Source organism: Myotis myotis, unplaced genomic scaffold, assembly GCF_014108235.1.
Source record: "Myotis myotis isolate mMyoMyo1 unplaced genomic scaffold, mMyoMyo1.p scaffold_m19_p_19, whole genome shotgun sequence".
In the NCBI taxonomy this organism is placed as follows: Eukaryota; Metazoa; Chordata; class Mammalia; order Chiroptera; family Vespertilionidae; genus Myotis; species Myotis myotis.
In genome coordinates, this window is record NW_023416323.1 from 11,352,577 (window position 1) to 11,420,658 (window position 68,082).

Below are 68,082 nucleotides of genomic sequence, written 5' to 3' on the forward strand. Positions count from 1 at the left end.
CTCTGGACCAAGGCTTGCAGGAGCTTCCCTGGTTGGCAGTACCTCATGCAAGTTGTCACACAGTTGCCAGAAGGTAGCACTGTCCACGACCCCACTGGGAGAGGACAATTGGAAGCTTTGTGCTTGGAACCTTCCTAGTCTCTGCCCATGTGTCTCTTTTCTTGGCAAATACTAACCTGGTTTCTGTCACTGTAATAAACTAACTGAGAGTATAACAGCTCTCAGCGAGTTCTGTGAGTCCTTCAAGTGAATCATTGAACCTAAGGGTGGCCTTGGGGACAAACGCAGTTGGTGTCAGAAGTGAGAGCGGTCTTGGCCTCCCGAACTCTGCAGTGTCTTTGGGCAGACAGTTGATGGTCCCTCCAACTGAGCAGTCCCTCCTCCCTGGCTCAGAGCCCTTGGCCAACAAGTCAGTTTCCAGCTAAAATGCACTTAATCTTTTTGCTTGTTACTTTCCACTGGGTTTATCTTTATGGCTATCTTCTATTTATATCAAGCAGTACTGGTTTTCCACATATGATTGTAACTTTTAAAATAAATGTATTTAAGTTAAAAAGAGAGTTGACCATATGTATGTGTATGTGTACATATGTAATATACATATAATATGTACATGAGTGATATTTCCTCCTGATTGGTTAGGCATCTGTTCTGTTGCTGGTAGCTGACAATCAAAAATATTTTTAGTATAATTCTTATATGTATATCACATACAATATCCATCACACATATATGTGTTATTCACAATTTATGTGTATATACATAATACAGAATATGTCACATATTTATGATACATATCACATATATGTGTTTGTTTTCATTAGATTTATCTTTCTGGCTATGTTCTATTTATATGAAGCAGTGCTTCTTCCATATATGATAGTGTTTTTAAAATAAACGTACTTAAGTTTTAAAGTGAGTTGATTTACTAAAATAAAATAATAATGCAGATAGGATGAAATTGTAGCAAAAATTGAGAAGATATATATATATATATATATATATATATATATATATATATATATATATATATAATTTGATACACTGCTATTTCCTTTCATACCTTATTACTTCTTTTTATGCTACTCACAGCCCACTGAATTGACCTTGTAATCCATGAATAGGCTGTGACCTGGTTTGTGAAATCCTCTCATGCAACCACCTGTGAACAGGACCTTATCCCTTTCCTTTGGCAGGAAGACCCTTAAACCTGGGTAGAGGCTCTGCCCCAAGCCCTGTGCTTCGGAGGCCTGCTCTGGCCTAGTCTGGTTGAGCCCCTCCTCACAGGCTGAAGAACCCCGGAGCCTTCAGGAAGTGCCCACTGGAGCCTGTGCTCAACGTAACCATGCTCTGGGACCTGCGACCCAGTTCCCCATCCAAATTTCTCTGAGCCCACTCCAGGGCCTACGTGGCTTCTTGGTGGGCACTCCCTAAATCAAGAGGCAACCCAATCTGTGGGCTGGTGGTGTGGCTGAAGCTCAGATATGCAGGCCGGGTGTCCACACTCATGGAAGGCCAACACTCATGTGTGCATGCTGGAGGGACCCAGGCTGTGAAGAAAAGGGGGCCACCATGGGGCTGGGACCTCCACTGTGCTAGCCCAGTTACCAAGGCTACCTACCAATGTTAGGGGTGAGGTGACATTGGACACCAGGCTCTGCGCATGGACCAGGCCGGCGGTCTCAAGTTGCCATGGGCAGAATCCAGCACTGACCAGAACCCTTGCAGCCCTTCCCCCATCCCTCCTGCTTCACCCCAGGCTGGCTTCATTCACTATATCTCTTACCTTGTTTTTTCAGTGTGACCTCCTCATGTTAGTCCTCAGGGAGCCTGTCCCCAGCTCCTGCCACTTCTTCCACTCCCAGACATGAATGACCAGAGATTGACAGACAAGGATTGCAGTGCTTTACTTTTTTTCTGACAGAATGGTCAACATGAGGGCAGTGCCTGGGGAGCTGGACAGCCCTCAGGGCAGGCAGGGTTGGGAAGGTAGGGGGTTCAGGCCATCAGTCCTGGCTCTGGCTCCATCTGGGTCTTCCCTCTCAGGCTGGGCTTTTGTGACTCTGTAGGCTCTGTGAGGGGAGGGAGATGGTAAGCTGGTGGCAGCTTGGTCATTGGCCCCCATTTCTGATGGGCTCACCTGTTATGATTCCGGCATAATCGGGGCAACTGCCTACACTTGCCACCTGTGGATGAAGGAAATGATCCAATCACAAGTTGGAACAATATTGACTTCTGTGTGTGTATGTGTGTGCTTTGGATGCTGGAGGACAAAGCCCATCAACCTTGCTCCTCGGGAAGCACCAAGGCAACTCTGAGCAAGTGATGAGCAGCAGATAGGAGAAAAGCTGGTGCAGGGCCCAAGGGAGGACCTTCTCCCACACATAGAGGAGCACTTTGGAAACCTTCCTAACTTGTGTATTATTCGTTCCACAGATGATTACTGTGTACCTACTATGTGCCAGGCACTGACCTAGGCCCTGGGAATACAGCCAGGAATAAGAATGACTAGAATACTTGCTCTAGTAGAGCTGGCTTTCTAGTGGGGGAGACCAGGAATAAGATCAATGGCCTAGCCCTGACCTGGTGACTCAGTTGGTTGAAGTGTCATCCAGTGCACCAAAAGATGTCAGGTTTGATCCCTGATCAGTGCACATACCTAGGTTGCAGGTTCAATCCCCAGTTGGGGTATGTATGGGAAGCAACCAATTGATGTTTCTCTCTCACATCTCTCTCCCTCTCCCTCTCTCTCATCAATTTAAAAAAAAAAAAACAACAACCATATCCTCAGGTAAGGATTAAAAAAAAAAAACCACTAAGTCAAGTGTACAGGTGGTGATAAGTCAGAAGGTGATGCATGCTATAGCTATAAAGCAAAAGCCAGGAAGGAGGCAGAAGACCTGAAGGAGGTGATGGGGGAGCCACTTGGACATCTGAAGGAAGGGTATTCCACACAGAGTGAAGAGTCATTGCAAAGGCCCTGGGTAGGAAGGAACACGTGAGCTTAAGAAGCAGCAGGGAGGCCAGGAGGCTGGACCACAGTGAATGAGAGGGGATTTCAGAAGACAAAGGGGACTCCTGGACACCACCCTTACTTCTCGGATCCCTGGCCTGTTCAGCCCCTTTCCACAGTTATTGCCACATGCTCAGCTCATTACTGCACCTGGGGCTTCTCCCTCTACCTCTTTGGGTTTTTTTTAATCATCTTTCTCATCCTCAGGAATCAGTTCTGATTTTACCTCTTGAGAGAGATCAGCTCTCCCTTTCCCTCTCAGTCACATCATATGGCTTCATTTTCCTCATGGTTATTATCTTTCTCTGCTCATTAGTGCATTCACCTACTACATGCCAGGCACTGACCTACTGCTTGTTTATTGTCACCCCCCTATGAGTTCTGAGCTCCCCCAGGGCAAAACCAGCATCAGAGCACACGTTGGGCATAGAGTAGGTGCCCCAAATATTTGTCTCTGGAACAATTTATGGCCCCAGAACTAACTTCAGGCTCTGTCCTCACACAGACCTGGATCCAGTCCAACTCTCTGAGCCTCACTCTTCCCACAGGGGAGAGAACAGGCTAGACACAAAGTCAGGATCAATAAGCACAGGTTGCTTGATCCCTGATTCAATGAGGTTCAGACACGTGTTAACATGTTAACAATCTCTTTCTATTCTGTCAGTGTTCTGCCTCCCACCTTAAGACAAAAAAGATGTGGCTGTGCCCATTTTCCTGATGAGAAAGTTGGACAAGAGAGGTAATAAAACTTGGTGCAGGTTACACAGTTTAACTGAGAGCTTGCAAACTGGTGGCCTTAGTGTTTTATTTAATGTGCAGCATTTTAAAAACTTTTTTTAAAAAAACGTAGTTTTTCTGCCAAAACCAGTTTGGCTCAGTGGATAGAGCGTTGACCTGTGGACTGAAAGGTCCCAGGTTCGATTCCGGTCAAGGGCATGTATCTGGGTTGCGGGCACATCCCCTGTGGGAGATGTGCAGGAGGCGGCTGATCGATGTTTCTCTCTCATCGATGTTTCTAACTCTCTATCTCTCTCCCTTCCTCTCTGTAAAAAATCAATAAAACATATATTTTTTTAAAAAAGTAGTTTTTCTGCTTGTTAGTCTCCTTCTGCTCCCTTCCCCATGTGATGCTGGGCCCTGGGAGCCGGCTGACCTGAGAGGCCAAAGTCTCAGCCCCTCGCCCTCTCCTTCAGCAGTGGCAAGGAGGCACTGCAGGAGAGAGCAGGACAAGAGAGAAAGGTTTATGTATCTGGTCCCCTCCATCCTGCTCCCTCCTGGCTGGGTTACAATGATGCAGGGGCTGCAAACCTCTCTGATAGTTCTATCTCTCGACCCTTTAGGCCAGTGTAATTACTGCTCCCCATGGCTTCTAGTCCTGGATACTGCACCATCCAGTTATCCTGCCACCACCAAATGAGCAAGCCGAGGCCAATGAGGTGAAGAACCAAGGTGCCAACAGAAACAGAAGTCCCTGCTGACCTCAAATGCATGAATAAACCCAGCAGCGGCCAGAAGAACCACCCAGCTGAGCCCAGGCTACATTTCCAAATTGCAGAATTGAAAGCTAAGTAGACAGCTGCCATTTTAAGCCACTGAATTCTGTGGTGGTTTGTATGGCTATGAAGCTAAGAGATATGCCTCATTTAAATTTGCCTTGCCCAGGAGCCTTCATGAACCTACCCCCACCCTGGCCTACCCCCATGCCAAGGCCTCCTTCCTCCCAGTCTTGGTGCCCCTCCCATCCAACGCCCATTCTCACTGGTGAGGATCACAATGCCTGTGATGAACAGCACAGCTGCGACCAACAGCCCATGTTTCCGGAGAGTGTAATTATCTGCAGAGAGAAGAGTGGAGGAGTGTGGTAAGAGGGCCTTAACCCTTCCTCCCCCTTGAATCCTCCCTGGGTAACTTACCATAGGAAAAGGGATCGTCCTCACTTGAATCTGCAGGGGACAGACAGAGAGCAAGTTGAAGTTCAGCAAAAGATTGTGAAGTGAATCAGTAAATGACAGGATCAGGGAGAGGGGACACCTGTGTCTCAATGTTGGTGCACATAGAACAAAACCTAAAGTTCTCAGGTGGCACACAATCTGGCTCCCATCACCTCCCTAACTTTACCTCCTCATTCTCCCCTCATCATCTGCTCCAGCCCTGCTCATGACCTGCCAGACCACTTCAGGGCCTTGGGACCGGCTGCTCCCTCTGCCCAGCGTGCGTCCCCAGATATCCTCATGCGTCCCCTTCAACTCCTCAGAGAGGCCTTCCATGCCCTTTACAGAAATAATCCCAGTCACTCTTTCAGCTTAACCCTGTTTTATTTTTCTTGATAACAACTTTAAAACCACATGACATATAATTAATATGGCTATTACTTTTTTGTCTCTCTCTCCCCACTAGAATGTCTGCTCTATGAGGGCAAAGATTTTTGTTGCTTTGTTCGCTGCTGTATCCTGGCACCTAGAACAGTGCCTGGCACTAGGTGAATATCTTTTTAATGAATAAATGAATGAATGAATGAATGTGTCACATGGACATATCATTTCCATCTGCTCATTGGGGCTGGCTGGTCAGGAAGTGGAAGACAGAAGAACAAGGGGAAGAATCATGGTGCCTCTAGAAGCAGAGCTCCTTGCTGACCCCCCAAAATGATCTCAGATACATAAATCCAGGTGAGCACAGAATAACCACCCAGTGAGCCCAGGTTAAACTTCCAAATTGCAGACTCAAGTTTAGTTCTCAAAAACTAAATAAATGATTGTCATTTTGAGTCACTGAGTAATGGGGTGGCTTGCATGCAACATTCATTTATGTATTCATTCCTCTATTTATTATGTGCCTATCCTGTACCCACCCCCTGCCAGCCTTGAAGTTGTGTATTCACCCAACATATGTTTACTGAGGCAGTATTCCAGGCGCTAGAACACACAGTCAGTAGGAAATGGCCTGTTTCCAGTCTGGGGACTTACTGACCAGTAGGCCTGCAGGCAGGGTCTGTTGCGAAGTCTTTGTCTGGAGACTGCTTGGAGAGTGTGGTGCCTTTAGTGGGATCAGCAGAGAGAGTGGCCAAAAGATGGTGGAGGGCAGGAGCGTGCCATGGAGGGAAACAAGAGGCATTACTGACCGTGTCTTTGTGAGAAACCCCCTTCCCACACCTACACATGCAGTGGGCAGGCACCTGTGTCCCCCACTCCGACCCCTGAAGCCAGTAAATAATGAATATATTGAAACTAGAGGCCCAGCGAACGAAATCGTGCGCGGTCAGGGTCCCTAGGCCTAGCCTGTGATCAGGGCCATCTTCCGCCAGCTCGCCAATCCCTAGTCCCGCCCTGCCGCTGCCCACCCTGGTTCTCCTGCCCACCCTGGTTCTCCGTGGTTCCCCGTTTGCCATCCAGTGATCAGAGCCTGCAGGCCGGGGGGCGGGACCAAGAAGCCTGCCTTCTGCCTGCTTGCCAGTCCCCAGTCCTGCCCTGCCACCACCCACCCCGGTTCCCCATGGTTTCCTGTTCACCATCTAGCAATCGGAGCCTTCGGGACGGGGTGTGTGTGTGGGGGGGGGGGGACCAAGAAGTCGGTCGTTCTGCCCGCTCACCAGTCCCCAGTCCCCGTTCCCGCCCCGCCATGGTTCCCTGTTGGCCATCCAGCGATTGGAGCCTGAGGGCTGGAGGGAGGGACCAAGAGGTAGTCAATGCACCTCATAGTGACTGGTTGATCGGTCATTCTGGTCATTACGCCATTATGATCACTGGCCTTTTATTATATAGGATTCCCTCCCACCTCCTGACCCCTCTCCTAGGACTTTGTGGACGGCCCCAGACCCAGGAAGTAAAGGATAACATCTCTCATAACCAGGCTGGGTGCCCCCAGGACCCCAGCCCAGTTACAGAGCCTGGAGGCACTTGTTATAAAACATTTTGAATATCGCCTCTGCTCCCAGGCCGAAAATACCAGAGGATCCTTCTCTTGACCTGCCCCTCTGGCACTGAGAAGTGTCCCAGTGAAATGGCTACTATTGTCTGATGTCCCAGTGTGAAGTCAACAGGCAGAAAAGCTGCCTCATGAACCCGGAGCTCCCCAGGCCAATCTAAGCTCCTCGCTCCCAGAACATGAACCATCAGCCAAGGATGCTGACATGTTCAGGAAAGCCTTGAACAGAGGTAGGCAAGGTTAATAGCAGGGACAGAAAATGTAAGAGACAGCCTGGGTGGCGTGTGGTGCTGAGGCACCAAGGCCCTGCAGAGCCTGGCTCAGACTCTGGTTCTGCCACTTAGGGCTGTGGCCTGGGGCTATCAGAGTAACCTTTCTGGGCCTCAGTTTCTTCCCTGTAAAATGGGGTTAAGGTGATGGTTATGAGCATTCAGTGAATACATGAAAGCTTAGCACAGGGTCCAGCACTGAGCAAACTCTCAGCTAACGTTGGCTGTTATTATCTACTTGGCACGCACTCCTCCATTCTTTTGGGAACAGCTTCCCCTTTCTTGGGCTGGGGGTGGGAGGTGTTCAGGCTTCCCGTCTATCTTGTTCGCCAATTGTAACCCAGGCCACAAGGGGGAGCACGTGACCCAGTCTCGCCTTTCCCTGGGACCTTGCAAATTCCAAGAAGGATTCTCAGTGGAAGCGAGGTGACGCTGCGCAGCTCTGAACCAGCAGATGACAGGAGCCAAGGCGGGAGACAAGCTCCAGCACAAGAGAAACAAAGATGGAGGCAGAGAGGCACTGGGGGCTTCCGTGCTCAGGGTCTGGGTGGCCCTGAGGCTCAGCTGAATTTCGGTCGCACATAACCAGGAGTATGGAACAGCACATATAACTCGGGTCAGCAAGGACTCAGAGCAAGTGAATGAGGGACATGGAGATATTTTCTCAATTGGGAAGTGTGGAAAGAGTTGCTACACCCCACTTGGGGATGTTCCCTTCCCCAAGACCCTTTATTTCCATCTGTCATAAAATGGCTTTAATAGACAGATTGTCAGAATGTGGTAGTTTACTGCCATCACTGGAAAACTAACATTTATAAAAACTGTTATAGGGGAATGGCATGGCCTTAGAAGTGGTGCTCTTGCCCAGTGCCCAAAACGCACACTGTGGATGTATCTCAGCCAAGGAGTAGCCCAAGCTACAGGTCCTTTCCAGGAGGGGCTGCTCCTCAAATATGGAGCATCACACAGGCCACCTTCATCTGGTCTCAGCCCCCTTCCCCACACCTCTGGGAACACTTGCTGCTCACTGGTATTAAGGGAACCACCTCTTCCTTAACTCTTGGTCTATGCAATTCAGACAAGGCTGACCAGGTTCTCCAGCCCAAGGGTCCGGGCACAAAACTCAGGCCTGACCAATCAGAGTAGCCCTTTTCCCAGGTTCTCATTGGTCAGACATGGGCATGTGACCCCAGCTGCGCTAATGAAAGTCAATTCTGGACCTTGGGGTGCAGATGATGAGAAAGAGATGTGCTCTAGCTGTGCTCTAGCTGAGTCTGATACCTACACTTAGAACTATGGGACCATCTTTGCCACCAAGAGGGAGAAAGCCACTTGGGAATGAAGACAACAGAGAGAAGGAGCAAGTCTGTCATGATGACTTGAGCTCTTTGATCCAACCATGCCTGAAAGTGGTACCTCTGGACTTCACAGAACATATACAGCCAATAAGCTTTCATTTTAGTTGGGTTTTCTGTAATTTACACTTGAAAAGCTCCTGCTCTAACAAGAAGACATACACAAGGGAAACACCTATAGCCACATTTCCCGGCCCCAGCCCTGCAAAGGAACCTGAACAAAAAAGCATCCTGAGTCTATTAGGCTTAGAAAATGTCACAAATTAGATGCCCCTCTGGGGACACTTGCTGCAATAAGGTTTGTTGAGACTCTGGAAAATCCTGCCAGAAAGAAACATGATTAACTTTATCTTAGAGTTTCACAAACACCTTTGACAGCAAATCCCACTGAGCCACACAGGCTGGGCAAACCAAAAAAAATGTTTTTGGAAGATGTATTAAGAACTCCCCAAACGGGTGCTCTGAGAAATATCCTTGGGGAAAAGCTGACCTAGAAGAGAATTAAACAAAACTTGCACATTCCTGTTCTAGTGCAAGGCTCTACCTTCCGTGCTGCTCTCATCCGTCCCCGGGTCTGTGGTTAGAAGCACAGTCTCTCCCTTCATTTGCTGCGTCTGGGTTGGTGTTTCTACTGAGGTCAGAAGAGCAGGGAGGGGAGGGCAAGAAACAAGTGAATGAGCAGCATGGATCCACAGAACTGCAAGGGGCCCTCTTCCCTGGGTCCCGCTGGCACAAATCAAAGACGTTCATAAGCCGAGTGGCACTGTGGGAGTGGGAAAGGGGGACTCGTGTAACTGCTGGTGGCAGGCAAATCAATGCGGCCGTTTCCAAATGGCCTTGAAAACAAATTTTAGTGTTCATGCCCTTAGCCCCATTGTATTGTGGGCAAGAGCTGGGCTCTAGAGCCAGGTTCCTGGACCCTGATCCCAGCCACATTACTGACATACTGTGACAACTTGGGCAAGTTACTCTGAGCTTCCATGTCCCTATCTCTAAGGCGGGGATAATGATCATTTTTACCTTAGAGGGATTGTGTGAAAATTGGACAAGTGAACAAGGGTGAAATATTTAGACCCAAACAGTCACATAAGTGCTGTGTTTGATCAAAGGGAAAGGGACAAGGTTGCTCATTGCGGCACGGAGTGTGGCAGAAAAAACTGGAAGTGACCAAGGTGCTCATCAAGATGTGCAGAGAGCCCTGGCCTGTGTGGCTCAGTTGGTTGGGTGTCATCCCATGCACCAAAAGGTCACCGGTTCAATTCCCAGGCAGGCCACAAACCCGATTGCTGGGGTTTGATTCCCAGTTGGGGGCATGCAGGAGGCGGTCAATCGATCTTCTGCTCTCACATCGATGTTTCTCTCTCTCCCCCTGCCTTCCTCTCTCTCTAAAAATCAATAAAAATACATATTTTTAAAAGATGTGCATACATTCATTAACTGTGCACTGGTACCCTGTGGAGAACTTAGCAGTGAAAAAGGACAAGATCAGTGTCTATACGGGAATGTGGGAAGAATTTCCAAACATTATTTCATGGGGGGAAAGGCCAGTTGCAGAAACACAATCATATAATATCCTTAGGCTCACACAAATATACCTCCCAAACAGCGTATTTTCCCCAGGTTACACACACGTGATACAATCTCACTGGGGGACTACTCCCAACCCCATGCTAACAGCGGGGGCCTCCCCGAGATGGGAGCGACTACAAGGATGGGGAATGGACAAAGGGATTTCGTCTTGCCTACCATATTTTTATTACTTCCCAGAAGAATGTGTTTATATACACCTGTATCATTAAACATTAATAGAAAAAATTGGGGAGCACTTTTTGAATTATGTTAGACTCCAAGAAAAAGTTCAAAAATGATTTGAAAATTTTTTAAAAAAGGGAAAAAGATAAAGAGATTAAATGGAAGAAGTGAATGGGGTTGGCACATAGGGAATTTCTGGGGTGTTTGCAAAACTATTCCTTGACCTGGTGGTGGTTACACAGGGGTTCAATTCAGAATGGTTTGCTAAGTTGTACATTTATGTTTTTTGTACTTTTCTACATGCATATTATTTTTCAAGATTCCAAAAGATTTTTTTTAAAGAAGTGAATGAGTTGGCTGGCTGTCCAACCACAAATTAAACCAGGGGATTCAGAGTTGGGAGGGCTGAAATGGGTAGCCAAAGACCCAGAGTGTCAGGGAAAGTGGGGAAACAATGTTGGTCCCAGGCCTACCTCCCCCCGTATGGCTGCCCCACTCACCACCAGCCTGCAGGGTTGAAGTCTGAGGGGTGGACTGGAGTTCTGGGGGGACTGCGTCTGAAGTCCAGAAACAGGGAGAGAAAAGAGAAGAGGTGAGGGGGTCCATGAATGGCGGTACAGGAGTATTTCCATAGCAACTCAATTTTGATGTCATGGAAATGACTTAATTAATCCAGCCATTTCCTCGTTGCCTAAATGCAATGGCAGCATCTTCCCTGTCTCAGGCCCTGCCCTCCCCTCCCACCAATTCCCATTCCCCCTCTCAGCATCCACCCACCTCTGGTAAGAGTCTTGGAACTTCCTTTGGGGAACCATCCTTCCCCAACCCTCAGCCTACTTAATTCAGTGGGGGCTGGCACCAGCCCTGTTGGAGGTTGAACATGAGATCCAGGTCTGACTAATCAGCTTTCTGCGTCTGTGGCCACAAAGGGGTGGGCATGTGACCTGAGCTTGGTCAATGACACTCAGTTCTGGGACATTTGCTGGATTGGGGAAGGGAAAATTCTCTTCCCTCCGGATTCTTAGCAGGTAGGATGGAAATCCCAGGTTTCTGAACGCCATCTTGGCACAATAAGAGGAGACTCTGCCTGAGAATGAAGCGACCACAGAGACAACAGAACCAAGAGATGAAGACAGGTTCCTGATAGCATCATTTGAGAACCTAGATCAAGCCACGCCTGAAGGTCTATCCCTGGATTTTTCAGTTACACAAATTCAAAAATACCAGTTTGGTCCAGTTTGAGAATTGTACTGCCATTGTTATTTGCAATGACAGGATCTTACCAGGTCTGTCCTTCGTTCCTCACCTGGGGTTTGAGTCAGGGCATGAATGTTCACAGGGGTTGAGTCTGCTAGAGAAATGGATGTGGCCTCCTCGGGTGTCTGTCCTGAGAAATCAAGGATGAGAAGCCAGGGAGTAGGCTCTGGTCCCCTTCTCACCAACACCCCCACTTACCCTCCCTTCTGAAGCCTTTGGGGGCGTGTAATTCAGGAGGTCCATCTGCTGGTAGAACAGCAGACAGCTCTTTGATTGCTCAGCTTTGGTGGTATCAATACATGATCTTAGAAGTGTTTTAAGAAATGCTAATGCCCCAACACCCTTCCTCCAGCCCCTCTCCTTGCCCATCTTTGTGGGTTGGGGGAGATGGGTTAGCCCAGGCACTAGAGTCAGCCAGGGCCCTCATCTCAAATGCTGTTCCCAGCCATTCCCTTGCTGTGTCACCCACTCTGAGCCTCGACTGCAAGGTAGGGATGACTGAATCGACTTCTCAGACCTTAGAGAGCGTGAAATGAGATGGAGGGGGGAAGAGTCTCCCCCACTGCTTAACATGCAGTCAGTGCCTCGCCCTGGCCCTACTGTCACTACTCTAACCTCTCCTTTTCCCACCCTGCCCCTTGTTCACCCAACCCAGCCACCTGGCCTACCTGCTGTTCCTCACCAGACTCACTCATTCCCCCAGATACCTGCTTGGCTCATCCCCTCATCTCCGTCAAGTGTCTGCCCAAATGTCACCTCCTAGTCAGGGCTTCTCTGAACACCTTATTCAAACAATCCTCATTCCCGTCCTCCATAACACGTATCACCTTCTAGAATACTATGTAATTTACCAATGGCTTTCTGTCTTTCCCAAATAGAATGTGAGCCCCTGTTTTATACACTGCTGTTTCCACAGTGCATGCAATAAGATCTGGCATATAGTAGCTGCTCAACGAATACTTGTTGCATGACTGACGAAAGACACGAAAACCATTGTATCCAAGAGAGCTGCGGCAGTGAGTGGAGAGTGTGCTCTGGGTTCTGGGACAGACAGCATGACTGGGCCCAGCCCCTCCACTCATTAGCCTCTGGCACAGACACTTCCTTTGCCGAGTCTATTTCTTCATTGTGAAACAAGCAGGGCAACACGTATAACATAATACGGTAAAGCTGAAGGCCAGCTCCCACACACTGCCATGCAGAACGCACCTGCCAATGCCACCATAGCTGCTGCCTTCAGAAAGCACTTCCAGGCAAAGGGGAGACATCTCCAGCTCCTGGACTGGCCCTGGCTCACCCCCTTTGCCTAACTATGCATCACCCGGGCATCCAGCGAGCTGCTCTGCTGGGAGCCCAGGGCTCCTGGCTGCTGAGTAGAAAACCGACACCCATCTCCTCGCCAAATCAAACTCAGTTCTTCTGGGAGGTGAAATGGAGGCTGCTCAGCAGGACAGGCTCTGGCCAGACTTGGAAGCAGCCACCCAGGTCTGAGGTGTCCAAAAGGAATGTAATCTTGGCCCCTTCGTTGGGACCCCCACTTCCGGGGGCCAGCTCAGTAGGAGGTGAGGACACAGGATAGGACATCCAAACCCACTAGCTGCCCACCCAGCCTGGCCCTCGAGGTAGGGCTGAGGGCTCCGGAGCAGGGTGGAGACAAGGGCTGGGCCTTACCTCTGGTGGGGAGAATCAGGCCCACAATGGTGAGGAGATACAGGCGGCCGGAGGGCGACATCTATGGGGTGAGCAGGAGCCGGGGTCAGCCATGATGTCAGCGAGGCAGGCCCAGGGCAGCCCCAGGGATCCTTACAGCCCCCTTCCCCAGCCTGAGCAGGTACTTATGGTTTCAAGGACACCCCTACCAGGGCTAATAGGAGTGTCTCAGAAGTGGGATCCCCAGTAGCCACCCCCTCTTCCCTCTGCAGGTCCCCAAAGAAAACAAGACACATCAGACAAAACTGGGCTTCAGGTAGCAGCCACTGTGCAGACGCCCGAGGCAGAGAAGCACTTGCCCACCAGGACTGACCCTACCGGGCACCCAGAGGGGCCTGGGGCACAGGGGTAGATTCGGGGGCCCCTACCCTCCCTCAGGGGCTGTCTCCCAGCCCAAGAGTCAGCAAGGAAGGGAAAGAGGAAGAGTGAGTAATGTGCTCCTGACCTCAGAGGAAAAAGTGAGTGTCAGGACCTCCCCGCAGGGACAACAGAACATGATGCTGGGCAGAGCTGGGAGGGATAGTCCGAGAGGGAGAGGAGAGCTGGGGAGACTGAGGCAGGGGCAAGAGGGGCAGCGCAGCCCAGGACCCCTGTCAGGCAGAGGAGGCCGGAGAACTGAGCATGAATGGGGGCAGAGAGGATCCGCTAAGATCAGTCTTTACTCACCTGGGCCCGGGCCTGGGCAGAGTGGAGAAGGTGGAGGAGGGTCAGCGGAGAGACTTACGTCCGAGCTGGGGGTCGGAGCCGGCAGCCTCGTGGAGAGAGGGCAGCGGCGGCCGCAGCTGCGAGCAGGCGGAGGGTGTGGCCAGGAGAGCGCCTGCGGGCGGGCGGGCGGGGACCCAGACGGGCTCAGTCATTTCCTCTTGGGTTTCCTGGCTTCAGAGCCTGGGGTGGGAGCTGCAGGGGGAGACGCTACGGGTGATGGGAACCGGGAGAGGGGTGAGAAGCCAGGCAGGGACCTCCACCCGCAGGGCCTGGGGCTAGGAGGTCTTGGATGGGTGGGGTTCTTTTGGGGAGGGGGCTGGCGAGAAGGGGGGCGTCTATTGGGGTCTCTAGAGGAGGAGACGGAAAGGGCACAGCCCCGAAGGAGTTGAGGGAGAGGAAGGGAATCCTGGAAAGAGGAGGAGGCCGCTGGGGAAGAGGAAGGAGGGACCACTTGGGGATTTGGGCGAGAGCTCCCCAGATTCAGTTTTGCCCCTCCCCCATTTGGTCCCCACAGATGAGAGCACACAGACAGAACGGGGGAAAAACCAAATGCACATTTATTAAGCTCAAGACACAGACACCGAGGGTGCAGGAGAACGAATCTTTGGGGAGGAGACGAGGAGGTTCAGGGGGGCAGTACCCGGGAACTCGGAGGGACAGGGGTTGGGCTCTCGGACTCCAAGAGCTGGAGACCAGAGTCCCTGTATCTGGGATGCAGATAGGCTCTTTAGGGGGTCGTCATTGCCAAGGCCTTGGGAGGGGCAGCAGGGTGCAGCGGCTCCAGCCTCGGGGTGGGTGGGGCGGCTCATTCCGGGGAGCGCTCCCAGCAGCGCAAAGCTGGGGTCCCCACCACCTCCACCCGGTCCTCGGGCTCCCACACTCAGGCAGGGACAGCAGTGGAGGTGCCGAGGCTGGCTTTACACACCGCCACCTCCTGGGGCTGGAGAGAGAGGGAGAGAGACAGTTTAGGTCAGTGACTAGACGCAGGGGTGGGCAAACTTTTTGACTCGAGGGCCACAGTGGGTTCTTAAACTGGACCGGAGGGCCGGAACAAAAGCATGGATGGAGTGTTTGTGTTAACTAATATAAATTCAAAGTAAACATCATTACATAAAAGGGTACGGTCTTTTTTATTTTTTTAGTTTTATTCATTTCAAATGGGCCGGATCCGGCCCGCGGGCCTTAGTTTGCCCTCGGCGGCAGAGCATCCCCTCCCCAGAGCCAGTGAGCCCTCACCCCCACATGGAATCCAGACCCCCAAGAACTGACAGTCTTGAGACAGCACCGGGGAGTTGTCTTGCCTCCCCCTCCCTGAGGTGTGGGCCACACAGGGACGCCTGTGTGTCTCTGACCTGCCCTGTAGGACACTGTCAGAGGTGAACAATCTCTGAGGAGACTCCTTGGCCCAGCTTGGGCTTCTGGGGGGGGTGGGGGGGGGGGACGGGGGCTTCCCCCTGTCACAAAGGGAGTCTCCACCTCCCACCCACATGGAACGGCACTCAACTGGAGTGGGTCAGAATCCTGCACATGCCCTTAGAGCGGCCCCAGGCATCAGGGCCTCCCCGCCCCCCCCTCTCCCCCAGTCATCCACAGAGTGTCCCCTTAATGGTTTTAAGTTTCATTAAAAGAAAGTCTCATGAAACACATGAAATCTGCCACCAAATCCCCCCAAATGTTGAGTACCCCAAAGCCCACTTTTTAGTTACAAGAACTTTATAAGAGGTAGAGAGATTCCCATCTGATTCTTCTAAATATCCCTGGAGAGGACGCAGGTCCAATAAAAACAGGTCAAGATATTTTTACATAATTAAAATTAACACTCCCAGGGAGTCACAATCTTTCTCTACATGCTTATCCCTCTCCACGGCCTACATCTCTCTTCATCTCCTTTACACCTTCCATCCACCTGCACCCACTCTCCCCCTGCAGTACCCCCACTCTTCCTACTCCCCTCTGCACCCATCCCTCCTATATTCCACCCTCCCCCACCTCCATCCAGCCTCATCCACACCCTCTCCTGTGCGCCCCCCCCTCAATCCCCTCTGCTCTTAATCCCTTTCCATTGCTTCATGCTACTTACATCAGTTTTTAAAAATCTGCATTCCATGCCTCTCTTCTTTTGTTATTTTGATACTATTATTCAAAAGCCCTTCCTTCCTTCACCCCTTTCTCCCTGAGTTCCTTCGCTTCTCTCCTGCATTTCATTCTAGATCTTCCAAATCGAACAATTAAGTCTGGAAAACATCTGCTTTCTGCTTCTCTAGGACTCAACTCTGTCTTTCTTATTCTGACTGCGGAAGTCCTTTCCCATGTGGGTCCCCTCTCTTCCCAGGCTTCTGGCTTTCTACTGGGGGCAGAATTAGTGCATCCTTGCTTCTATAAGCTTGCGTCCTTGTGTCTGGAGGCTTAGTGGACGCTAAGACATTTGACATCCCACTGACGAGCCACGGTTTAACATTTTGAGCTGCAGGATCTCAGCTCCTACTGAATCTCTCATGTCCACCCATTGGGTTGGTGGCCCCATTCTTAGGGACATACAGTGCAACTCCCCTTTTAATGACTCCCTTTCCTGCTCCCACCTGTCCTCCTCCCAGAACCACACACTTTCTCACCCTCACCTGAGGAGGGAAGCTCCGACTTACAGGACTTGCATGTTGGGCTGTGGAAGCAAAGATGAGAAAGAAAAGCATAGGATTTGAGATTTATTGGGATGATCACTTAGTAAGTTATGTAATGTCTAATTGATTTTTTTTTTAAAGAGCCTCAATAGCCACAGGTTTATGTGGAACACAGGCTAGCCCTGGGCCCTTCTGTTCCCACCCCTCTCCCCGCTCTCCCCACTGCTGCCAGACCTCTCAGACCTGGAGTCCGCCTTCCTGCACTTCACCTTCTTGCCTGTTAGGAGAGAGATAGACAGAACAAGAAGACAGGACATAAGGGTCTGGTCGAGAGCCAGCAGGAGAACTCTGCGCCTGGGGCCTGGCCGGAGGTGGCCCTCTTTGAGGGTTTTAGATTCCAGGAGAGGGACACACTTACTGATGATGATGAGGATGCCCAGCAGGAACAATATGGTGGCGAGAGTCATGCCCACGGTCTGCACAGTGTCATAGTCTGGGGAAGATAACGGGTGACATCAAGGTGAGGTGGCACCTCAGCACCCCCCCCCCCACCTGTCTTCAGATTGCCCAGCCAGGGTCCCAAAATTCAGGGTTGCTGCAGGCTGTGCTGGAGGCTCCTCCAGTGGGTGAAGATGACATGGCTCCCCTTGTCCTCTCTTCCCTCACCCCCTCCTCTGGCCCTCCTTCTACTGCCTCCTCCCTCGTCCTGTCCACCATTGTCACCCTTCTGGACTACTGCAGCAAGCCACCTTCTCTGTGGTCTCCTCGCCCAGCCACAGGGATCCTGTTAGCACCTGAGTCAGATCAGGGTCCTCCTCCCCTCAGAACTGCCCCTTCCCCTCCCCATTTTTATTGTACTCCAAGTAAAAGCCAGTCCTCATCACAGTCCACAGGGCCCTGTAAGATCTGGTCTCTGTTCCTTCTCGGACTTCACCCCACTCCACTTCCCCTCAGCCCCCTAACCCCGGGCACACTAGTTTCCCTGCTCTTCCCGGAGCATATCGGGCATGGTCCTACCTCAGGGTCTATGCACTTGCTGTTCCTCTACTGGAAAGATCTGCCCCCAAATCTCCCCCCCCCCCCCATACCAACTTCTGGGCTTTATTCCAATGTCAGTCAAACCTTCTCGGGCTGTCCTATTTAGAATTTCCCATCCTCTTCTCAACACTTTAATCTAGTTCTTTCCAGTATTTTCCTACATAAGCATTATTCTTGTCTAATTATACCGCAGTAAATATTTTTTGAAATATTAATTTATAGGGCACCCACTCTGTATCAGCAGTGGTCCAGGCCTCTGCCCTCAGGGAGTTGACTTTATTATTGTGATAAAGCACTAAGCAAAACAAAACCAAAAATTGAGTCATGTGACCATGTGTAGGTGTGGCTCCTCTTGCCTGGGATTAGGGAGGGCCTCTCCTAGCAGAGCAGTCAGTATTGACTGAGGCCTGAAGAAGGGAGAGGAGCCTTCGCCAGCGGTGTGACGAGCTAGAGGAGGACTGTTTCTGTCAGAGGAAGAGCCAGGGCAAAGACCCTGCGGTGGGAAAGCACTCGGCTTGTGGGAGGAACAGTGTGAGTGAGCGAAGGCAGAGGGCAGGCGGGCTGTTGGGAGAGGTCATAGGGAGCAGGTCTGCTAGACCTGGAGGTAGCTTCTTTGAGCTTCCATGTTGTGGGAAGGAATGATTTAATGGCATCATCCAAGTAAATCTTTCTCACAATTCTTATAGGTGGGAACTATTACTTTCCCTTTTTTACAGAAGGGTTCAGAAAGGCAAAGTTGCTTGCTCAAGGCAACATGGCTAGTGAGTGGCTAAGCCAGGATTCAAATCCAGGCAACCTGGCCTCAGACTTGTTTGCTACTCTGGTGACCCTAATGCACCAGCCCTGAGTCCTGGTGAAGCCTGAAGGACTCCAGAGAAGGTACCCCAATTTGATTCTGCCCTCTATAAGCCCAGCTGTTGTGAGCTGTACCCACATGGTCCCATGGCTAGTAGCCCAGCACATATCAGCCACAACTGAAGTCACTTCAGCAGTGACCCATGGGGATCAGCAGCCGCCATCATCCATCCCCAGGTGCTCTTATCACAGAATCTGCCACTCACCATAGTGAAATGGGTCAGGTTCCTGAGGAACTGTAGGAAGAAAGGCAGAGAAAGAGAGAGAGGGGAAAAAAAATATTTCAACACTGGGTTTCTTAACATATATGAGGATCCAGATGGGGCCACTGGCCTAACGGTTTCTGTGTAGAAATCAGATAGAGAGACCCCTTGCTCTGGGTGATAGGGCTTCATGGAAGGACACAAGGTTTGAAGAGTGAAGCACAGGATGGATTCCAGCTCCCACTTAATCCATTGGCTGATACCTTCCCTTGTACAGTCCTGGTCCTGGGCCCTTGTGTAGGCTTTTGCAAATGATGGATTCATTCCCTGAAAGCACATACATAATCTCACGTGCATGTGGTGATGGAGGTGAAGAAACCCCAATCTCACTGGGCTGCTGAGTGTGTCAGCTTTCCCTGAACACTCCCTGAGACCTCTCAGTCACTGAGCTCCAAAAGGCAGCCACTGCAGCTACTGCTCTCATCCACTTGCTTCTGCTACCAAGTCCAACACAGGGAGCTGTCCTATAATATACCCTATATTCTGCTATATATAATGTGCTTATATTACTTATTTCTAAGGCATTACTGATTTTAAGATTCATAATTGATTTGTAATAGCTTCCCCAGTGGATGTGTTATGCATGAATATGTATGTAACTGTACAACATGAAACACCCATCTATTAGAAAACTCACCCTGATTTCATAAATGTTAATGTGTGGGTAAAATATGTATGTGTGTGGATTTTCTTTTCTCCTTGTCCCAAACTATATTCTCCTTCGGGAGAACTCAGAACATCTTTCCCCTTCAAGAACCCATCTGATGGCTCCTGAATTCCTCCGACAGCTCTTAGTACAGTCTGCTGTGTCTAGGGCAGAATTCTAGGGCGCCGTGAGGGGAGGGGTGCCAGCAATGCCAGGTGTTATAGTTAGTGTTCTTCCCCTTCCAGGCTCAGGGAGAGATGGCTGCCTTGATGTGGGGGGACGGAGGCATGTGACTAATCCTGGTCAATGAACTGTGAGTGGAAATGTCATCGTCACTTCCAGGCTGAAGCATCTAAGAGCCCAGACAAGCGCTCCCTGTTGACTTTGACCTGGTGACATGACTGTTCAGGATGGTAACCGCTCCGGTGTTCATTGGTGAATGAGGTCCCCAGCTGACCTGTGATTGATGAATAGTATAAGTGAGAAATAAACCTTGGTTGTCAGAAGCCACTGAGATTTTTGGTACTATTTGTTGCCCTAAATGCTCTAGCCTAAACTGACTAATACAGGTGGCACTTAAGCAAGACCCTGAAGAGCACTGATTCACACACTGTGCAAGTTCACCCTTCTCCATTCTCTGTTCAGTCTTCAAAGAGGAAGTCTTAGGTACAGCAATTGGATTATCCTGCTTTTTGTTGCCTGTGTTTCCATGTGCCCTCCCTACCCAAACCATCAGAAACCCGCTGGGTGAGTGCCTGTCCTAGAATCCTCTTTGGTTCTTCCCTGGCTGCTCTGTGCTCCATGCGGAAGTTCTTCTGGTTCCTGCTACCCCAGCAATCTGGGTTCTCAGGGCTAGGCTGAGCTAAGGGTGGAGCCAGGAGGCAGGAAAAGGAATGTGCACCACTCCTGGCCAGTTGCCAGAGACAAGAGGAAGGAGGTGGTTGCTATGGTAACTGGGGCATCTTGATAAGTGAAGAGAGGTGGTGGGCTCAGGCACCTCAGGCCGGTGGGGTTCTGTGGGAGGCTTAGGGGTTGGGTTTCTAACTCTGGAGCCAATCTTGACGTCCTCTGCTCCCTTTGTACCTCCCTTTGTTGCCCCTCCCCAGGGCTGGCTTCTGGCCAAGTTGAGGGTCCTTCTCAGGAATAAGGGACCCAGGCCCAGTGGGTCTCCTGCATTCCCTGTTTGTCCCCAGCTCTCCCTCCTGCTTTGTGACAGGTTGGGGAGAGACTTCACCTTTCTCTCCCCTCCCCTCCCAACAATCCATTATTTAGTTTCCTTAAGCAGTTTGCAAGACACACCATACTTTTCCTCCTGGGGTTCCCCAAGACCTGTGGTCCCCTCTGATGATGTGACTGGGGAAAAGATGGGGGGGCGGGTGGCTGAGGCGTGTGTCTTCCCACCTTGGCCCGCCTACTGTCATCGATCCTGCTAACCACCTCCATGAAAAGAAGCCCTGGGCTCCCGCCAGGCCTGCCGGCTCAGCCCAGCCCCCTCTCCCCAGGGTGGTTTCCAGCCTCTGCAGGCCCCCCCACCCCCGCCCTGCTTCCAATTCTGCAGATACGGCTCATGCAGCAGCCCCTGCCTGCCGGGAAAGGGGGCAGGGAAGGAAAGATTGGAGTGGAGTGGGGTTTCCTCGGGACCCCTAGCCTTATCCCCTGGCCCTCTCTGGGCGCTGGGAACCCTTCCTCTGCCCCCAACCCTCAATTAAACCAGTCTTCCCCTGCTCCTCTGAAGAAGCAAGCTCGGGGAAGGAAAGGAGGCTCTTAGGAGAGAGAGAGTGTTTAAGCGGGTGCATATAACTGGGTTAATGGGTGTGAAATGCACATCGCTGTGGTTGGATGGAGGTGGGGAGGAGCATCTGTGTGCACCAAGTGCACCCCCCAGTCCAGACAAGACCCCTGAATGAGGGCTGGAAAGGAGGGACCTGTCACCCATTCCTGCCAGGGGGGCTGCTGCAGTAGATCAGGCCCCACCCTGTGCTGCCCCTCCTCCTCTCTCTTCATTCCTCTCTGGCGATTTGGGTCTCTCTCTCACCTCCTGTGTCTTTCTCTCTGCGTCCCTCTCCGCAGTTGCCTCATTCCCTCTATCTTTCTCTGTCTCTGATTTCCTCTCTTTCTCTGCATGTCTCTGTTTCTCTCTGCCTCTCCCCTTCACTATCCTGGAATCTCTCTGAGTCTCATATCTGTCTTTCTGGGTCTCTGACTCTGGGTCTCCTGTCTCCCTTGATCCCTTTCTATCTCTTTCAGGCTGTCAGTTTTCATCTCTCTCCATCTGTCACTTCCTCCATCTCCCTGCCTATTCCTTTTTCTCCTCTCCCACTGAACCTGCCTGCTAGGGCTTTCCCACCATAGAAGCTAGCGCTGGAAAAAGAGGGATATGACCCCCCCCCCACACACACACACCCATTTCAGGGACCCTGAAAAGGGCGAGAACCTCTGTGGCTGCTGCCCCATCAGCTCCCACCCTCAAAGCCCATCTCTTCGCCGTCCACTACCATGCTGTGCTGTGCAGGATCAGCCACCCGGTTGCCATAGCTACCGGTCGGAGCATCCTTTCTCTCCCGACTGCCGCTCTGCCACCGCGGGTCTCGCACAGGAGCGACACCACTGGGAGAGGGTGCCCAAGAGGCCCAGAGGGGCGCCGAGGGGTGCACTGCAGGGGCCTCGCCCTTGGGAGGAACGGACATCCCCTTCCCCTCTCCCCTCCCTTCCGGGACTGATAGCTCCTCAGGTCCTCTCTCCGAAGCTCTAAGACCCCGGAGCCCCCCTGCACCCTTTCCCCAGGCGACGCTCACCCTTGGTGGGGGCCTGGGTTGGGGTCGCCATGCCGGGCTGCAGCAGGGGAGGCTGGATGCCGAAGCGGTGAAGGCACGGCTGCGGCAGCTGGAAGACCGATGGACTGATGTCTGGGGGAGATGGGGGAGCCCTGGTGTGGGGGGGGGGCCGTAGCCAATGGGGGCCCGGAGAGCCCGCCTCCGTCCTGGCCACCCCCGCCCCCGCCCCCGCCCACTGCCGAGGTCTCCGCCCCTTCCCCAAGGGTGGGGGCGCCCCCTGCCGGGTCCTAGGGGGTGCCTGGCTAGGCTTCCGCGCAGAACTGACATCCACAAAATGCTGTCAGGAGAGAAAACACTTTTTATTGGAAGTCGGGGCGGCAGAGGAGCCGGTGGGTCTGGGCTAGGAAGTGGAGCAGTCCAGGTGGCAGCGGGTGCGCGGGCGGTGGCGGGGCATCAGGTGCCAGGGGAATCCTGTGGGGGTGGAACAGGTGAGTCAGGAGAGCCCCCCATCCCCTGCCTCAGCCCTTCGCCCGCCCCCCCCCACCCCCCCGCCCTGCCCAGCTTAGACCGAGCTGCAGGACCTGGCTGGGTTCCATGGCGGCAGGTGTCTCTACCGCCTGCGGCTGGACAGACCTGAGGGGAACACAGAGTTCGGGTGTCAGGAGGGTACCCCGGTCCCTGTGGAGTGGGGAGCGGCAGAGAAATTCCCCACCCCCCATTTTGAGATCAATCCCATCCTCCACACGCCCGGGGAGGGCCAGGAATGCGGTTCTTGGAACCAACCCTCACCCCCAAACACCCGAAGTCTCCCCACACTCACGGCGGATGGAGCTGCGGAAAGCTCCCTCCTCTTCGTCAGGTTCCCCAGTCCTGGAACAGAGAAGCAGAGGAACCGGGAATGGGAAAAGGGGGCGGCCACTCCCAGATCCCTCTGAGGCAGCCCTCGTTCCGCAGACCCGTGTGCCCTGAGGCCGCGGTGGGCAAGGAGCAGGCGTGGGCTCCGACCGAATTCAGGGGCCCCCGGGAGGCGTTCCTGCGGGCACCAGTGAGTACCTCCCGGGGGAAGGACTGGGAGTGGGTGGGGGCGGGCGACCAAAGGGGTTGAGGGCAGACTGCCTCGAGATGGCCTCTTCCAGCTGGATGATCTCGGGCAAGCGATTTTACCCCCGTGCCTCGGTTTTCTCCTCTGTAAAACGAGGGTAACACAGCAGCTACTCGGAGGGGTGGCGCGGAGGGTGAATAAGATGCAGCGCAACGGCCTCTGGCACGTGGGCCACGCCCAGTGAGTCCTGGCTATTATTTATAACAACATCTGTAACTGTTTTAGCATGGAGAAGGTACTTGCACTTACGCATTGTCTGGGCTTTACATTCTTATTTAACGACGAATCAAAGAGCGAGCAACAAGACTGAGCTAAACTGGGCCGCCAAGCGGTGACCTCACTCCTCCGCCGCACGTTCGCAGCGCGCCCCGCGCTCCTGACTTTGTATTTGGGGAGCACTTGGCACCTCCAGCCGCCGCCCCGGGGCTGGGGGCTCAGCCGGGCAGGGAGGGCAGGGGATTCATGGCTTGGTCCCAGGACCCGGGTTGGGGCGTGGCACCCAGTAGGTGCTTGGTACAGATTTGCTGACGGGTCTCTGGCTGTGGGTTGGGTGGGCTTCCGCGTCGCCCTCAGAGCCCCCGCAGAGCGGGAGCAGGTGAGCCAGTGCGGGAGGGCCTCTTACCTCTGCTGCTGGTTGAATTTGCACCGGCACTTTCTGCCTGTGGGTAGGGAGCGGGGGGAAGACAGGGCTGAGAGTCCGCTCGAGGCGGGCACCGAGGGGCACTGTGGCTCCAGGGGTGCTGGCGAGGGGGAGCCGGGGGCGGGGCCAAGGGCGGGAGTACAGGCGGGCGGGGTCGAGGATGGGATGGGGGTGGGGCAAAATGGGGCAGTGCCTGGGCGGGGCAGGAACAGGGCGGGCAGAAGGTGGAAATAGGGCGGGGTTGAAGGCGGGACGGGGCGGGGCGGGGACGGGGGCGGGGGGATTGGGGTGTAAAGCGGGCGAACCGGGCTGGAGGCAGTGGGGGTACTCACTGAAGATGATGAGAATTCCCAGAATGAAGAGGACCCCGGCGATGACGAGGCCTCCGACCCTCAGGGATTGATAGTCTATGGGCAGCAGGGAGGAGGGTGAGGGCAGGGAGGGGAGGAAGAAGGATAAGAGAAGGGCAAAATGGGGAGGAGGGAGCAAGGAGGAAGGATGGGAAGGAGGAGAGGAGAAAGAAGATCAATCAGAAAGAAGCAGATATGGGAGGACGGAGGCAGGCGATGGATCAGGAAGAGGAGAGTGAAGGAAGGGAAGGAGGTGGGCAGTGCAGGGAGGACGTGGGAAACAAGGGAGCCGGAAGGATGGTGGAGAGGATGAGGGGGCAGGGAGAGGAGAAAGGGCAGGAAGCAGCAGAGGATGGGCCGCAAGATACTGAGAAGTAAAAGGAGAAAGAGAAGCAGAGAAACAGAGAGGGATCAAATAGAGAGACAGAGGCAGAGAGAGAGAGAGAGAGAGAGAGAGAGAGAGAGAGAGAGAGAGAATGAGAGAGAGAATGAGGACAAGACAGGCAAACCCAGCCCCCCTACCCCAATTCCCAAAGACAGACGCTCCCCCTCCCTCACCGTAGGTGAATGGGTCATGTTCCTGTGGAGCTTCTGGAAAGAGAAAGAGAAATCAGGGGTTGGATGCTTCCTGGGCTCCTTGGACAAGGAAGGGCATAAACAGACTCTTTTGGGGGCTCTACCTTCCTGGGCTGAGAGTTGGGGAACAGTTGGACCCTGAGCAAGCTACCCGCCCTCTCTGGGTCTTAGCTACCTTCTCTGCACTGCCCTGGGTGGGGTAAGGCACACCTAACTGTTCCCGCTCCCATCTCATTACAGGTTGTCTCTGATCCCATCATCCTGGGGAAGCCAGCCACCATCCCACCCTTTGCCTGACCTGGGCACCCTCCCTCCTCCCCCACGTACTAGCCTGTTACTGGACCCCATGTGAGACCCCCACTTTCCCAGTGCCCCAACTGACTCAGTTTAGGTTGGAGTCTCCAAATTGGTTCTCTAGCAGGGTTTCCCCAACTCCTGCCACCCTGGGTCTGAGGTGGGTAGTGGGCTGCCTCCCCAGACTCACCTGCTCTAGCCATGGCTAGGAGACTCACACAGAGAACCAAGATGTGGTCGAGAGATGCCATTGTCCTGGGAGACACCAAGAGTTAGGAAATGTGTACTCTTGTTCCCCTACCACTGGGGCCTGAACCCAAGGGGTTAAGTCAGAGAGGGACTTAATTCCAAAAGCATTTGGCATGCACCTTGAGTAACAGGGGCACCCCCTGCTCCACAGGACACAGTGTCACCAAATCAACCCACAAAATGGGGTCACATGGCCACAAGGATGGGGGTGAAACACACACCGCCCACGGGGATCTTCTGCGGGCTGGGCATCCCCACAGCAGGCCGCAGATTCCCCCACCCACTCCAGTGGAGAGCAGGAGGCCTCACTCCACCCAGATGGACAGACATATACACTGCAAGGGACAAACAATGCCAAGGGCCCATCTGCCCACCATGGCCGTGCTGTGTCTGAAATATCCCAGCTCTGCTGCCCTGGCCCTGACAGCCGCTCTCTGCCTGACCCTGGGTATAAATATCTCCCACTTCACTCTGGAGGAATTTGCCTCGTACAGGCCACCATGGCAACAGCCTTCCTTCCCCTCCTTGGGGTCAGGCACAATCCTGCTGGGGAAAAGGCCACCCCTTCTCCTCTTCTGGGAACAATGAGAAAAGGGAAAAATATCCCCTCCACCCACCTCTGGGTGACATCTTTCACAAGCGGACAACACCAGGCAAGTGACATGAGGTCAAAGACAGATGCCAGGGGCAGGGGAGCTCGCGCGCACGCACACACACACACACACACACACACACACACACACTGGGGCTGAAATGGATACGGCACCAGTCCGGTACCCCTACACTTCCAGTTGGAGAAGGATATGGGGTGGAGACACAGTCAGGCATATATTACCCCTCATCTAGGCCTCCAGTGCACCCAAACAGTGACGCAACCCAACATACACACATAAATGTCCATAACCCACACCAGCCAGGGGGCAACAGCAAGGAAGGGAGAAGTGGCACCCATAGTCCCACCCCCGGGACAAGCCAGTGTCCCAAACATACTGCATTTCTCTTAGGTTTGGCCTGCCTGGGAAGCCAGGGACTGGCCACTCCTGCTCCCAAAATAGGCTGCCCAGCTAGGCGAGGGGTGAGGCCGGGAGGGGAGGGGTAGGGGACGCTCACCCCAATCAGGCTGTCCCCTGCTGGAAGCAGGCCCCCAAGTCTGGCTGTGACCGGGCAAGCACTTTGGACCCCCTGGCCCAGAGCTGGATGCACCGCCCCCAGCGATCTCCCCTCCCAGCCCCACCCCAGTATGCCCTCCCCAACCAGCAGCTGTAACTGGAGCTGGTGCTGGAGGGGGGCCAGGGGGCGGCCCCCAGCCCAGACCGCCCTGGCCCGCTAAGTTAACTCTCTCCGCTCAGATAGAGGAACAGTAGACAGCCACGTTTCGGAAAGCTGGAGGAAGGAGGTCCTGGCAGAGAGGACTGGATTGCAGACACGCACACGCACACGCACACGCACATGCCTCAGGCCTGTCTCAGACAGCTTCTGAGCTGGACTGAGGGGTGTCAGTCATTTTCTGTGCTGTTCCCTGGGAATTTGGTTTAGATGGAGCCGAAGGCCACCTAGCCTGAGTGTTGAGGAGCCCACTGACCCAGACTCCAGTGTTCTTCGGAGCCCCGGTCAGCAAGCAGCACAGGACTGTTGGGGGGACATTTCAGTGTGTGTACGTGTTGATCACTGCTGACTGTTTAGTCCCTCAGGAATGTGCCTGTGCGCACACACAGAGAAACCCACAGACCCAGATAAACAGGCAAAAAAGCACACAAACACATGTATGTGTGTACATACAAACAGGCAGACACACACAGAATAACACACTCATAGAGAAACCCAAAGACACACACACAACCAGCACCTCTTACACCAGTCACAAAACACCAAGACAAACACATTTGCTCACCCATGTTCATTCAGATGTATACCTGTACATAGGCACAATCAAAGACACAGCCCACCCTAGCCCCGCTTACAAACGGTCACAAAGATACACTCTTTTTAAAAAAAAAAAAAACTAGGCAAGGGATTATTTCTTTCTTTCTTTTTCCTTTTTTTTAAAAAATATACTTTATTGATTTTTTACAGAGAGGAAGGGAGTGGGATAGAGAGTTAGAAACATCAATGAGAGAGAAACATCGATCAGCTGCCTCCTGCACAACCACCACTGGGGATATGCCCACAACCAAGGTACATGCCCTTGACCAGAATCGAACCCGGGACCCTTCAGTCCGCAGGCTGACGCTCTATCCACTGAGCCAAACCGGTCAGGGCAAGATACACACTCTTATGGAGACATCCTGACACACAAATGCACACGTGCCGCACAGAAATACACTCAAAGACATAGGCCCACAGCCAGCACGCCTATAAGCTCTCAGAGATCTGAAGTCCACAAAGTTGTGTACACATGCCCACAGACACACACACATTTACATTGGCACACAGAGAAGCAGAAACACTGTCAAGGACACAGCCAGACAAGCAGCCACTCTTACACATAACCACAGAGACAGACACACACCACCTGTGAGCACAACCTCATGCACAGGCAAACAAGCACACAGCTGGCCACACTGTCACAGACATAATAGGCCTACATGCTTTTGTTCACACACTGACACCATCAAACATGAGTTGACGTATTTAACCCTGAACTTCCCCTTCCCTGAGCTCATGTGGCCTCTCGGATCTCCTGGAGGACACCACAGCTGGCGTCCCCATAGGCAGGCCAAATTCACAAGACACTGGTGGCAGAGAAATCTGGGCTCAGGTCTAGACTCTGCCATTCCTGGTTGTGTGAACTTGAGCAGTCCATCTGACCGCTCTGTTCCTCAGCTTCCCATCCTATAAAATGGAGAAATAACTGAGGTCAGACTGTAACCTCAGGCCAAGCTCAGAAGTCTCTGGCCAGACATTGTCTTATTATTAACCCCATTTTAGAGATGAGCAAACCTAGGCTGAGCAAAGTGGAGCTACTAGTAGTTCTCCGGGGGTCCCCCTGGTGGTTAAGGGCAGGAACTGCTCCCCTTTCAGCCAAAGGTCAGAAGCAGGCCCAGACCTCAGGCTCTGCAGGACACAGGGTCAGGGGAAGTGTGCATACGCACACTCGGCACCGGCATAGCCCTGGCACACACATACATGTGTGCACACAGCCTCAGAGGACCTGCAGAGCTTCGAAAGGCTCCCTCATCCCCATCTTTCTGAGCCTTTAGCCTCTGCTCACCCTGGGCCTGCACCCCAGGGTCACCAGCAGTTCCTGGTTAATGATAACCCTGATGTTTATGCAGCACTGGGGAGGGGTGACAGGGAGCAAGGGGGTGAGCCTGGAGAGGGGCACCTGGCCAGCTCTAGCCAATCCTTAGCTTCCTCCCCTCTTAGGGCCAACTGCTCCAGATTAGAGTGGCTCAGCCACTTCCTAGCTGTGTGATGCTGGGCACATGACTTAACCTCTCTGTGGCTCAGTTTCTTCTTCTGTAAAATGGAGATAATAACAGTATTCACCTTACAGGGTGGTTGGAATGATTATCAGAAATGATCCGTGTGGCCCTGACCGGTTTGGCTCAGTGTACAGAGTGCCAGCCTGCGGACTGAAGGGTCCCAGGTTCGATTCAGGTCAAGGGCATGTACCTTGGTTGTGGGCACATCCCCAGTAGGAGGTGTGCAGGAGGCAGCTGATCGATGTTTCTCTCTCATCGATGTTTCTAACTCTCTATCTCTCTCCCTTCCTCTCTGTAAAAAATCAATAAAATATATTTGAGGGGGAAAAAAAGGAAGAAATGATCCATGTAAAACATTTAGAACAAAGCCTGGCACACAATAAGTGGCCATGATCATCGTCCTTGCTGGGCTGGGCATGCTGTGAGTGCCCCCTCTGTACCCTGGCACTAAGTCCTTTATCTTTGTAAAGGCCCTGCAAGGAATTTTAATATCCCTCCTTTATAGCTCAGGTAACCAAGGCCCAAGGGCCTTGCTCAAATCGCACAGCTGTTTGGGTGGAGGTATGCACTTAGGCCCAGGGCCCACCCCAAGCCCACCAGCCACTGGGCAATGCCCACCCTGCACAGTGGCATTGCCTCTATTGTCTCACTCAATGTTCTACACACCTGGGAAGTAGGTGCATGATTGTCCCATTTGAGAGGTGGGAAAACTGAGGATCAGGGAGGCTGAATGATTTATTTGCCTAAATCCACACAGAACTGAGCCTGGAATCCAGATATATGTGATCCTGCCTGAGCGTTTAGCCCTTTGTTCCCCAAGTTTTCTGGATGTGTGCAGCAGGAGGAGAGAGGTTGTGTGTTTACGCAGTGGCGGGGGAGTGGTTAGGTTTAGATCTATCCAGTGCCATGAAACAAATCATTTACACTCCTTGTGCCTCAGTTGCCCTATCTGTAAAGTCAGAACTAGTAATATTACACACCTCACAGGGTTGTTGTGAGGACTGAGAAATTTTATGTAGAGACAGGCACACAGTAAGTGCTCAGTAAGTATTATTACTGTTATTTGGGATTTGGTAACAAATGCCATTTATTTATTTTTCCTATTTAATGGACAGAATCTATCCAAATTGCTAAAAGCTTAGTCCAAATAAAAATAACCACTACCCATGAGTTCTGATCTCCAAAGAAAGAATGCAAGAGCATGTGGAGAGGCTCTGGAGCTGGCGCCTGGGCTCAGTCCTGCCTCCGCCCTCCCCGGGTAACCCAGACCTCCAACGACCGGACTTCTCTCCTCAGCATGTCCCTCTGTACGATAGCCCTGCAATAGTATCAGCCTCAGAAGGTTGTGAAGAGGTCGGAGGAGCTAATAGACCAGCCGTCAGGACAGGGCCTGGTGCAGAGCCAACGCTGAAGAAGGGGGTGGCATCATCATCATTTTTTCCTGGGTTAACTCCCTGCCCCCAGTAGGAGGTGAACACTCAAGGGGTTAATTTTGAGCTGAGCAATGTCCTGCCAAGTATGGCCACCAGAGGGAGCAGCTGGACCTGAACTGGCCCCTCCAAGTTTGTCAACAGAGTCCACTGCACCCTCCTGAAGCCTGGGGAGGGGGCCCTCTGGAGGGAATAGGGTGACGCCAGCCCTCAGAGGTCTCTCCTCACCTTCCTACCTGCAGAGCCATCTGGTCCCCACCCTGGTGGCATCCTCCTCACATTCCCTGAGTGGGGAATCTGGGCGGGGCAGGGAGAGGGAGGCTGCCTGGGAGTGGCCAGGGAGGCTCCAGCCCTTGGTGGCCCCTCCCCTCCCATGGGTCTATCCAGTCCCTTCCCCAGAGCTGCTCTTCCTATGGCCTCTGATCCCCCTCCTCATTCTTACCCTGCTTTTTGGGCACACCCGGTGCCCATTGTGTCCCTTTCCCAAACCCCCAGGGAGAAGGAGTGTGGGAGGAGGGAAGAAACACACAGAGAGCTGGAAAGGGGGGTTGAGAGACAAGAAATAAAGACAGACAGAAGGAAACACACACACACACACACACACACACACACACACACACACACACACATCACCACCATCACCACCACACCACACAGAGAGAAAGGCCAACAGACTGAGACAGACACAGAGAGAGAAAAAAGAAAAAGACAGAAATAGAGTCAGAGCAGAGAAATAGGCTAACTCACTGAGTCAGAAGAACAGAAAGAGAGAGAGAGAGACAGGAAGAAGGACAGGGAAATAGAAATAAACAGAAAATTGGGCTCCAAAGAGATACAGGGAGAAAGACAGACTGAAAGAGAGAACAGAAAGAAGAGAGAGAAGCCAGGGCAGAGTGTGCCAGCTGGCGGAATGGAGGGTTGCCTGGCATGGGAGATGTAGTGGCCGAAGCCTGGGCAGAGCTGGGTGGGCAGAGGGGAGCTGGTGCCTCCGCAGGGGTGAGGGGGCATGGGAGGGGCAGGCATTTTGCTGCTGCTGCTGCTGCTGGCTGAGGTGGGGGCCGGGGCAGCCTGGAGACCCCCAAAGGGAAAATGCCCTCTGAGCTGCTCCTGCTCCAAAGACAGTGCCCTGTGTGAAGGCTCCCCGGACCTGCCCGAGAGCTTCTCCCCGACCCTGCTGTCACTGTGAGTGTCAGGCCCTTTGGGGGCCTGAGGGTGGGGATGGGAGTCCTGGTACCCCAGAGGTCGGGGGTAGGGTGCCAAGGAAACAGGGTGTCAGGATCTTGGAAGATGGGCAGCAAAGGATGTTGGGATGCCTAAAAGGGGGCTGCTGGATTTGAAGGGGAGTCGAAGGGAAATGCCAAAGGGCAGCATCAGCACTAGGGGCCTGGGAGGAGGGATAGCCAGGGCGTGGGCTGAGAGCCACCAGGATCCTTGCCAAGTGAGGCGAGCAAATGCCTGTCTCCCTGCGAAGACCTAGGGGAGAGACACCTGGGCCACGGTGGCATGCCAGGTCCCCGCAGGAGGTGACTGGGATGGGAGTGGGGCACTGCAGTGGGTTCCTCCTCACCCACAATCGCCTTGTCCCCAGCTCACTCGTCAGGATTGGAGTTACCCAGCTGAAGGCCGGCGGCTTCCTGAGGGTGCCGTCACTGCACCTGCTGTGAGTGGGGCCCAGCAGAGCTGACAACCAGCTCAAGGGAGTGGGTGCTCATGCACATGCGTGTGGGGCTATGTGCATATGTGTGTTGTGTGTGTGTGTGTGTGTGTGTGTGTGTGTGTGTGTGTGTGTGTGTGTGTGTGAAACCATGCCCATGTGGGCTGAGGGTGGGGGTCAAGGTTAAAATGTCAGATAGGGGGCAGCAATTCTGGAAAATTTTCTTTCTTGCTCCCTTGCCAGCCTCTTCACATTCAACTCCTTCTCGGTGATTGAGGATGATGCATTTGCGGGCCTGTCCCACCTGCAATACCTGTGAGTGTGGCCAGTGGTTGGGCCAGAATGGGGACCTGGGAAAGGAAGGAGGGGCCCCTCGGTGCTCCCAGAGTAGGGGGAGGGAGGGGCTGGTTGCCCTGGGGAGGAAATATCTGGACAAGGATCCCTCCTTGGGGGGCAAAGAGCCTGGCTGCTTGAGTGGGGTCAGGATTCCTGCTCAGCTGTGGCATCTCAGCCTACTCACCCCACTTCTCTGTGTTGAAGATCCACAAAAAGCCTGGAAACCTGAGACTATTTCTGGCCCTACCTGACTTATGGACACCCAGGGAGAGTGCACAGAGGCCGGAGACAGGAAATGTTTCAAATTAATAGGAAACAACTCTGAGTTGGTAGTGATGGTAGCGGTTGTGGTGATGGTGATGGTGGTGACGACAGTATGTCAAAGCTGGTATTGGTGATGCTGGTGTTGGTGGTGATCTTGCTGCTGCTGCTCACAAGGAGGCAGTGGCATTATTGAGGATGATGGGGTGCGGATGATGCTGATAAAAATGGCGGACCCAATGGTGATACTGATGATGAAGTTTGAGGGGTTGGTGGTAGGATAATTATCAGTGCAGAGGACTCTGGTGATTCCAGTATTAGTGTTGGTGTTAGTGCTGGTGTTGGTGTGGGTGATGCCTGTGGGTAGGATGTTGGTGTCGGTGTTGATGTAATGAAAATGTTGTTGGTATTGGTTTGGTGGTGATGGAGTGTTGCAGTAGTGGTGCTACGGGTGAGTGTGGGGGATAATGGTGATGTTGGCAATGCTGGTGCTAGAGCTAATGCTTGTCATAATGGTGGCAGTGTTGGTGATGATGGTGGCAGTCATTTGGTGTTGATCATGACGGCTGTATTGTTGGTGATGCTTATTAGTGTTGCTGCTGTCAGAGTTGGTAATGATGGTGTTGTGGAAGTAGGTGGTGATGTTGTGTTGGTGATGAGGGTGGCAGTATCAGTGACAGTGGTGGCACAGTATGGTGTTGGTGATAAATGCAGTCATTCATACTGGGGTTGATGACAATGGCAGAGGCATGGGTATTGGTCACAATGGATAATCGTGGAGGTATTGGTAGTGATACTGGTGCTGATATTGGTGATCACAGTGGCAGTGGGGGGTGGGTGGCAGTGTTCACTGTGAGGCTGGTAATGACCACAGGGTCAGGTTCTTGGCCCCCAGGATTGTAGGCTGGCACCTTGGTGAGAAGAGGTTTCTGAGGAGGCTTCCCCTGGGATTATGCCAAGTGTTGGGGAGAACTCAGCAGATTCCAGTGGTGTATGGCTTCCATGGGGTGAGTTTCCCTAAAAACTGTGAGGCCAAAGCAAAAAATGAGGGTCTCCCCCTTACCACCCTTTCCCTCCACAGCTTCATCGAGGACAATAAAATTGGCTCCATCTCTAAGAATGCTCTCAGAGGACTTCGCTCACTCACACATCTGTATGTGCCTCCAAGGCCTCACCCCTCCACTGCCCAGCCCACCCTGGCAGGCACCCCACACCCCATCATCCAGAGCATAGGCTGTCCTCGTAGCTGCTGATGGTTCCTCCTCTTTCTTTCCTTCCACCAGGAGCCTGGCCAATAACCATCTGGAGGCCCTCCCCAGATTCCTGTTCCGAGGCCTGGAGACCCTGACTCATGTGTGAGGCTCAAGGGGGCTGCGTGGGGAGGGTGAGAAGGTTTGAGGAGGGAGAGGATATCTGTGCCCACTTTTGGTAGGCACAATGTGTATGGCTGCAATGATGCATATTTCTCACACCACCTGTGGGGCTCCATCCTGAACTCTTACCTGGGGAGGGGTGGGGAGTGTGGCCTCCGGATGTGGAAGCCGGGTCGCAGCCCCTCCCCGGCCTCTTGCCCCAGGGACCTCCGTGGGAACCCGTTCCAGTGTGACTGCCGTGTCCTCTGGCTGCTGCAGTGGATCCCCAGCGTGAACGCCAGCGTGGGTACCGGGGCCTGCGCCGGCCCCACCGCCCTGGCCCACATGCAGCTCCGCCTTCTCAACCCCAAGACGTTCAAGTGCAGAACCATAGGTGGGGGCTTTCCCTGTGGGGTGGGAGGGACAGCAGGGGTTCCCAGAAGAAGGCGGGAGATCAGGGGGACAGAGGCCCGGGCTGAGGGGTTCACCTCGCTTCCTGCTTCCTGCCATTTCCTGGCTGTGAGACTCTGAGCAAGCAGCATCACCTCCCTGACCCTCAGGTTCCTCATTGTAAAATGGAGGTAATGAACAGTGACGGGATTGCTGTGAGAATTCAGTGATGTATCCACGCCTGTGTAACATTTGGCACAGAGCCTGGAATGGGAGGCCCTTATAAATGTTCATTCTTGCTACTCTTATTAATATAAAAATGGCCATTTCTAAAATGCTTCCTATGACCATTTTGCTTTTCCATAAACATATGTTGGTGCCGTTATGGGTACTGGGCAATGCAGAAAGCACAGCAGTGATGAAAAGGTCCCAGGCCTTGTCCTCATAGAGCCCACAGTCCAGAGGACAGCAGAGCCTGGAATGATCAGGGCCAGGGTCGGGGAAGCACAGAGAGGTCAGGGCTGGGAGGTGGGGAGCCCCCGGGGCTATGGGAGCCCAGAGTCAGAGCAAGAGTCAGATACTCCTGAAGGAATGGGCATTTGAGTTCAAATCTGAAGGCTATTAATATAATAATAAATATTATTATCATCATCACTTCTAAATGTGACATGTTTTAGGTTTGTCAGACTCATAGAAGATAATTTAACTTAAGGGTCATTTAATATATATATTAAATATAATATATATATATATTTATATATATAAAATTTATTTCTTTATTGATTTAAGAGAGGAAAGGAGAGGGAGAGATAGAAATATCAATGATGAGAGAGAATCACTGATCGGCTGCCTCCTGCACACCCCCTACTGGGGATTAAGCCCGCAACCCTGGCACGTGCCCTTGACGGGAATCAAACCTGGGACCCTTCAGTCCACAGGCCGACACTCTATCCACTGAGCCAAACAGGCTAGGGCAAGGGTCATTTTTTATTAAGTTATTTAACAAATATCCACCGAGGCCCACTCTGTGCCTGGCCCTATGAAAGGCAATGGCACACTGTGGTGACCAAGGTAACTCTGGGCCCTGGCCTCGCAGTTCTGTGGGGAGGAAGGGAGAGACAAACATTAAACAAAACATTGCACAAATAGATGTATGTTACATATTGTGATAAACACAGGGAGTGACGAGGAAAATTAAGGGGGGGTCCTACCTTACATGGGCATCTGATAAGAGTTTCTAAAGAGATGGCATTAGATCTGGATGTAGCTACCTGAGGTTAGAGGGAAGGACATTGCAGAGAGGGGGGTGTATATGCAATGGCCCTGAGGCAGCACAGAGCCTGTCCTGCTTGGGGATCAAGGGAAGGCAGGGTTGGTTTGGGAGAGTGAGTGAAAGGAAGGACACATGAGGTCAAAGGTGCAGGAGTCTCACTGTACAGGGCACTGAGAGCAACGGAGAGGAGCGTGGGTTTCTCCGAGGCTGTGGGAAGCCATGGTGGGTCTTGAGCAGGGAGTGATAATTTGATGGACATTTTAAAAGATCCCCCTTTGGGTGGGCATCCTGGTTAGTTTGGGTCAGTGCTGCAATCCTGGCACTTAGAAACAGGCCTGGCATATCGAGTGAAGCAGTATCACCCGGAGTCAACTGCTCAGTTCCACCACCACTCTGCTGGGCAACCTGGGTGCACTGTTACCATAAAAGCTAAGTTGTAGCAAAGAGATTCAAAACACCCTGAGTTAAAGAAGACAGAGGGCCTGCGATGTGCACTCCCAGCACATCTGGGTGTTGTCCTGGTTTTCATGGTTGACACTGACTTGTAGCACGTCCATCTGCCAGGTCTAAGGGGAAGGAGACCAAGTCCAGGGTGAGCCACCTTCATACGCTGAGGCAAGCATTGCAGCCACCACTCTGCTCTTGTTCCATTGGAAACCTGGTTTGGACATGGCCACACCTAACTTCAGGAGGGGCTCCTGAGCGGGTGCTGGGGTGATGTGGCCTCTAGCTGGGCAGGCGGTGCCCACCTCCAGTCCTATTTCATGGAAAATGCGAAGGATGGGTTTTGCTGGACAACTGGCTGCCTGTGTCTCTTAACCTTAGTTTCCTCATCCGTAAAGTGGATATAACAGTGGGATGTACCTCATTGGGATTTTGTGAAGTTAAATGAATTAAACATGCTGTTTCTAAGCAGTTGTTTGATGATGCCACCAAGCTTAGAAAATAAAGTATTATCATGTTGTTTTGAACTAATACAGCTATAGATTAAAAAGATTCCACTCTATGTACCTATGAGATGAACACCATGACGGTCCTCATTTCAGAGATGTGCAAACCGAGGCTCAGCGATGAAGGCCTTTGGGGTCTCCCGGGCCTGCCTGACTTTCTCCTGCCATCCCCAGAGCTGTCCCGGTTCCAGACGGTTGGGGAGTCGGCGCTGGGCGTGGAGCCTTTCTCCTACCAGGGGGAACCTCACATGGTCCTGGCACAACCCTTTGCTGGCCGCTGCCTGATTCTTTCCTGGGACTATGGCCTGCAGCGCTTCCGGCTTGAGGAAGAGCTGTCTGGTGAGCTCCCCCTCTCATCTTCCTGCCTGCGGGGGGCAGGGGCTGGGGGCTGCCCTGCCCAGCTGGCCTGATCTGCCTCTTGCTCCCTGACTCCCCCACAGCTCCCTCAGTGGTGTCCTGCAAGCCCCTGGTGCTGGGCCTGCGCCTCTTCGTGCTGGCCGCCCGCCTGTGGGGAGGCTCGCAGCTGTGGGCTCGGCCCGGTCCCGGCCTGCGCCTGGCCCCGACCCAGGCCCTGGCCCCAAAGCGTCTGCTGAGGCCCAATGACGCTGAGCTCCTGTGGCTGGATGGGCAGCCCTGCTTCGTGGTGGCCGATGCCTCCAAGGCAGGCAGCACCACCCTGCTGTGCCGCGACGGGCCTGGCTTTTACCCACGCCAGAGCCTCCACGCCTGGCACCGGGACACGGACGCGGAGGCCTTGGAGCTGGACGGCCGGCCTCACCTGCTGCTGGCCTCCGCCTCACAGCGGCCCGTGCTCTTCCACTGGTTCGGGGGCCGCTTCGAGAGGCGCACGGACATCCCCGAGGCTGAGGACGTCTACGCCACACGCCACTTCCAGGCCAGTGGGGATGTGTTCCTGTGCCTGACACGCTACATCGGGGACTCCCTGGTAAGCCTGGGCCCGACCAGGTAGAGGTGGGAGCAGAGGCCACAGGCCACCTCTGACCTGCAGTTGACTCCTACTCAGGCCTGTCTTTTCAGTGGGGACCACCCAATCTGGGCCGGGCTTTCAGCATCGACCCCACTTTGCACACTGCCCTCTAAGCTCTGCCCCAAGCTCACCGGCTGATCTTCAAACTCCAACCCCATCTAATGTGTTGACCCTTGAATTCTGACCCCAATCCAACACTGACTTCAAGACTGTGACCCTTCAAGGCATTGCTAACCCTAAACTACTCCCATTCCCCAACATAGACACTGGCCCCAAGACTCTGATTCTAACCCCAAACCCTGGCTCTGTAACTCTGACTCACTCCAGGACTGACATTTAACCACAGCATCACCCTCTGAGTCCCCAGCGCTGGTGCCCACACCCTCCAGCACTCTTTTTAGAGAAAGGTGTACCCAGGGAGAGAGTCTGAGCCTAGAAGTCACTGCTCTGATTCAGTTCACAGAGTGTCTCTGTGGGGAGCAAACTGTGGGCACAAGGACAGGAGTAGGTGACCAGGGAAAAGGCGACTATAGCTGGTTTGGAGTGCGGCCAGAGGAGATTGGAGCAATATATAGCATAGTAGGTAAAACTGACAGATTCCATTACTGATGGGTTCTATGTTGGTAGTGGGGGGAGGGAGGGGGCGTGCGGGGGAGAAAGAAGGGCCAAGAATGTGGCCTGAGCGGCTGGGTGATGACATTTTTAAAGAAAGCTACAGGAGTTTAGGGACCTGCAGGCCTCAACTTACAAGCTGTTCCGAGTCCTCTGAAGCCTAGAGGACTATCAACAGGCCTGGCCCCCTTGGATCCCAGTCCTAACCAGCCGCCACACTTCACAGGTCATGCGCTGGGATGGTTCCATGTTCCGCCTGCTGCAGCAACTTCCTTCACGTGGTGCCCACGTCTTCCAGCCACTGCTCATAGCCAGGGACCAGCTGGCTATCCTGGGCAGTGACTTCGCCTTCAGCCAGGTCTTCCACCTTGAGCCTGACAAGGGGCTCCTGGAACCATTGCAGGAACTGGGGCCCCCAGCCTTGGTGGCCCCCCGGGCCTTTGCCCACATCGCCATGGCTGGCAGACACTTCCTCTTTGCTGCTTGCTTCAAGGGCCCCACACAGATCTACCAGCTTCACGAGTTAGACCTCAGTGCCTGACACTGGATGGGATCCTGGGCATGGCTGGTGAGGGGGCTGGCATGGGAAGTTTTAGGCCTCTGGACACCTCCTTGACTGACCTCTCGGCCCCACTTGGGGTTATGGCTGGTCCTATGAGATACTGGCCACAGGCCAAGTTCAAGGCAAGAACTGCCCTCCAATCTTAAGCAACATCTTGTCTGGGCGCTCAGACTGGGGCACGGAACTGGAATCCAGAAGTCATGGTGGAGTAATGTGCAGAGCTCCATGAGGCCTGGAAGCACCCCCCTCCCCTCAACCCATCCCTCCTACTCCAGCTCCCTGTGCAAGTACCCAGGAGGAGACGGCTTTCCTCTCCCCACTAAACTCAATCTGGCCAATCGCTTTTAGTGCAGGCCTCCATGACGTTACCAGTTGCTGGGCAGGTTTTCCTGCCAGGCTTGCTAACTTCCTCTGTTGCTTGTGCGCATGCCTGCTGCCAAGGCGGAAGCCCAGCACGGCCTTGCTGTGTGAGGGAAATGGGAGGGAGAGCGAGAGTTTTTGCGGGGAGCCCTGCGTACTCCTTTCCAGTGAGTGACTGAGGTGAAGGCGAAGGTGTGTGAGCTCAATAAATGTGCTGTGAGCCCGCCCCAGCTGTTGTTGTGGGATCAGTGGGAGAGGGTGTCCCCTGAGTGAAAAGGGGGGTTGAGGCGGGCAGTGTCCCAGGAGCAGTGTTTTAGAGGGGGAGGTCCCAGGGGAGCATGTTGGCATACTCTGGTAAGCTTTTGGACTTGTCTAAGGAGTGTGGGTTCATGATTGTGGGGGATGTTCAAGGGATATAAGGGCTTTATTAGGGACAGGACACAGGTTTCTTGTGGGTCTCTTCCTGGGGGGGGTCTCTTTTTGGATGTTTTGAAGGTTTTTAGGCATCTTAGGGGTGCCTCTTGAGGACATTTTGAGGTCTTATTGGGTTTTGGGGAGTCTCAAGGAATTTTGAGGCTCATTGGAGGCTCTCACACCAGGTGGCCATCATATATTATTAGGGTTATCATGGGCAATTACGTAAAAGCCTCACGGAGACATTGGGTATTAGGAAGGGTCTTGTGTAATAAATTGGGGTCACAGCAGTGAGTGAGCCTTAAGGGGTCTTACTATTACAATCATAAGCTATCTGGGTCCTCATATCCTGGTAGGATGATCCCACTGTCCAGCCGAGTATCCCAGCATTTCCTCTGGTTACAGCTCCCTTTCACTCTCAAAAATGTCCCCCATTTGAACTAGAAAATGTTAAATTGCATATGTGGCTCCCATGGCCATAGCAGCAGAGGACAAACCCCATGCCATTCGCCAGTTCCCGAGGGAATAGGCCTTTGGGCTTTTCGCAACAAAGAGATTCAGCTGCCAGCTTCTGTGGCAGCTTCCAAAGCGTGTCCACCGCAAATCTTACCCAAGTACACATACAGAGTCTCAACTGCTTGGGCAGGAGGCAAGCTCACTTTAGATCAAATATTGAACAAAGAGACCCTTACAGTGAAAGTGAGATGGGGTCTGGAAAGGCGGTCTGAGGAGAGGAGGGGATTCCATCCTGGAGTTAGGTTCCTATGCAGACCAGGACATGGGGAAAGAGAGAGGCCCTCTGTGTTCTTTCATGGATCCATCCTCAACAGTTATGAGCAGAGCCTGGGAGAGGTGATAGGGTCAGCTTGTGAGACTGGATGGAGATTTTAGTCCCCAGAGTACACACACACACACACACACACACACACACACACACCTAGAAGTGTGGGGAGGCTCGTCACGCCACATCCGTGTACTCCTTAGCCCCATCTGTTCCTGTCTTACCTGGCGTGACGAGAGGTGGGATGTCCCCTGGTCGGTGGCTAGGAAAAGAAAAGTGGTGAGCTCTGTGTTTGCCTCTTTGTCCTCACCCTCAAGACTAGAAGACTCTCAGCTTTCCTTAGCCTAGCTTCCTGGCTTCTTTCCCATCATAGAGTTGTACCACCCGAGGGTCCCAAGCATTTCAAGATTTGGGGCCCTTTGGGGATTTTCAGCTCCGAAGAATAAACCTAGGAAGTCTTTCTTAGTGGCGGGAATCTCCAGGGCAGAGCCTGGCCACCGGGCCTTTCTGCAAGGTTTCACCCCTGGAAGGTGTCTGTCCAGCACAAGGTAGGCACACACTGGGAATCCGGCTCACCTGGGCTTCTGGCTGAACTTGCACTTGCATTTCCCACCTGTTGGGGAGAGGGGAATGGTCAGGAGAGGGGACCCACAGCCATGCCCTCCCCACTCCCTGGCAGCTCCCCCACTTACTCATGACGACGATGATGCCGATGGCGCACAGAATCCCTGCACAGATGAGTCCTCCAACTCGGAGGCTATGCCAGTCTAGGAGAAACCCAGAGGGGGCCCTCAGTGTCAGCCAGCCAGTGTCCTCCTCATCCAAGCCCCCACCCACTTAACAAGGATGACTGGGCACCGATGCTGTGCTGGGCGCTGGGATACAGCTGTGCAGAGAACAAGCCCAGCCCTCCTCTGCTCATACCTAGTTAACACGCAGGCAAGCGACACAGATCTCATGGAGGGTCAGATGGAGAGACATGGTCTGAAGACAAGGAAGCAGAGCCAGGGGCAGCTCTTTTAGGGAGAGTGGCCAGGGAAGGCCTCTCTGCGGGGCCCACTGGAGCAGAGATGTGGGAGGAGGAGGGAGGGAGCCTGTGGCGTGTGGGAGAAAGTATCCAGGCAGAGGGGTCAGGAAGGACACAGATCGGAGGCAGGGAGTGCACCTGTGAGTCTGCGCCACAGCAGAGAGGCCACTGTGGCCGGAGCAGAAGCAGCGATGGGGGAGGGAGGACGGAGGAGGGACACGGAGCAGGTCATGTGGAATCTGGAGGCCACGGAGGTTTGGGTCTAATGGCACAGCTCCTCCAGGAAGTTTTGTCAAGTCAAACCTCTCCCAGACTGGATTTGAACATAACAGTGGCTTCTCGTAACTGTCCCTGCTTCTCGTAAACTGTCCTTGCTGGGTAGTCATGCACCTTCCCGAGGCCCAGGCTGGCCTGTCTTGTTCCCTGAATCCACTGTGGCTACTGGCCAATGTCCTGGTCCAATCCTGTCCTTGCCCCCTTTCCACCCACAGCAGACCCTCAGCCAACACTGTGTGGGGCCTTCGGCACAAAACAGTATGAGGGTGGGGTAGGAGGAGCGAAGGGAGGGGCACCAGCTCTTACCATAGTAAAATGGACTGTTTTTATCTGAAAGGAAAGAAAAAAGAACATAAATCCAGGAGCAGAGCTGGAATACAGGGGGCCCAGGGGGAATTTTTTTTGGGGGGGGGGGGGTGCGGGCGGGGAGGCTGGTAGAAGAGCACAGTCTGACTTACCTTCCGGGTCGTTGGCGTCCAGGGCAGGCAGGCCTGGCGGGAGAAGCAGGAAGGAGAGGACATGGGTGCTGGTCTCAGTGAAGCTGGCAGGGCCAGGGGCTTGGAGAAAGGCCCCCGATGGACAGGCCTGCCTCCCGAGAGTGCAGGGGTCCAGCCCCAGACTAGCACGTCCCATCTCGGAGGTGTGGACCCTCCATCACCCCACACCTGCGAGCCACGCCAGCATTTTGCCTCCTGAACTAGGTTTTAACCTGGGCAGCTCTTGGCCACCCTTTGGCCCGATGTTTCCAGACCCCTGGCTGCTCCGCGCCTCCTCCAGAAACAGAGCGATGCTCTCGTCCGCAGGACAGACGGTGTCGGTTCCGTCATCCTCAGAGCTCGTCTCCCTGCTCGGCCACATCCCACCCACCTGTTCTGATGTTTGCTCGCCACTCCTCTTTAAAGCAACTTGCTAATTATCAACTTAGCACACTTTATTTAAAACATCCTCTTCTATCACCATCCTACATGGAATAGTCTTGCCTGATGTAACAGAGAAAAACAAACACAATGAAAGCAAAGGACTAGGACTAAATTCTGGCTAGAAGCGGAGGCTGCCGGAGCCCGGGGCCTAAGCTCTGTTCGTTCTTTGTTAAGGGGAGATTAATAATTTTAAATTATATTTTAAGTACAAGTACATAGTGCTTACTCTGTACAGGCACTGTTTTAAGTGCTTTCCAAATGCCAGCTCTTTCCATCCTCACAGTGACTCTCTACGTAAGTGCTGTTATTGTCCTCATTTTACAGGTAGGGAAACGGAGGCACAATTGGTAACTTGTTTCATTACCTCTAAACTCCCAGTTACCCCCCCCCCTCCCCCCGTAATAAAGTGTTAGGGAGGCATGAGGGCACAGCAAAGGCTGAGCATTTCCTTGAAGTCATCAAGGAGACATCAAGACAAGACTTTCTAGCTGGTTGAGCTGCTGCTATGAGGGGTCCTATTTTTGTGTTCTCTTGAAATCACCAGCACAACACTTCTTCCCTCAAGGAGATGCTATCCTGACAGTCACCACCCCACAGGGGACACTGTGAGGCTTGCCTGCCGCTCAGCAGAGCAGCTCAGGGAAGGGCCTTTCCGGGAACAGCACTCACCTGCCAGGAGGAGGAGGAGCAGGCTCAGGGCCACTTGCTGCATGATGGAGCCGGCCTGGAAGCGGGAGGGGAGGGCCCAGCTTTAGCACAGCTGCAGGGATGCCACCAGGGCCTCTGGTTCCCAATCCCCTCCTACTCCATGCCCCACCCAGGGTACACACCTCACCCCAGGGTAGGAAGACTGGCATTGAAGGCTGAGAGACAAGAGCTGAGGAGTGCAGTGGGTGCTAGGTGAGAACTCAGACCTGATCGGGGAGCAGCAATAATAACTCACTGGACATGGACTCGAGGCTTGAAGTGAATCACCCTGGCAACCAAATAAGAGAGAAGCTGCCTCTGGTTAACCCCATTTTACAGATTGGGAAACTGAGGCTCTGATAGGTGCCTTGTCAGAAGTGGGATTTAAACCAGGGTTGGCTTTGCAGCAGCTGTCCCTAACTCAGGATTCTCAGGGCCTCGGGGTGTTTTGGGAAATGGGGTGTTAGAAGCCAAGTGGCAGGAGGCCCAGTTCCTAGGAGTGTCTCCCATAGACAGCTTGGAGCCTGCCTGCCTTGCCCAGACTTTGTAGATTCAAGCCACTCAGGGCTGGGTGTGGCAGGTAGAGGACAAGGCTGGGGTGGGGTGGGATAGACTTGGGAGAATTGGCCTGGCTGCAGCCCCAGCTCCATCTTTTGTGCCACCCTAACCATTGACCCCCATTTCTGCCCCGCCCCTGCTCATCCCACCCCAGTTCCTGGTTCTGCCTCTACCCAGGTCCCAGGCCCTGCTCCTACTCCACCTCCTGCCAAGCTCCTCCTGGCAACAAATCTTCCTCCTTCCCCAGGGAGCCCTGCTCAGCACAAAGAGGATGCCTCTGTCCCCTCTTGGTCTAGGGTTAGTCTACCCTCCCACCATCCTCTGTGCCTGAGATAAGCACCCGGTCTCTGTGCATCCCCTGCCCTCTCCCTGCCCCACGGCTAAAGCATCGGTTGTCATAACCTTAACAGCAAGAGCTTACACTTCCTCTGACCCACCTGTGCCGGGCACTGCCAGTGACCCTGCTGGGTTTCACTCATCTAATCCCGACAACCCTGAAGGCCATCTGTTACCTGCCCCGTCTCCTGAGGGGAAAACATATGTCCTCCCCACCCTGGTGAAAAGCCCCTTTGACTGGAGAGAGCACCCCCATCTCGCTCCTTCTCGGCTCCTCCATGGAAGCCCCACCTGAGCTGCTTTCGATTTCAGGAAGAGGGCCTCTAGTTTGGGGGAGCATTACTAATGAGTTTAGGAGCTCAAAACGTTTTAGGGGGGATCTGGGGAGGGTGTGTGGGCAGGACAGGCCTGTAGAAGGGCTGCTGCTGTTGAAAGCGACCTGGTGAGGCTTTGCCGCCCCAGGACTAACAGCACTGCTAAGAGCCTGGCTCATCCAGGTTCACCAGGCACGCTGTTCTCAGTCCTGTGCACCCATTCATGCGTGTAATCTTCACAGCAGATGAAGGTGGCTCTGTGCTTAGCCCACTTGGCTGTCGCAACCCTGTAACCCGTGTGAACTACTCTGTCAGCGGCAACTCTGAGTCTCAGCTCTTCCGCCTCTTTCCATGGGATCCTCCGAGTCCCCTGCCCGCTGCAAAGTCTCCATGACTCTCCCTCCCGAGCATCACCCAGCATCCCCAGCCCAGGGGAGACTGGAATGGTCTCAGCTGTGCCTGGCTGAGTGCTGGTGTCTGGGGGCCTGCCCTCGCCTTTCCTGTCAGGCCATCGTTGGAAGAGGCCCTGAGCTGCTCCTGAACTGACTGTTACTGGCGTGAGGCTTGGAAAGGAAGGCGGCTTTGCAGATTGAGGCTCTGCTCACCCCTTTCCACCCCTTCCCGGCCGCAGAGGTCCTGTCTACGCCAGCTGCCCTCGGTTCTCCCCTCTGTCCCTCTATGGTGCTGGAGGCCACGCCTTTCAGGCATGAGGAATGACTCCTCGCGTCCCTGAAATCTCCCACCCAGCCCCCCATTTTACATCTCCTCAGGAACCTCCAGCTCCATTTTCTCGACAGGACCCCACTCCCTAGACACTCGAGTCTAGCCAGTCACCCTATCTGCTCTGATACCAACAACCATCCATGATCCACTTAGATACCTCCATTCGCTCAGGCACCCCCAACCCCCCTGTTGGCCCAGATGCCCCCAGTCCTGTCCTGGTCCACCCAGGTGCCCCTGATCTATCCAGACAACCATCGCACCTGCAGACCTTATCCTCTCCCCAATTGGCTCACCAGCCCCAGAGGAGAATCATGGGAGGAGGATCTCATTAGGACTTTCTCTAATCTCCTGCTCCCGCCCCCAGAAAAGGACCTTGAAGGGAGAGGTTCTAGGGTCTTTAACAGAGAGCAGTGGAGGGAGGGGGCCCCATCGCTCACCCGTTGGCTCCCCAGGCTGTGTGGACGGTGTAGTTCCGCCTGAGTCCTGCCTTTATCTGCAGCTGCCACGCCCTAAGCAAACCTGGGCAACGCTGGGCAGGTAGAGAACAAGTCAGACTGCCTAAAGCACAGGGCTCCCATTCCATTCCTGCTCTTAAAGAGACAGCTCCAGCCACCACCCCACCACTGACAGGAGCTCCCTGGGGTCCAAGACTGAGGTGAGGTGCAGTGAGAATAGGATGGGCTGGACCTCATCCCCAACCCCGACATTAGGGGAGGGGGCTCTCTCCAATCTCCTGCCCCTCAGAAAGGGGCCTGGAAGGGAGAAAGTGCAGGGGTTTTAACAGCAGAGCGTGGCTGGGGGTCTGGGAGGGGGTGGAGGAGGGCTACGCAGAGGTGTAACATGCCCGTTACTTTCACTTAGATTGTGCTGTGCTTGGAGGAGGGATTGGCCTCAATCGTGGGAGAGCTAATGTCCTCTTCCAGGCCACTTGCTGCCGTTGACTTAGTTTGAGGGTCAATAGAAGATGCTGGTATGGCCAAGGAGAGGGTGGGGCTGCTTGGCCTTAGACCATGACCCCTCCCCTGTTGTGTCCCTCGTGCCCCAGGGAGACTGGGAACTGGCTCCTGAGCACCAGGTCCAGACCTTCGTAGCCCAGGCTCTTCCTAAGAGCGCTGAGAGCCTGGGTTAACAGTGGGCCTTGGAGTGGGGGGCTGCCTGCCATTCCGGATAAGGCCCAACTGCACCGTGCTCAGCTCCTTTACCCGCCCTCCTTCCTCTCCTGCCCCTCCTCCTCACGGCATTCCTTCCGGCTGGGGTCTGTGCATGCCCCCACTTGGTCCCCGTTGGGGTGCCCCCTCCCCCCAATTCCGCCTTTTTAGACAGAGAGACTTTTGTCTGGGGGCTGGATAGAGAACAAGGCTCCTTTGAGTGGCTGGTAGAGGATTGGGGTCATGGGGAGGGGCAGGGCCAGAAAAGGGGTGGCTCTGTGCTGGCCACCAGCTGGACTCCAGGCGACCCCCAATACCATCACAGGGGTGGGGAGGAGGGCTGCAGGAACCAGGCCAGGGAGAGGGTGGAGTGCAGGCCAGGGAAAAGGGGTTTGGAGGTCAAGGCTCTGCTGGAGCTATTTGCTGGGGGCAGGGAGAACAGACCCCCCACTTCTCAGCAGGGAGGGACAGGGAGACAGCAATGTTCACCCAGCTGTATGGTTTCTTCATGTGGTTCCCTCAGGCAATTTCTCGGTCCCAGGCCCTAAACTAGGACAAGTCCTCTCCCCACTCCCACTCAGGAGGGGCCAGTCCCTACAAGAAGTGGAGGGGACACTCAGGGAGGGTGGGGCTCAGTCAAAGTGGGAAATTCGGGGTGGGTGGAGATAGAAACAGAGGAAGGGAAGGCCTGCGGGGGATTCCAGTCCAGCTAAGGGGTCTTTGTGTCTGGGCAGATAGCATCTCTTGCACAGACAGTTCAAGGTTGTAATATCCCTGGGAGACCCCTTTGGTGGTCTTGGGAGTGGAGTGGTGTCTCTCCCTGCTGGGAAGTCTGGGAACTACAGGCATCTCAGAGTGAGAAGGCCTGAGTGCACTGTGGTGGACGGAGCATGCATCCTCCATCTATGCCACCGTCTACAACAGCGGTTCTCAACCTGTGGGTCGCAACCCCTTTGACGGTCCAACGACCCTTTCACAGGGGTCACCTAAGACCATCCTGCATATCAGATATTTACAATATGATTCATAGCAGTAGCAACATTACAGTTATGAAGTAGCAACAAAATTAATTTTATGGTTGGGTCACAACATGAGGAACTGTGTTTAAAGAGCCAGAAGGTTGAGAACCACTGGTCTACAAACTCAGATGCCAAAGGGGCCAGGCAAGAATCATGAATGAGTACAGCAGGACAGACGTGAGATTATAAGGCATGGGGATAACTCTGCAAATAGGAGAACTATTGTCCTGTCTAAATGGCAGCTGCCAAAAAGACTGGAGCAGGCTCACATGGATAGGTAAAGAAGTACTTCCCAGATACCTTGGGAAAAAAACAAGGTGTATCAAAGTGTGCTGACATTAGTGAAGAGGAAAATAATTTATATGTGAATATGAATAAAATATTGTTGCTTCGGGGGAGGGGGATTGAGAGGCTACAGGATGGGGTGGGAAGAGACACTCACTTATATATCCTAAAAACGTGCTACCTTGAAAAAAAGTTTAATTTTTAAAAAGTAAGGGATAGGCTGTACACAGTTCCAGCCAATTGCTACTATTTTTAATAGGTATCAGAGATCTGAATCTTTATGTGGAAGTTCTAATATTAAAAGTTGGGTCAGATTTTTTAAAAAATTATTCAGGTCAAACAGAACACATCTGAGGGCTGGTTTTAGCCTGGGAAGACCACCAATTAGAGATTTCTGTCAACTTCACTTCCAGAATCTTTAGTCACTGTGATTTTGCATTTGGATATCCAAATGTTTATGAGGCTTATACCCAACAAGGCCAGCCATAGCTTCTCCCTAGGGCTGGACTGGAACATGCCATGTCCAAGAGTGAGCTGGATTGGGGCCGGGGCTTTTGGCTGGGAGGGTAGGACTAGAGACCCCCTGTGGATGGGTGAAAGTGTGCACACTGGGACCTGGGGAGGGTTTGCAGAGAGTGAGGTATGTGCAGCCTCTTGCATCCTATTGGTGAGTCTTCCAGGCTGATTTGATTTCAGTCATTTTGAGGCAGGATCATAAGAAGCTAGGGAATTTCCTTGACAAGTGGAATAAAGGAAACAGACAAAATAACTAAATAAGGCCAAACAATTTGAGCAATGAACAGCCAGCTAATGAATCACAAGGCTTTGTCTTCCCTAACCAAGGACACTCAGGAGCAAATGGTTTACACATTCTAGACCAGTGGTTCTTAACCTTCCTAATGCTGCGACCCTTTAATACAGTTCCTCATGTTGTGGTGACCCCCAACCATAAAATTATTTTCGTTGCTACTTCATAACTGTAATTTTGCTACTGTTATGAATCGTAATGTAAATATCTGATATGCAGGATGTATTTAGATGACCCCTGTGAAAGGGTCGTTCGACCCCCAAAAGGGTCACGACTCCCAGGTAGAATCTAGACCAGCCGTGGGCAAACTACAGCCCGCGGGCCGGATCCGGCCCATTTGAAATGAATAAAACTAAAAAAAAAAAAGACCGTACCCTTTTATGTAATGATGTTTACTTTGAATTTATATTAGTTCACACAAACACTCCATCCATGCTTTTGTTCCGGCCCTCCGGTCCAGTTTAAGAACCCATTGTGGCCCTCGAGTCAAAAAGTTTGCCTACCCCTGATCTAGACCATTCTGGGACAGACTAGCCTTAGTCCCAGTCCCTCTTTGATGATGTTCTTGAAAAATGAAACTAACCAGAAAAAAACCCTGTCCTTTCCATACACACATTCTGATGAATCAACATATTGAGGACACACCTGGAATAATGAATATTCTGTTAAGACCCTCCCCTGAGAACTCCCCTAGGATTCCTGCCCACAGAAGCGTGTATCTCTGCTCTCTTTCTCTTATACTCTAATGGTTTCTACAAGACTTGCAACCAGAGGAGCAATGGGCAATGGCAGCTTGTCCCAGGATAACCCCCGATCCTATCTCCAAAGCCCCCTTTTTCTCTGACTTGCCAGTGAGCCAAAGCAGCCCCACCTAGGCTCTCTCCTGTTGCTTCTTCTACCTTAAGCCCGTCCTTGTCCCCAGCTTTTATAAACATACCCTCAAAATCACTTGGACTCCTATGAAGTCAAAAACCCACACACTACAGGCCGGGCTGAGGTGGTCTGGTAACAGTATTAAAGTGTGTCCATTTTTTTTATATATATACAGTAGAGGCCCAGGGGGGAACAGGCCTAAGCTGGCAGTCGGACATCCCCTGAGGGCTCCCAGACTGCAAGAGGGCACAGGCTGGGCTGAGGGACCGCCCCCCTCCAGTGCACAAATTTCGTGCACCATGCCTCTAGTCTATATATAGAAAATAAGGTGCAAAACTGCCATTCACTGGAGCATTATCTCAATTCATTGAGATTTTGCTTTCCAGAAATTGTTGACAGTTTGGCTCAAATAAACTCACAAAAAATTCTCTATAGGTTTGAATGTTTCTTAACTTTACAGTATATATATATATATATATAGTGTATAGATAATAATGTCATTTGAAATAGTTCCCCTTCATTTTGCTTTTGAAATCCTTTGGCCCTGAAGAACCTGTTGAAGTTGTGATTGGCTGCGATTTCTCAGTATCCTGGAAATCTTTGCAAAATGAGAAAAACCAAATCTACAAATAGTTTCTGAATATCACAAACTTTTCAGGAATGCTGAATAAAAATACAAAAGCAAGGCCATGGCGTGTTTTATAGTCACCTATTTAAAGTTTTATTAATTTTGGTTTTAATATTCAGGCTCAATAATTTTATTGCTCTTCTTTTAAGTCTGCGAATGTTTCCATAGGCTCCTGACAAATTTATAGGCCCCAGATGGGCAGCCTGAGGTGTGGGAGCCAGAGGCACCTGACTCATGAGGGGTTCTTGTTGGGCCAGTTCCCCATCTTTCCAGGTGGAAATTGAGAGGCCAGAAAGGGGACCTGGCCCTTAGCAGGTCTGCCTCGGACCAGCTGGTAGTGTGTGGGTTCTTGACTTTGTGCAGGGAAAATTTCAAACATGAGTCCAGATGACTATGAGGAAATCTTTATTAAAGCTGAGGACAGTAAAATATGAAAGGATTTAGCATGGAAGAAGCAATAGGAGAGTCTAGGGTGGACTGCCCTAGTTCTCTGGAAAGTTAGAGAAAAGGGGGCCTTGGGATCAGGTTCAGGGGTTAACCTGGGATGAGCTGTTGCTACCCATTGCTCCTCTGGTTGCAAGTTTTGTGGGGTTTCTTAGAGTTTAGGAGATGCAGGGCTATAAGAGTGGGGGAAACGGGGGGAAAGGGAATGATGGGAACTGCTCCCCAGAGGGAGAGCATGTGCAAGGTCCTTTGTCTTGAGTCTTTATTTCTTTCTCACTGGCTTTATTTCTTTTAGGGAAGGATTTCAGCAAAATAGTCATCAGTTTTCTAGGTGTGCTCCTCCAGGGTGGTGGTCTCCACCCATTGGTCGGTGTCAGGGCAGGGGTCATTGTAGCTGGTCCTGGTGTCACCCCCTGGTTTTGCTGTTTTTCTGGGTCTGGAGCTGAAATACACTGAAGCCTACATGTTATTTCTAGGGAGGCAACCTTCTGTATCGGCTGGAAATCGCTCTGCAGTTTGTTCAGCATCTGTCTTCATTTCCCTATTCCACTTGTTCTACTGGCCTACTGTCCTGTCTCAGGTTGGGGAGGTGAGGTTGCAGCAATATTCCAAGTTCCTATTTCCTGGGCAATATGAGGACAGAGAGACCCATGGGCAGATAAGTATGGCCTCCTGGGGCTCTGGAACTGCTCCCTGTGGCCTCTGTATTGCACACCTGTGAGAGAAGAGTGGGAGCTGGCAGGTGGCCCAGTCCTGCCATTTTGGGGCCGGGTGACATGCCACACAGGGCAGCCTTAAAACCTTCCCTCTGTACTGCTTTTGTTGTAGGTGGTGGCCAACTACAAGCTCTGGATGGAGAGTCCGCCAGCAATGTGGGAAAGGCCCAAGCAAGCACTAGGCAACCAGGTAACCTCATGCATAAGCCAAGGTGGAAAACTGGACTATAAGGACTGCCTTGATGGTTGGGTATCCTCAGAGGTTGAGTATATGTGACTGGGATGTGTCTGGAACAAAAAGTGAATGGGGGATTCTAATCTGTGGTTCTAATCTCCCACAAGGGTAATGTCCAGAGAGGGTTGAAGTGGATCTTGGGAAGTGCAAGAAATCTCCAGTATGGGGGATTGAGCACACAGGACACATAGAATAGTCACAAGGGACTTTCTGAGGATGGGAAACAAAAATTCTAGGCCTAGGGAATACATTCCCCCAGATAGTCCATTGAGGAGAATGCTGAGGATCAGGGAGGAGGGGGACAGTCCCCAAACCAGGAACAAGAAAGATTGCTCTGCTTCGGTGGTGTTTTATACAGGGCATTCTGTGGTGCCTGGCTGGACAGACAAGGAGCATGATGAGAAGCTTTCTCTGCGGGTTGTGTGCACCTATAAATATCCTATATCAGTGGTCGGCAAACTGCAGCTCGCGAGCCACATGCGGCTCTTTTGGCCCCTTGAGTGTGGCTCTTCCACAAAATACCACTTGCGGGCGCGCACGTACAGTGCGATTGAAACTTCATGGCCCATGCGCAGAAGTCGGTTTTCGGCCTGGGCAAGTCTATTTTGAAGAATTGGCGTTAGAAGAAGTGGGGGTACGTTCGCTGAGGTCGACCCCTCAGATTGAGGACGTTTTTAGCAAAGGCCAGCTTAGGAGTACCCTAATTAAGTTAATAACAATGTACCTACCTATATAGTTTAAGTTTAAAAAATTTGGCTCTCAAAAGAAATTTCAATCGTTGTACTGTTGATATTTGGCTCTGTTGACGAATGAGTTTGCCGACCACTGTCCTAGACACTAGAGCAGCGGTTCTCAACTTGTGGGTCGTGACACTTTTGGGGGTCGAACGACCCTTTCATAGGGGTCGCCTAAGACCATCGGAAAACACATATATAATTACATATTGTTTTTGTGATTAATCACTAGGCTTTAATTATGTTCAATTTGTAACAATGAAAATACATCCTGCATATCAGATATTTACATTAAGATTCATAACAGTAGCAAAATTACAGTTACGAAGTAGCAACGAAAATAATTTTATGGTTGGGGGTCACCACAACATGAGGAACTGTATTAAAGGGTCACGGCATTAGGAAGGTTAAGAACCGCTGACCTAGAGCAAAGTGAGCCTGGGGCAAGTTACTGTTGCGGTGGGGGATGAAGGGAAAGCAAAGGTGAGAGACATAAGTAAAATCTGAGTGTCTAGGAAAAATTAAAGGGAAGATATCCTAAAACTTCCAGGAAATCTCCACCAATGAAGCAAAGAAAAATAAAAATACCTCTATTATTCTGTGAGCAACAAACCAAACTGAGTTGGGGTCTCGGACAATTTGCTCATATGATTGCAAAGACAGACAGAAACTCCCAGATTGGAGAGGGTGCAGGTCAGGCTGAGGGACCCCCCACACCCCCCAGTGCACGAATGTCGTGCACCGGGCCTCTAGTTGTATATAAGAGTGTTTCTGTTTTGTGTCTCTTTGTTTTTTGGTTTAATTTATTTAAAGATAGGGCATGTCCCACTTTGGGGGAGCCCAGCTATTTGTGGCAAGGCTGAACATGTGGCAGAGATTGCAGGAACGTCCAGCAGCTGCCAAGAATTCTTAATCTTTGGGATTCTTCTCGCTTTCCCTCTCAGGGCATCAGCTGCCTGAAACTCTTAGCTAGTGAGAGTGCTTGTCTGTGTGTCTGTAATGTAATTTAGGTTACCAATTTACTTTGCTTGCTGTCTATCTTTTGGGGGCTTAGTTTGCTCTTCGCTGGTTTATGAACATAGGGACAAAGATTACATGAGGAAGCAGGGATTACAGGCCCGGGGAAGTAAGTGATGTGGGCTGGGGTGGGACTCCATTGTTTGGGCAACAACGTTGTTAACCTTTCCATGATCATAGGCAGGTCTTGAATGAGAACGGACTACATTCCAAGGTTGACTCCCAGGTCCAAAGTTGACTACCAGGTCCCAGGGGCTTACAATTTCCAGATTTTTGCCTCTAACACTGGGAGGAACAGATCTGCAGAAGTGTCCTCTAGCAAGTTGGAGAGATAGCAATGGGGTGGGGGGGGGGGGGGGAGTAGGCAGGGTCACTCCCGTTTTTATAAAGAAAAATAAAATAAATAGTACTTTCACATTAAAGCCACTGAAGGCTGGTGAGTTGTCCCTGTTACAAAATTGCCAATAAAATGCCTTGAGTAATAATAGTTAGCTTTAAAATCTCAAAGTTGTTGTAAATATAAAAATATTAAGTGTATATGATAATAGTTATATATGCCTAAACATAGTTTTCCAAAAACTTTTAGTAACTTCCAAAGTTTTAGTAACTTAAAACTTTGAGATTGCTGGGTTAAATGGTAAAAAATTATTAAATATCTAGGTATTTTGAAATACCAGGATACTGAAATATTAACCTCAGTTTGCCATGTATGGAGAATCTAGAGCAGCCGTGGGCAAACTGCGGCCCGTTTGAAATGAATAAAACTAAAAAAAAAAAAGACCGTACCCTTTTATGTAATGATGTTTACTTTGAATTTATATTAGTTCACACAAACCACACAAACACTCCATCCATGCTTTTGTTCCGGCCCTCCGGTCCAGTTTAAGAACCCATTGTGGCCCTCGAGTCAAAAAGGTTGCCCACCCCTGATCTAGAGGATAGATTTGAATCTGTTAATGAATAATAAGTCTTGTATTTTTTTTTTAATATATTTTATTGATTTTTTACAGAGAGGAAGGGAGAGAGATAGAGAGCTAGAAACATCGATGAGAGAGAAACATCGATCAGCTGCCTCCTGCACATCTCCTACTGGGGATATGCCCGCAACCCAGGTACATGCCCTTGACCGGAATCGAACCCGGGACCCTTCAGTCCGCAGGCCGACGCTCCATCCACTGAGCCAAACCGGTTTCGGCAAGTCTTGTATTTTATTTAAAATATCTCTTAAAGTTGTGAATGTATTGCTACTCTGAGGAATGTTAATTACTTACATGTCACCTAAAAATTAAGGTTTCTAAGGGTTAAGAATTCTAACTAATTAGGAAGAAATTATGGTTTTGGTGTCATTTTGAAGTAAAAAGAAAGTGGGTTCTGAAAGTTGTAAGATTTATGAGGAAGGGTTTGTGAACGTTGAGGAATGTTTGTAAAGAGAACTGTTGAAAGGAAGTTATATAAATGACACAGCCCAGGAAGCCAGGACAAGTAGAATAGGAAACTGAGATGGTTAAACAGCAATTTGGAGCTGTTTAGTAAATCCCATCTTCCATAAACCAAGGACACTTAAGAGTAAGTGATTTACATTTTGCCTCCCTAACAAGAGTTCATATAAAAAGTTTATATGAACGTACTCAGGGAGACAGGTAGCAGAAATCCAATTAGTGTCATTTGCTGACCACACCCAAGGACAAATGAAGTTAAACTTTTTCTTGACCTAGAATTGGCTTTAGGTGATTCCAATAGTCCCCGGTATGCCTCAAGCTCTCCCTACAATGGAGACTAGGGACAATTTCTTAAGAACTATGTACTGGCTATCTCTTCTATTTTAATGTCTCTCAGATCAGAAGGCCTCCTGGCTCAAAGCCCTCTTCTTGAGTTCCTGGCTTATCACCATCGACCAGGAGACTATGTTACCACTGAGTCTGCTGTTTGGACTGCAGAACAAGGTTGGACCCATCCCACTCGGGTTGGGGGTGTACCACCAGCCTCTCTGGGTGGAGACACCTCATTTTGGATGGCCATTTCAGGACATAGCCCCTTAAAGTTAACACCAAAGAAACTGTAAGCTGTCTATTTGCTTTAGGGCTCTGGCAAATTGCAGGGGAAATGTGTATAATCAGGATCATGCTTACCCAGTTAACTTATTGATTATAGATAACTTGAATGACCTGGATATTTCAGCCTTTAGGCCAAGAGATTGGCTAGGACTACATTTAGGAGTAGATGTTACAGGACAAGATCCCCTAGACCAGTGGTCGGCAAACTGCGGCTCGCAAGCCACATGTGGCTCTTTGACCCCTTGAGTGTGGCTCTTCCACAAAATACCGACTTCTGCGCACGGGCCACAAAGTTTCAATCACACTGTACGTGCACGCCCGCACGTGGTATTTTGTGGAAGAGCCACACTCAAGGGGCCAAAGAGCCACATGTGGCTTGCGAGCCGCAGTTTGCCGACCACTGCCCTAGACCACTGCCACCAGCATGCAAATAGAAGTAGGATATAAGAAAACAAATGCCTGGGTGGAATGGATTAAATATTCTGTATGTGCCCTAAATAAAAGTGACTGTTATACTTGTGCAGCACGAAGGCTAGAGGCCCAAGTGGTCCCATTTCCATTCGGATGGACCTCAGGCAGTAATGGGATGGAATGTATGCTTGCCCGTATTGGGAGGAAACCGCCTGGGGAAACGCTTCCTGTACAACTTTATTTATCCCTGTTGTTCCCATCCAACAGAGGTAAAGCGCAAGGGTCCCCAAAACAATTCAGCCTTCATCTTCTGATGTAAACTATACCTCCTCCCTCTCAATGTGTTTGGGGGGGAACAGTATTCAGAGTTTATGAAAAATTTATCCAGATGCATAAATGGCCGAGTATCCTCAGAAGTCAATCATTCTGCACTGTCGATAGCCCATGCTAATGTCTGGTGGTATTGTGGGGGACCATTATTGCGACCTTGCCCAGCAACTGGAGCAGAACTTGTGCTCTGATACAATTGACTATCCCTTTCACTTTGGCATATCATAACCTTTTTCAATGGACAGACAGGCTAGGAAGAAGAGAGAGAGTCCAGGGGGCTCCTTTGATCCCTGTATTTACACAGATTCTATTGGGGTTCAGGAGGAGTGCCAAATGAGTTTAAGGCTAGAAATCAGATCATTGTAGGATTTGAATCTGTCCTGTTCTGGTTGTCAACTGTCAACAAAAATGTGGATTGGGTTAATTATATTTGCTATAACCAGAAAAGGTTTGTTAACTATAGGCGAGATGCAGTTAAAGGTATAGCTGAACAACTAGATGCCACCAGCAGGATGATGTGGGAGAATAGTTGGCCTTGGATATGATTCTGGCAGAAAAAGGAGGAGTATGCGTAATGTTGGGAGGGGTGGGCAATGTTGTACATTCATTCCTGACAACACAGCTCCAGACAGAACCATTACTAAGGCCCTACAGGGATTGGCAACTTTAGCTAATGAGTTCATTGAGAATCCTGGAATTAAGGATCCTTTCTCCAACTAGAGCAATGGTTCAGAAAGTGGAAAAGAATGATGGTTTCTATATTCACCTCTTTGATAATCGGGTTAGGAGTTACAGTAATGGGATGTTATATCATCCCTTGTATGAGAGGTCTTATCCAAAGGTTAATTGAAACCACATTGACCAAACAGAAAAATGATCTCCTTCTCCTAAACACTGCAGAGCATGAAGTCAGCTAATGCTGGGTTTGAAGAAAAGAGTTCCACCCTAAGAAAAGGGGGGAATTGTAAGAATAAACAAGTAATCTTTTCTGTCAAAAAGGGAGTGTAGGCAACCACCACCATTTTGAAATGGCAAAGGTCAACCCCTCCCTTTTTTAAAAAAATATATATTTTATTGATTTTTTTTACAGAGAGGAAGGGAGAGAGATAGAAAGTTAGAAACATTGATGAGAGAGAAACATGGATCAGCTGCCTCCTGCACACCCTCCACTGGGGATGTGCCCACAACCAAGGTACATGCCCTTGACCGGAATCGAACCTGGGACCTTTCAGTCCGCAGGCCGACGCTCTATCCACTGAGCCAAACCAGTTAGGGCAATCCCTCCCTTTTTTTCTTTAAATTAGCCAATCACAAAAGAATGTGCGCCTATGCTCTGACCAATCAAGAGTGAGGGACAGATGGCATGTGTCAAAGGATAAAACCCAAGCAGACCATTCACTCAATGTGCATGCTGTCAGACCCAGTGTTGGCTGCACATATTCCTGCAGAAGTAAAGATATTTGCCTTACTGTCTGGCTCCTGACTATCCTTTGTGTTCTATCAGGACCCCTAGTTTATGGGCTCACCTTATTTCTAACAGGTTGGATTAAATAATTGAACGGATACCCTGTCCCCTGGGAACTGACCTTTAGACCACTTCACAACTGACATTCATTACATTCCCTTTCAATAAGACCACATTCCACTTGCTAAGACTACTATCTTTTCCCTTGGGACTTTCCCAGGATCTGCACCCACCCAGAGAATTCTCTGCCCAGAAAAAGCCTATCTAGAGTCATTTAAAATCTCTGACTCCCAGTCCCTGACTGCCAGCACTATTTTGGGGCTCAGCCCATCTGTTTTTCCAGGTGATCTAATAAATTCATAATTCTTTACCACTTTCTACCTCATGCATTCCTCCTTCTGTGACCCTAACACTCGGTGCTTGAGTTCAGCCTAGGAAAGATTCAGAGCCAAGACTTCAACTATAAGGAACATCTATATATATAAAAAGCCAAGTGACCATTACAGTGGAATGACCAGAACGACCAGAATGATTGGTGGCTATGATGCACGCTGTGGCAGCCAACCAGTGTGATCTAGCCCCGATTGGCCCCCCCAACTCCCTTAGGCCCCTCCCCCCAGTGGCCCCGCCCTCATTTAGGCCACTCCCCCCCCTCACTCCAAGGTGCCCAAGAGCTGCCCTGAGGCCTGGAGCCCCAGCGGGGAGGGTTTCGGTTCCTGGCTGTGCTCTTTCAGACCTCCAGAGCACCAAATTACAAATGTGGCTGTCACGAGGGAGGCCTGGCTGGGAAGTGGGAGGAATGCACAGCAAAGAAGGTGAGAACTGAGGAAAAGCCTGCCTGAAAGAACCTGCACTAGGGGCAGCCACACCTTCTACCCCCAACTCTAACCCAGCTCCACAGGCTCTCTGACAGACGCTACTGTGAGGCAGGTGCGGAGAGGGCTCCCCAGGCACCTGAGGGGGGTGCACTGCGGCCCCTGCACACCACCGCCGCCCCTCACTAACCTGTGCCCGCCCACCTGCGCAGCAGCCACTGCCTCCTCGCGCTCACACTGCTGCCACAGCCTCCTCCTGCACTGTGCCCTGGCCGGCCTCAGGCACTCCATTCTTACCCCGCCCTGCCTCTGCCTGTTTACAATGATTGGGACAAACAGGACAGGCTGGCCTAGCGCAAGCACATTCCCTCTTCCTGCTGCAGCCGGCTTCCTGGGTCCTCCACTCTGCGCTGACAGATAAGGCTGACCTGTAGCGGGGTACGCCAGGAGGTGTAGTTCTCGGAAACCCAGAGCCCAGTCTATAGGAGAGCTCTTTGTGGAGGAAGCACACTACAACTCCCAGGAAGCACCATACCTCCTGTGGCCCTGAAGCTCATGGAGGAGATTGAGGGAGCGCAGGAAAGAAAATGCCATGCTGGTGCTCTGGGGGCGCCTATGCAGTTCCTGATCTTGGGGAACCTGGTGGGATGTACACCAACTGCCCGCAGCCCCTCCCCCCGGCCAGCCCTGCCCCTGATCAGCCCCCCCTACCCCAATTGGGGGCAGGGCCAGCCGACCTCCCACGGCCCCTCCCCCCAGCCAACCCGGCCCAATGGCCCCATGGAGGCAGGCTGGTAGACCCCACCCATGCACAAGTTCATGCACTGGGCCTCTACTCTCTCTATATATAAAAGCCTAAGTGACCATTATGACCAGACAACCAGATGATCAGCTGGAGCTATGATACACACTGACCACCAGGGGGCAGACGCTCAACGCAGGAGCTGCCCCTTGGTGGTCAGTGCGCTCCCACAACCAACCTCCCGTAGTAGGCCTTCCTCCTGTAGTCCCTCCCCCACACTGGCCAGCCCTGATCGACCCCAATCAGGACTGGGCAAGATGACCCCAATCAGCCCCGATCGCTGGCCAGGCCAAGGTATCCCACCTGTGCACAAATTCATGCACTGGGCCTCTAGTCCTATATAATAAAAGCCTAATATGCTAAGTGTCCGGTCGTCTGGTCGTCCGTTCAACCAATCAAAGCGTAATATGCTAATGATATGCTAAAGCTGCTCAACCGCTCGCTATGACATGCACTGACCACCAGGGGACAGGTGCTCTGACCAGTAGGTTAGCTTGCTGCTGGGGTCTGGCCAATAGGGACTGAGTGAGATGGGCCAGACATGCCCTGGAGCCCTCCCACGGTTCTTCCCCACTGTCCAACCTCCCCCATCTCTCCCCGGCCCCAGTCATGCACTGGTGGGGTCCCTCAGCCTGGCCTGTGCCCTCTTGCAATCTGGGACCCCTCAGGGGATGTTGGAGAAGGTTTCGGTTCGATCCCACAGGCCAGGCCAAGGGACCCCACTGGTGCACGAATTTGTGCACCGGGCCTCTAGTTTATTTATAAAATCTCAGAGGTAGAAGAAGTAATTTGTGGAAGAAATGGACTTGGGAAACAAGTTATAGGGGCAAAGGAAGGGCCCTTGGAGCTTGGGAGTGAAGAAGGTAATGGAAATGCGCCTGAGGGCCGGGGGAGGGGGAGGGGAAAGGGAAAGGTGTGGGCTTGCTCCTGGAGGAGGAGCATGGGTTTTAAGGATGGAGATTTTTAGGGAGGTCCCAGGGGAAGATCTTAATAGACTATTCATCAGCTTCCCAGGTGTGTCCTTTCAGGGTCTAGGTGTCCACTGATTGATTGGCCTATGCTAGGGAAGGGGCTCATTATCCAATGCAGCTGGTCCTGAGGCCAGCTGTGGCTGGTTTTGCTACTTTTCTGGGCCTGGAGCTGAAATAAAGGGTGTCCCAAAATTCACGCAAGAAGTAATTTTGATAGAAAACACAGGTTTATAATTAAAAATTGTAATTTTTTTATTGATTCATAAAGTATACAATATAGGGTTATGTATGGAATAGCATATTGGGTAAATGGCCTCCACGGCTTTGCTGGAACATATGCACTCTTTTGTTGAAATTTTCCATGACCGTTTTGCATAAATGTGGCTGAATTTCGATGAGGCTCATTTTCATCTTGATGGCTTGGTACATTGACAAAATTGTCACATTTGGGGTTCAGAAAATCCACGAGTGATTGTTGAGAAACAAATGCATCCACAACGTGTCACTGTTTGGTGCGGATTTTGGGCTGGAGGCATCATGGGACCATTCTTCGAAAATGCGGCTGCTTAGGCAATAACAGTTAATGGTGCTCGCTATCGCAACATGATAATCCAGTGTTTAGGTATGCTATTCCATACATAACCCTATACTGTATACTTTAGTAATCAATAAAAATTTACAATTTTTAATTATAAACCTGTGTTTTCTAACAAAATTACTTCTTGCGTGAATTTTGGGACACCCTTTACAACTGAGGCCTAGAAGTTATCTCTAGGGAGGAAAGGTCAGGGGGGCCAAACCCAATGACCAGCGATATGCTAGAGGAGGAACGGTCACCCTGGGGGTGAGGTCCCACCCTACAACTGTCCTTTGCTAGACCCAGAGCTTCACTCTGGTGACCTTCTGTATCTGGCCCATCGTTCTTGCTCTGCTCATATCTGTCTAACAGCCTATCACACTTTGATGTCATCACCCACCAAGAGAAGCTGGAAATGTTGGTTTTTATGATGTTACCTCCTGATTTTTAAGTACTGGCAACTGACTTTTTAAATTTAACATTTTGAAGACCAAATAAAATATGTCCAATGGTTGGATCAGGCCCTGGGGGTACTGGTTTGTGTTCCCCATCTTAGAGACTAGGCTAGCTGAGGGGGAGGGTGTTCAGCTCCCTGGCTCACCTCTCCCACCCATCCCCACCCCTCCCACTCACCCCCACCCCTCCCACCCACCCCCACCCCCATTGTCACTCTGTTCCAGTCTTTTTCTACTTCTGGAACATTCTTGCAAGAGTGGGTGTTTGTCTGGTTGAACAGGCACACACAGAGCAGTGATCACAGGCTATTTATCCCTAGGGTGGGAGAGTCCCTCCTCCAGTTCATCATTGGCTGAGTACTATGGGGTTAATAGTTTTCCTCACACTTGGTCTAGGTCTTATTGTCTCCAACTGGGCCATTTAAAAAAATGGGCTGAGGCCTTTTCTAGTTGTCTCCACCTCCCCCTAATCTAGTTGAGGCAGGTGTTTCATCCTGACGCCTGAGGGGTTTCCACCCAGATGCTGGTTCACCTACACAGTTCTTTGTTCTTGTATCCTCTTTCCTCCTCCATACATTCTGTTTGCCCTGGGGAAATTCAGTTACCATTTCCATGAAAAGTTGACTCTACTGGAGATGGACCACAGAGGCCTATTTCCTACAATCACCCTATTTAAAATCATACCCACCCTTAGCCTTTTCTGTTCCCTTATGATTTACCTATCTTTAAAAGCATATTTGAGGAAATTTCTCTTTGCTTTTTTGATTTTCTGCTTCCCCTGCTGGCAAGTCATCTCCTCCAGTAACAGAAGGAAATGCTTCCTCTCTCGGTGGCCTGCGGCTAATGCCTCCTGCTGTAGATATGCCACTAACTAGAAGAATTCTGCTGGAGGCTTGAGCAGCCCGTCAGCAAAGGGGTGGGGAAATATGCACAAAGTGATGACTGTTTTTCTTTTCTTTTTTCTTTCTTTTTTATTTTTAAGCACGGTGAAACTAAATTCTAAGAGACACTGGATGTCATTAGTGTGGTTATAATTAGTTTATTATAAAAGAGACACAGAAATTACTCACATGATGAAAGATTTCAGAACTTCAGTGGAATGGGCAGCGTCACATGATGCCATCTCAATAGTGATTTATTTCAGTCTACATACTTTCTAAGAATGTCTCCATCTCCAAATAAGAAATAGTCCTGTTGTCTAAAACTACTTTGGTGCCTCCATATTCTGGAAGAACTTTATCTCCAACTTTCACGCTAACCTGTTGAATCTCTCCACCCTTTCCTTGGGAGCCCGACCCAACAGTGTCTACTGTTGCTTGCAGTACTTTTCCTTGAGCTTTTTCTGGAAGCATCATGCCTCCTTTGGTTACAGTTACCACGGCACTCCTTTCAACTAGTACTCGGTCAAGGGGAAGGGACTTCCTAAGGCCTGTCCTGCCAGCTGTCCCTGCAGGCAGGCGCTGGCCAAGTGAACCCAAGGCTGGCTCAGCATGTAGGTGTCTGCTCCACAGCCCGTCCCCCTAGAGGGCGGCAGCAGCGCCCCAATTTGCCCTGAGGCCTCAGTGCAGCCCATGTCCTGGCAACAGGGAGGCGGCAGTAATGACTTTTTCAAAGCTTCACAGAAGTCTCCTTAAGACAGTGGTTCTCAACCTTCCTAATGATGCGACCCTTTAATACAGTTCCTCATGTTGTGGTGACCCCCAATTTCATTGTTACAAATTGAACATAATTAAAGCATAGTGATTAATCACAAAAACAATATGTAATTATATATGTGTTTTCCAATGGTCTTAGGCGACCCCTGTGAAAGGGTCCTTCAACCCCCAAAAGGGTCGTGACCCACAGGTTGAGAACCGCTGCCTTAAGAGGAGAGTGTGTGTGTGTGTGTGTGTGTAGGGGGGTAAGAGGGGGGTCAAAGGACCAAAGGGATTGAGGAATGTCCCACTATTCCTTGGATTCCTTTTTTTGGTTTTTACAGAGAGGAAGGAGAAGGATAGAGAGTTAGAAACATCGATCAGCTGCCTCCTGCACACCTCCTACTGGGAATGTGCCCGCAACCAAGGTACATGCCCTTGACCAGAATCAAACCTGGGACCTTTCAGTCTGCAGGCCAACACTCTATCCACTGAGCCAAACCGGTTAGGGCTCCTTGGATTCCTTTTGACACCTCCCTGTCTAACTGTGTAAGGGAAGCACCCACCCCTTGCCTCTCCCCTCCTCCCTTCCCTTAACAATAGAAGATGTCTGGAGTCGAGACTCTTAAGATGCATTTGAGAATCATTTCTCCTATCCTCTTGAGCTAGGCCTTCCTGATCAATAAACCTTTCCTTGCTCCAACTCTGACCTATTGAATATTGGCCTTTATTTATTTATTATTTTTAAAAAATATATATTTTATTGATTTTTAACAGAGATGAAGAGAGAGGGACAGAGAGTCAGAAACATCGATGACAGAGAAACATTGATCAGCCGCCTCCTGCACACCTCCTACTGGGGATGTGCCCACAACCAAGGTACATGCCCTTAACCAGAATCGAACTTGGGACCTTTTAGTCCGAAGGCCGACGCTCTATCCACTGAGCTAAACCATTTGGGGCTTGGCCTTTATTTTTGAGGAGATTATTAAGAAGCTAGGAAAATTCCTTGGCAAGTGGAATGAAGAAAACTGAGACAAATGGTTTAAAAATGGCTGAACAATTTACAGCCAAATAATAAATCGCAATATCCAATCAAAACATGGGCAAAGGACCTAAATAGACACTTTTCAAAAGAAGACATTCAGAAAGCCAAGAGACATATGAAAACATGCTCAAAGTCACTAATCATACGAGAGATGCAAATCAAAACAACAATGAGGTATCATCTCACACCTGTCAGACTGGCTATCATCAACAAATCAACAAACAACAAGTGCTGGAGAGGATACGGAGAAAAAGGAACACTCGTGCACTGCTGGTGGGAATGCAGACTGGTGCAGCCACTATGGAGAACAGTATGGAGTTTCCTCAAAAAGTTAAAAATGCAACTCCCATTTGACCCTGTGATCCCGCTTCTAGGAATATATCCCAGGAAACCAGAAACACCAGTCAGAAAGGATATATGCACCCCTATGTTCATAGCAGCACAATTCACAATAGCTAAGATCTGGAAACAGCCTAAGTGCCCATCAGTAGATGAGTGGATTAGAAAACTGTGGTACATCTACACGATGGAATACTATGCTGCTGTAAAAAAGAAGGAATTCTTACCATTTGCAACAGCATGGATGGAACTGGAGAGCATAATGCTAATTGAAATAAGCCAGTCAATGAAAGAAAAATACCACATGATCTCACTCATTTATGGATAATTAAGACCAGTATAAAGTGATGAACAAAAATAGATACAGAGGCAGAGCAACATCGAACAGACTGTCAAACTACAGCGGGAAGGCCGGGGAGGGTTGGGGAGTTGCGGGGGTAAGAGATTAACTGAAGGACTTGTATGCGTGCATATAAGCATAACCAATGGACACAAGACACTGGGGGGTAGGGGAGGCCGGGGAAGGTCAAGGGGAGAAAAAAAAAAGGAGACATATGTAATAGTCTTTGTAATACTTTAAGCAATAAAACAAAATGTAAAAAATAAATAAATAAATTGCAATATCTTCCCTAACCACAGACACTTAGGAGCAAATGGTTCACACATTCAAGACCATGTGGGGCAGACCCGCCTTGGTTCTGGTTCCTTTCCAGCGGCATTCTTTGAAGGTAAAACTGACCAGAGAATGACCCTCATTTTATTCATCAGTATATCAAGGTCACACACCTTGGAGCGCGAGCGACAGAGTGACCAGAACTCCAGACGGATTAAAATGTAGAGAGCCTTTATTGACTGGCCAGTGTCCGCGCCTCCACTCGGGAAGCCCAAGAGAGAAGCGGCCACGACCATCTGCAGAGTCCAGTGTTTAAAGGGGACAACTAGACACTGTGTTCAGGTTCCCATAGCAACAAAGCCAAGTTACAAAAGCTCATTGCGTAGTTTTAGCCAAGCTATTCATCCTCCTCTTGTTATTCATTTCTGGGTAACTAAAAGGTCAGGACTGTTCTTAATTGTGATCTGTCCTTTGTGGGCCGTTGTTCAGGTGTGTGAGCTCAGTTCCTAGAAACTTTGCACAGGCTGTCGAGCGGCTGAGGTGGCTAGGTAACTAAGCAGGACTAAAAATTTTCCTGCTCTGTAACAGCACCTAGAAAGCTGATGAATATTCTGTTGAGACCCTCACCTAAAACCTGAAACCTTCCCTAAAATCCCTACCACTAGAAAACAGAAAAAAAACCTCTTTAAGACAACGATGCCAGTGCTTGCTTCCCCTTGAGCCTCCCTCCCCATCCTTCCTCAGGGTGTATCTTTGCTTTCTTTCTCCTAAGCTCTAAGGCAGTGGTTCCTTTAAATACAGTTCCTCATGTGGTGGCCCAACCATAAAATTATTTTCGTTGCTACTTCATAACTGTAATGTTGCTACTGTTATGAATCGTAATGTAAATACCTGATATGCAGGATGGTCTTAGGCGACCCCTGTGAAAGGGTCGTTGGACCGCCAAAGGGGTCGAGACCCACAGGTTGAAAACCGCTGCTCTAAGGGTTCCGATGAGACTTGCAACTTGGGGAGCAGAGGGCAGCAGCAGCTTGTCCCTGGCTAACTCTCTGATCCTATCTCCAAGGATCCTCCTTTTGCCTAACCTTTTAGTGAGTCAAAAAGAAGCTCTGCCTGGGCTTACTCCTGTTGCTGTGTTCTTGCTTTCTCCATCCTAAGACCTTCCTTTATTTCACTGTCCCAGCTTTAATAAACATACTCTCACAATCACCTGGACTCATATCTTGAAATCTTTCCTGAATGAAGTCAAGAACCCACACATTCTTTTTTTTTTTTTTTGAAATGCACTTTATGAATATAAATATTTCCAAAGCAAAAAGAGAAAATAATTGAATAAGTAGCGACAATGAAATTCTGAGCAATAAGTATGACTAGTTTTTGTTCTTCAATAAATGAATACAACCACTGTATCAATATATGTGTGTATACCCAACACACACACTACAGAAACATTTCAAAGTGGAAATATTTAATGCACCGCCAAAGTGCTACAATAACTGTCCTCCACAGACGTTCACATGCAAACACTATTGGACTAATAAACTAGAGCAAGTATTAATTAGCAGAACTCCTTTGCAAAAACGTTTAAAAAATGGAAATAACGAAACCGAAATCTACTTCTCATCTGAACAGTATAGAAAATAATCTCCTATTATCTGCGTCATATCACATACACACGAATTATTATCTAAGCTCAGAAAATAACTTCTTACTGTACACACAGAACTGCGGTGTATACTCAGCAAATGTTATCATTGGCAGAAAATGGGCCATGAGGCAAAGTAGACTCCCTCCTTCTGAAGATCTAGTCTGGAAGGTTTTCCCGGGTGTGTAATAGAATAAAGAATAAAGTCTAACACAGTTACAGTCTGGCCTCTAATGATGAGCCTCTGTGTGTCTGGTCAGGGAAGACTGAGCAGCCATGATTCCCCAGATGGAACAGCTGTCCAACAGCTTGGTGGGGCTCCAGCAAATAGGACAGGAGACACACCTGCAGCACCAGGGCCTAGTCTCCCAGCAACAGAGATGGTGAACTGCCTTCCTCTTCAGGGCGGAAAAGGAGAGATCCTCACTGCTTCACCCCACATACTTCATTTTCACATGCTGCAAAAGGACTCTTGATAAGGTCGCCAGATTTGGCAAATTAAAAACTCAGGGCAACCAGTTAAATTTGAATCCCAGAGATGACAATGAAAAAATAACTTCTCAGTGTAAGTATATCCCATTCACCACCTAGACATATTTATACTAAAAAAATTTTATTGTCATTTACCTGAAATTCAAATTGAACTATCCTGTGTTTTTTTTTTTTCAGTTTTGTTTTTTATTGCTTAAAGTATTACAAAGGGTATTACATATGTGTCCTTTTTTTTTCCCCTCCCTTGACAATCCCCTGGCCTCCCCTACCCCCCAGTGTCTTATGTCCATTGGTTATGCTTATATGCATGCATACAAGTCCTTCGGTTGATCTCTTACCCCCCTCCCTCCTGCCCCCCAACCCTCCCCAGCCTTCCCGCTGCAGTTTGACAATCTGTTTGAGGCAGCTCTGCCTCTGTATCTATTTTTGTTCATCACTTTGTACTGGTCTTAATTATCCATAAATTAGTGAGATCATGTGGTATTTTTCCTTCATTGACTGGCTTATTTCACTTAGCATAATGCTCTCCAGTTCCATCCATGCCGTTGCAAATGGTAAGAATTCCTTCTTTTTTACAGCAGCATAGTATTCCATCGTGTAGATGTACCACAGCTTTCTAATCCATTCATTCTCTGATGGGTATATCCTTTCTGATTGGTGTTTCTGTTTTCTTGCGATATATTCCTAGAAGCGGGATCACAGGGTCAAATGGGAGTTGCATTTTTAACTTTTTGAGGAAACTCCATACTGTCTTCCATAGTGGCTGCACCAGTCTACATTCCCACCGGCAGTGCACGAGTGTTCCTTTTTCTCCGCATCCTCTCCAGCACTTGTCGTTTGTTGATTTGTTGATGATAGCCAGTCTGACAGGTGTGAGATGGTACCTCATTGTTGTTTTGATTTGCATCTCTCGTATGATTAGTGACTTTGAGCATGTTTTCATATGTCTCTTGGCTTTCTGAATGTCTTCTTTTTTAAGGTGTCTATTTAGGTCCTTTGCCCATTTTTTGATTGGATTGTTTATCTTCCTTTTGTTAGAACCCACACATTCAGACTGTGCCGGGCAGACCTGCCTCAGTCTCAGTTCCTTTCCAGTGACATTTTTTTTTAAATATATTTTATTGATTTTTTTACAGAGAGGAAGGGAGAGAGATAGAGAGTTAGAAACATCGATGAGAGAGAAACATTGATCAGCCGCCTCCTGCACATCTCCCACCGGGGATGTGCTCGCAACCCAGGTACATGCCCTTGACCGGAATCGAACCTGGGACCTTTCAGTCCGCAGGCCGATGCTCTATCCACTGAGCCAAACCGGTCTCGGCTCCAGTGACATTTTGAAGCATCAGTTACACTGAGGAGATAGACAGAAGCTAGGTAGGCAGGGACAGGGGCCATAATGGGGAGGAAGTAAAGCTGGGGAGCCCAGCTGGCGGAAGTTACAAAAGCAACCCAGCTGGGTGGGGAAAGAAGGGCACAGGGGAGACATAAACTTTAAAATGTATAAA

General features: G+C 51.0%; 5 protein-coding genes, 1 long non-coding RNA gene and 1 pseudogene across 15 annotated transcripts; 2 read left to right on the top strand and 5 right to left on the bottom strand.

The window, feature by feature from the left end:
• Window positions 1-1,882: 1,882 nt before the first annotated feature.
• On the bottom strand, window positions 1,883-14,092 carry FXYD5 (FXYD domain containing ion transport regulator 5). 6 transcript variants are annotated; one of them, XM_036346539.1, is made up of 10 exons: window positions 13,947-14,092; window positions 13,242-13,302; window positions 11,620-11,700; window positions 10,814-10,870; window positions 9,106-9,189; window positions 5,984-6,049; window positions 4,927-4,956; window positions 4,773-4,847; window positions 2,141-2,186; window positions 1,883-2,072 (listed from the first exon to the last, which is right to left on the bottom strand). In XM_036346539.1, the coding sequence occupies exons 2-10, from the start codon at window positions 13,300-13,302 to the stop codon at window positions 1,967-1,969; spliced, it is 606 nt and encodes a 201-aa protein (XP_036202432.1). In that variant the 5' UTR covers window positions 13,947-14,092; the 3' UTR covers window positions 1,883-1,966. The 6 variants fall into 6 exon arrangements, with proteins under 6 accessions (XP_036202432.1, XP_036202429.1, XP_036202431.1 ...); XM_036346536.1 differs by having other exon boundaries at window positions 9,106-9,192; XM_036346538.1 differs by having other exon boundaries at window positions 9,106-9,192; window positions 14,005-14,080.
• Window positions 14,093-14,524: 432 nt separating this feature from the next.
• FXYD7 (FXYD domain containing ion transport regulator 7) lies at window positions 14,525-22,360 on the bottom strand. 2 transcript variants are annotated; one of them, XM_036345543.1, is made up of 6 exons: window positions 22,201-22,360; window positions 18,703-18,732; window positions 17,022-17,096; window positions 16,847-16,880; window positions 16,604-16,644; window positions 14,525-14,925 (listed from the first exon to the last, which is right to left on the bottom strand). In XM_036345543.1, exons 1-6 carry the CDS (start codon window positions 22,229-22,231, stop codon window positions 14,903-14,905), a joined length of 234 nt encoding a protein of 77 aa, XP_036201436.1. In that variant the 5' UTR covers window positions 22,232-22,360; the 3' UTR covers window positions 14,525-14,902. The 2 variants fall into 2 exon arrangements, with proteins under 2 accessions (XP_036201436.1, XP_036201435.1); XM_036345542.1 differs by having other exon boundaries at window positions 16,838-16,880; window positions 22,201-22,357.
• A 157-nt stretch (window positions 22,361-22,517) lies between these two features.
• On the bottom strand, window positions 22,518-26,651 carry FXYD1 (FXYD domain containing ion transport regulator 1). Of its 3 annotated transcripts, none has more exons than XM_036345540.1 (8): window positions 26,501-26,651; window positions 25,332-25,396; window positions 24,830-24,862; window positions 24,254-24,328; window positions 23,904-23,940; window positions 23,000-23,049; window positions 22,761-22,812; window positions 22,518-22,650 (listed from the first exon to the last, which is right to left on the bottom strand). In XM_036345540.1, exons 2-7 carry the CDS (start codon window positions 25,390-25,392, stop codon window positions 22,790-22,792), a joined length of 279 nt encoding a protein of 92 aa, XP_036201433.1. In that variant the 5' UTR covers window positions 25,393-25,396; window positions 26,501-26,651; the 3' UTR covers window positions 22,518-22,650; window positions 22,761-22,789. The 3 variants fall into 3 exon arrangements, with proteins under 3 accessions (XP_036201433.1, XP_036201432.1, XP_036201434.1); XM_036345539.1 differs by lacking the exon at window positions 26,501-26,651 and adding an exon at window positions 26,381-26,402; XM_036345541.1 differs by lacking the exons at window positions 22,518-22,650; window positions 22,761-22,812; window positions 23,000-23,049; ... (1 more) ...; window positions 24,254-24,328; window positions 26,501-26,651 and adding exons at window positions 24,337-24,638; window positions 26,381-26,494.
• Window positions 26,652-30,323: 3,672 nt separating this feature from the next.
• On the top strand, window positions 30,324-39,884 carry LGI4 (leucine rich repeat LGI family member 4). The gene is made up of 9 exons (XM_036345537.1): window positions 30,324-31,427; window positions 31,834-31,905; window positions 32,143-32,214; window positions 33,578-33,649; window positions 33,780-33,851; window positions 34,073-34,242; window positions 36,636-36,800; window positions 36,902-37,407; window positions 38,288-39,884. Exons 1-9 carry the CDS (start codon window positions 31,252-31,254, stop codon window positions 38,600-38,602), a joined length of 1,620 nt encoding a protein of 539 aa, XP_036201430.1. The 5' UTR covers window positions 30,324-31,251; the 3' UTR covers window positions 38,603-39,884.
• Window positions 39,885-40,040: 156 nt separating this feature from the next.
• Window positions 40,041-45,548, bottom strand: FXYD3 (FXYD domain containing ion transport regulator 3). Its single transcript, XM_036345538.1, is given in 9 exon segments — window positions 40,041-40,240; window positions 40,403-40,440; window positions 40,755-40,855; window positions 40,857-40,945; window positions 41,788-41,811; window positions 41,940-41,972; window positions 43,071-43,125; window positions 43,232-43,315; window positions 45,457-45,548. Coding segments are annotated over 8 exon segments (387 nt in total). The 5' UTR covers window positions 43,259-43,315; window positions 45,457-45,548; the 3' UTR covers window positions 40,041-40,220.
• A 7-nt stretch (window positions 45,549-45,555) lies between these two features.
• On the top strand, window positions 45,556-55,243 carry LOC118674170. 2 transcript variants are annotated; one of them, XR_004973594.1, is made up of 3 exons: window positions 45,556-45,674; window positions 51,053-51,130; window positions 54,763-55,243. It is a non-coding gene; the product is annotated as an uncharacterized LOC118674170 (long non-coding RNA). The 2 variants fall into 2 exon arrangements; XR_004973593.1 differs by lacking the exon at window positions 54,763-55,243 and adding an exon at window positions 53,937-53,983.
• A 6,489-nt stretch (window positions 55,244-61,732) lies between these two features.
• Window positions 61,733-64,736, bottom strand: LOC118674740 (annotated as a pseudogene).
• Window positions 64,737-68,082: the final 3,346 nt, after the last annotated feature.

Coding starts and splice junctions, on each gene's coding strand:
- FXYD5 (XM_036346536.1), bottom strand. CDS start 13,302: ATGTCGCCCTCCGGCCGCCTGTATCTCCTCACCATTGTGGGCCTGATT. Junction 9,193..10,813: donor TTCAACCCTGCAGGCTGGTG/GTGAGTGGGGCA, acceptor TTCTGACCTCAG/TAGAAACACCAACCCAGACG. Junction 2,073..2,140: donor TTATGCCGGAATCATAACAG/GTGAGCCCATCA, acceptor CTCCCCTCACAG/AGCCTACAGAGTCACAAAAG.
- FXYD7 (XM_036345542.1), bottom strand. CDS start 22,231: ATGGCGACCCCAACCCAGGCCCCCACCAAGG. Junction 18,733..22,200: donor AACCCAGGCCCCCACCAAGG/GTGAGCGTCGCC, acceptor TTCTTCCTACAG/TTCCTCAGGAACCTGACCCA. Junction 14,926..16,603: donor GTCGGAGCTTCCCTCCTCAG/GTGAGGGTGAGA, acceptor CTCTCTCTCCAG/CCCCAGGAGGTGGCGGTGTG.
- FXYD1 (XM_036345539.1), bottom strand. Junction 24,863..25,331: donor CCTAGCCATGGCTAGAGCAG/GTGAGTCTGGGG, acceptor TTCTCTTTCCAG/AAGCTCCACAGGAACATGAC. Junction 24,329..24,829: donor ACATGACCCATTCACCTACG/GTGAGGGAGGGG, acceptor TGCTGCCCATAG/ACTATCAATCCCTGAGGGTC.
- LGI4 (XM_036345537.1), top strand. CDS start 31,252: ATGGGAGGGGCAGGCATTTTGCTGCTGCTGCTGCTGCTGGCTGAGGTG. Junction 32,215..33,577: donor CTGTCCCACCTGCAATACCT/GTGAGTGTGGCC, acceptor TTCCCTCCACAG/CTTCATCGAGGACAATAAAA. Junction 34,243..36,635: donor GTTCAAGTGCAGAACCATAG/GTGGGGGCTTTC, acceptor TGCCATCCCCAG/AGCTGTCCCGGTTCCAGACG.